Source organism: Sciurus carolinensis, chromosome 2, assembly GCF_902686445.1.
Source record: "Sciurus carolinensis chromosome 2, mSciCar1.2, whole genome shotgun sequence".
Lineage (NCBI taxonomy): Eukaryota > Metazoa > Chordata > Mammalia > Rodentia > Sciuridae > Sciurus > Sciurus carolinensis.
The window spans coordinates 157,490,693-157,562,781 of NC_062214.1; the positions used below are offsets into that span (position 1 = coordinate 157,490,693).

At 40.5% G+C, this 72,089-nt stretch overlaps 1 protein-coding gene across 3 annotated transcripts; it reads right to left on the minus strand.

Moving 5' to 3' along the window:
• Positions 1–20,577: 20,577 nt before the first annotated feature.
• On the minus strand, positions 20,578–58,628 carry Ccdc198 (coiled-coil domain containing 198). Of its 3 annotated transcripts, none has more exons than XM_047541719.1 (6): positions 58,199–58,628; positions 55,779–55,870; positions 36,730–36,816; positions 35,440–35,541; positions 34,190–34,349; positions 20,578–24,352 (listed from the first exon to the last, which is right to left on the minus strand). In XM_047541719.1, the coding sequence occupies exons 1-6, from the start codon at positions 58,419–58,421 to the stop codon at positions 24,117–24,119; spliced, it is 900 nt and encodes a 299-aa protein (XP_047397675.1). In that variant the 5' UTR covers positions 58,422–58,628; the 3' UTR covers positions 20,578–24,116. The 3 variants fall into 3 exon arrangements, with proteins under 3 accessions (XP_047397675.1, XP_047397677.1, XP_047397676.1); XM_047541721.1 differs by having other exon boundaries at positions 36,730–36,848; positions 58,199–58,227; XM_047541720.1 differs by lacking the exon at positions 20,578–24,352 and adding an exon at positions 33,214–33,768.
• Between the last annotated feature and the right edge of the window lie 13,461 nt (positions 58,629–72,089).

Sequence of the window (72,089 nt, forward strand, 5' to 3'; positions counted from 1 at the left end):
GGCAATGATGGAGTCACAGTATGAATTAGGAAGTAGACCCTGTATGATTTCTCCCATAAGTGATCACAGGATTCACCAGTGAACCCATCCAGGCCTTTTGCATTCTGTTGTGATGCTATTAATTATTGATTGATTGATTAGAAATAGGCCAATTTGAATTATCTATTTCTTAAGGAGTTTTTGGCAGATTTTATCTTTGAGGGAATTGGTTGGGTTTTGTCAAATGCTTTTTGATGGTTGATCCATTTTAGTCAGGTTATCAAATCTGTGGGCACAGAGTTGTTAATAATAGTTTCTTATTATCTCTTTAATGTCCTTGGGATCTGTAAGAATGTTCCCTCTCTTATTTCTGATATTAGTGATTGTATTTTCTTATTTTTTACTCTCTTAGCTAAAGGTTTATCAATTTTACTTATCTTTCTGAACAACCAGATTTCATTTTCATTGATTTTTCTCTACTAACTTACTGTTTTCAATTTCATCTCTAATTTTTATTATTTCTTTCCTCTGCTTATTTGAATATAGTTGGCTCTTCTTTTTCTAATTTTCTATGGTGGAAGCTTACACACTTATTTAAAATTTTTCTTCTTTTTAACATGTGCATTGAATGCTAGGAATTTCCCTCTAAGCACTACTTTTACTGCATTCTCCAAATTTTGCTATATTGTTTTCATTTTCATTTAGTTTAATATATTTTAAAAGTTTCCCTTGATATTTCTTTTGATTCATGTGTTATTTAGAAGTATGTTATGTAATCTCCAAATTTTGGGGAGGGAGATATTCTAGCTATTTTCCTGTAACTGATTTGTAGTTTAACTCCCATTGTGGTCTAAGAGTAGACATTATATGATTTCTATTCTTCTAAATTCATTGGATTTTGTTTTATGGCCCAGAATGTGGTCCATCTTGGTGAAGATTCCTGTGATCTTGAGAAGACTATGTCTTCTGCTGTCACTGAATGAAGTAGGTTTAGGTGTCCGTCATATCCAGTTGATTTATGGTATTATTGAGTTCAACTATGTCCTTACTGATTTTTTGCTGGATTCATGATAGTGGGGTGTTGAAATCTCCAACTCTAACAGTGGATTCATCTATTTCTTCTTGAAGTTCTGCCAGTTTTTGCTTCATGTATTTTGACATTCTGTTGTTAGGTTCACCCACTTTAAGGATTGTTATGTCTTCTTGATCCCTTTATCATTATGAAATGGCTCTATTTATCTCCCTGATAATTTCCCTTGCTCTGAAGTCTGCTCTGTCTGAAATTAATGTAGTTATTCCCACCTTCTTTTGATTCATATTAACATAGTATTTCCTCCATCCATTTTCTTTTAATCTACTTGCATCTTTATATTTTAAGTGGGTTTCCTAGCTGGGTGTGTTAGTGCATGACTGTAATCCCAGTGACTCTGGAGGTTGAGGCAGGAGGACTGCAAGTTTGAGACCAGCATCATAAATGTAAGGGAGACCCTGTCTCAAAATAAAATTTAAGAAGGACTGGAAATGTAGGTCAGTGGTCAAACACCCTTGGATGCAATTCCCAATATTGCAACAAACAAGCAAACAAGTAAATAAAGTGGGTCTATTGTAGATGACATAGGTTTGAGTCTTGTTTTTTGATCCATTCTGACAGTTGGTGTCTTTTAATTGGTATATTTAGACCACTGACATTCATAGTGATCTTTGAGAACATAGATTGATATCTACCATATTTGTTATTATTTTCTATGTGTTACCCTTGTTATTTGTTTCTATTTTTGTCTTATATTCCTTTTCTGCATTTTTGTGGTTTTAATTGGCATTTGTTATTCTGTTTTCTCTCCTATCTTTATCAATTATACCTTTTCTTAATCTTTAAATTCTAAAATGGTTGCCCTCGAGTTTGTAATATACAATCATAACTAGTCCACCTCTACTTCCAAACAATATTATACTGCCTCACAAAATAATTCTAATTCCTCTCACCTGTCCTTTGTATCATTGCTGTCATTCATTTTATTTATATTTAATTGTGGGTAGATAGATTAATATGTGTATGTTTGCTTATAACAATGGTAAGGTATAGGGGGACATTCTGTGATTCTATGACTGAGTTTTAGTCTTTTGGCGAGTCTGTGTTTGGACTATGAACATCACCAGCACTTTGCAGTCCCTCTTACCCTCTATGTGGGACATTGTTTTAGTCAGCTTTTTGCCACTAGGACCAAAAGACCTGACAAGAACAAGTTTAGAGTGGGGAACGTTTATCTGGGGCTCACAGTTTCAGAGGTCTCAGTCCATAGATGACTGACTTCATTGCTCTGGGACTGAGATGAGGCAGCACATCAAGGCAGAAGGGCTTGAAGGAGGAGAAAACCAGCTTGAGACATAGCACCAGTAAGCAGAGACAGCTTGCACTTCCCAAGAAAAGTATATAAAATCCCAGAGGTATCCCCCCACTTCCTCCAGTCACACCCTACCTGCCTAAAATTATCACCCAGTTAATCCATTTAATGGGAGTAATGTACTGATTAGGTTAAGGTTCTCATAACCCAATTATTTCACTTCTTTTTTTTTTAAATTAAAATCTTTTTTATTTTTGCAGACTGCATTTTAATTCATTGTACACAAATGGGGTACAACTTTTCATTTCTATGGTTGTGCACAATGCAGATTCACACCATTCATGTGATCATACATATACATAAGGTAATACTGTCTGTTTTATTTTCTTATCCTTCTGTCTCCCACCCGCTCTCACCCCTTTTTCCTCTACACCATCCAAAGTTCCCCCGCCAGCCCCCTCATTATATATTGTCATGCACTTATCAGAGAAAAAATTTGGCCTTTGGTTTTTTGGGCTTGGCCTATTTCACTTAGCATGATATTTTCCAACTTCATCCATTTACCAGCAAATGCCATAATTTTATTCTTCTTTATGACTGAGTAATATTCCATTATGTGTATATACCACAGTTCCTTTATCCATTCATCTGTTGAAGGGCATCTAGGTTGGTCCACAATCTAGCTGTTGTGAATTGAGCTGCTATGTACATTGATGTGGCTACATCACTGTAGTTTGCTGATTTTAAGTCCTTTGGGTATAAACCGAGGAGTGGGATAGCTGGGTCAAATGATGGGTCCATTCCAAGTTTTATGAGGAATCTCCATACTGCTTTCCAGAGTGGCTGCACCAATTTACAACTCCACCAGCAATGTATGAGTGTGTCTTTTTCCCCACATCCATGCCAACACTTATTATTGCTTGTGTTCTTGGTAATAGTCATTCTAATTGGAGTTAAATGAAATCTTAGGGTGGTTTTAATTTGCATTTCTCTAATTACTAGGGATGATGAGCACTTTTTCATATATTTGTTGATCACCTATATATCTTCTTCTGTGAAGTGTCTGCCCAGTTCCTTAGCCCATTTATTGATTGGATTCTTTATATTTTTGGTGTAAAGTTTTTTAAGTTCTTTATCAACTTTGGAGATTAGTGCTCTGTCTGAAGTGTGTGTGGAAAAAATTTTCTCCCACTCTGTGGGCTCTCTTTTCACATTATTGATTGTTTTCTGTGTTGAGAAAAAACTTTTTAGTTTGAATCTATCCCATTTATTGATTCTTGCTTTTATTTCTTGTGCTATGGGGGTCTTGTTGAGGAAGCCTGGTCCTAAGTCAACGTGATGGAGATTCGGGCCTACTTTTTCTTCTATTTTGTGAAGGGTCTTTGGTCTAATTCCTAGATCCTTGATCCATTTTGAGTTGAGTTTTATACAGGATGAGATAGGGGTTTAATTAATCCATTTAATGGGAGTAATGTACTGATTAGGTTAAGGTTCTCATAACCCAATTATTTCACTTCTGAAGTTCCTTTATTGTCTCACACATGAGCCTTCGGGGGACACCTCACATCTAAACTATAACAGACACAATATTTAGAGGGAGGTAGAGTGGGGTGTTTCCCTTCCCCCATGTTGCTTATGTTCTGATAAAACCTCTGCAGTTTAGGTTCTGATAAAATAGTTTCTCCTGCGGGCAGGCCTCCTTAAGGAGAATGGAATTGTCTGGTGTATTTCAAAATGATTACTTTTCCCTGCCTCTGCTGGAAGCATGAGGGAGTTTTTCTTTGATATTCATTGTGAAGGTTGATAGAGCTTTTGGAGGTAAAACCCACAAAAATTACAGATGTTTTCTTAGGACTGGATTCTCCTAGCGATTTTGTCCACTCGGAGCCTCCAGCAATTTGTCAACTATTGTTTAAGTTTTCCTACCCTGATACCAGCTCCTGCAGTGGTTTCTGCTCTATTAAGTTGGAATTTTCTGTCTTTACCTGTCCTTCCAATTTTTAGGACAATGGTTCCTGTGACCTCACTTCTCTGATGGATCTAAGAAGAGTTGTTAATTTTTCAGTTTATTTAAAATTTTACTCATTGTTAGGACAAAATGAAAAATCTAAGCTCCCTACATGCTGATTTAGAAACTCAAACTCTTGCATTTAAAATTTTCTATTATTTTTTAATTAAGGAAACCCTTTCTACAAGACTAAATCCTCTAACTAGTATGTTGAATGTCATCAAAACTTGAAGTGGTATTTTCATGCCACATATTAATTTATTCAGCAGGGGTTTGTGAAACCCCTGTACTAGGCTCGTGCTGGGTCATTAGTATTGAACACACCAGGTAGAGCCCTTACCCCCACGGAGCTTGTGTTTTTTTGGGTACAACTTTTCATTTCTCTGGTTGTACAAGAAGTAGAGTCACACCATTTGTGTAATCATACATATTTATTGGGTAATGATGACTGTCTCATTCCTTTATCTTTCCTTCCCCCGCCCCCTCCCCTCCCATCATTTCCCTCTAAACAATCCATCCTTCCTCCATTCTTCCCTTGCCCCCTTCCCCCCATTATGTATCAGTGTCCATTTATCAGAGAAAACATTCAGCCTTTGGTTTTGGGGGATTGGCTTATCTCACTTAGCATGATATTCTCCAACTCCATCCATTTACCTGTAAATGCCATAAATTTATTCTTCTTTATCATTGAATAATATTCCATTATGTATATATACACCACAGTTTCTTTATCCATTTGTCTATTGAAGGGCATCTAGTTGGTTCCACAATCTAGCTATTGCAAATTGAGATGCTATAAACATTGATGTGGCTGTATCACTGTAGTATGCTGATTATATGAAAAATGTTCAACACCTCTAATAATAAGAGAAATGCAAATCAAAACTACCCTAAGATTTCATCTAACCCCAATTAGAATGTCTGTTATCAAGAAGACAAGCAACAACAGGTATTGGCGAGGATTTGGGGAAAAAGGTACACTCATACATTGCTGGTGGGGCTGCAAATTGGTGCAGCCACTCTGGAAAGCAGTGTGGAGATTCCTTAGAAAGCTTGGAATGGAGCCACCATTTGATCCAGCTATCCCACTCCTTGGCCTATACCCAAAGGAGCTTGCATTTTAGTGGCACATTGCACCACAAGTCTCTTGATCCTCTTTGCAGTTCCCCTCCCTTCTTCTCTGCCAGCTGCTGTGTTCTCCCTCTCTTCTTCAGGTACTTCCCATGAAGGAGAATTTAAAACTGGTCCTGAGGGGTTAAGGAAAAGGACAGGTACCTCTGCTTCCTCTTTTTAATTTTCTGTATTCATATTGTATTGGTTCAGTTACTTAATATTTCTGACTGAGTTTTCACATATGAAAAATAGGGGGAAAAATAGGGGAAAGTTTTAGAAATGGCAAAAAGGACAACAACCTCAGGATTTGAAGGATTGTATTCCAGAGGATAAATATGCATTAACCTTAAATCTCTGACCAGAAACAGTGGGTTTCTACTCAGATTTTATGTATTTATATTATTTATTTGGCCTGACTATAAATATTTCATTTTTCATTGCTTCATCTTTATGATGACAAATGATTTTCAAGTTTACTTCCTACTTTTCTTTGTTTGTATACAAGACCAAACCAGTAACAAGTACGGCCAAGACACGTGATGTCACATTTACACCCCCCTGCTGTATCTTCCTTTGGATCACTGACCAGCCTAGCTGGAGGGAAGGATGTTCTCAGGTGGCACCGTCTTGATGCTCTGGGTCAGGAGGGAAGGTCAAGGATGGGACATCCTGTCCTACCGTTCTCCATTCACATGTACCTGGGACCAAGGTGGTCAGGATGCCCCGAGTCATGTCTCTGAGCTCCGTCCCCCTGAACTGACCTAACAGTGAGTGAAAATCAGTCCATCTTAGTGGCGGGGAGAGAGAAGAGCCACCCACTCCTCCTGCCACCACAGTTGAGGTGAAAAGTTAGCCTTGTCCTTGATCTCTGGCCACTGGCTCCTGTTTGCTTTCTCACGTGCCCAGGTGCCCTTCTTGGAGGCAGGCTGCTCACAGTCTTATGTAGATATGCGATATCAAGAATTTCTGTTGTCTCCATCAATAAACACACAAAAAAATGTTCATCATCTCTAGCAATTAGAGAAATACAAATCAAAACTACTCCAAAATTTTATCTCACTCCAATCAGAATGGCAATTATCAAGAATACAAGCAATAGTAAATGTTGGCGAGGATGTGGGGAAAAGGTACACTCATACATCGCTGGTGGGACTGCAGATTGGTGCAACCATTATGGAAAGCAGTATGGAGATTCCTAAGGAAACTTGGAATGGAATCATCAATTGATCCAGCTAGCCCACTCCTCAGTTGACACTCAAAGGACTTAAAAAATCAACTTACTATAGTGATACAGCCACATCAGTGTTATAGCAGCTCAATTCACAATAGCTAAACTGTGGAACCAACTTAGATGCCTTTCAAGAGATGAGTGGATAAAGCAAATGTGGTACATATACACAATGGAATATTACTCAGCCTTAAAGAATGAAATTATGGCATTTGCAGGTAAATGGATGGAACTAGAGAATATCATGCTAAGTGAAATAAGCCAGTTCCAAAAAACCAAAGGCCGAATGTTTTCTCTGATAAGCAGATGCTGATCCAGCCGAATGTTTTCTCTGATAAGCAGATGCTGATCCATAGTGGTGGCGGGTAGGGAAGAATGAAGGAACTTTTGCATAGGGGAGTGAGGGGAGGGGTGGGGTGGTGGGAATGGGAAGGACAGTAGAATGAGACAGACATTATTACTCTATATACATGCATGATTATACTACTGGTGTGACTCAGCACCATGTACAGCCAGAGGAATGAGAAGTTATGCTCCATATGTGTACAATGTGTCAAAGTGCATTCTACTGTCAGGTATAATCAATTAGAACATATAGAAAAAAAGAATTTCTGTTGACTTTCAGTGAGACTAAGAAATAGTTACCTTTAATTCAAAGTTTCTGGCCTTGGTAATATTTTTTTCTTGTCTGTACCTGCTGCAATATCCTGCTCTTGGCCTTTGAATCTTCAGGTCATTTTGCTAATGATCTGTTGTATTATCATAATTATATCCCTCAAAGCATGACAGCTCTTACAGGCCAATCCTTATTAACCTGTTCTCATCTGTCAAGAGACCCTTCTGTCTCATTTGCATCTAGCTAATATTTCAAATCAACTCCACATAGATTGATTTACCCTCATAAAATCAGATAACCAAAAGGGATTTTGGAAATCCAGTCTAACTCCCTGCTCATCTCAGCCATTCTGCTATGATGCAATTTTTGTTATGTGGGCAGATATTTTACATTTCAATGTTTACAGGGAAGATTCTAGACTGCAGAATAACCCAACAGATTCTGCAGAGGAAATAGGAATGACAAAAAGATTAAACATGAAAGGGAGGAAGGGAGAATAAGTCGTGGGGACAGCTCCTGCCTTCAGAATTCGGTGGGCAAAGTGTCTCATCCTGACACATTCCCAGCCTACTCCTGAGATGGCTGTGTTACAGCTGGGTCATGCTTTATGTGCCTACCACTAATTACTGATAATTAGATCTTATTTTGAAGATTTGGAATGCCTCTTATAGCCTGTATTTAGGACCACCTCTGAACCATTAAGTCAGGAAAGAAGTCATAAAACCAGGTAATCGAAACTTTGCTAATAATCATGGAAAAAATTGAAGCAGCTCAGAATGAGGTCAGAGCCAGATCTGCCTACCAGCTTTCCAAGAAAAGGTAATAAGGATTGCCTGGAACCCTCGGGAAGGAAGCATGCAGGGAAGAAATGGGGGAGTGCGCTGAGAGGACCAGTAGCAGAAATGTGAGGAGGAAAAAAAATATTTCTTGTCCCAGCTTTTTGTGGTTAACTTGACCTTTTTTTAAAACTAAGGAGTACACGTAAAGAGAATGGCCAGCAGAGGGCCCTCAGAACCTCGTTTAGTATTCATGTGGTGTCTGAGCTTTTGCTTCTCTTCCCCATTCAATTTTTGCCCCCTCTTGGCCATGCTAAGGATGGCACCCAGGGCCGGGGGCATGCTGGGCAGGTGTTCTACCACTCAGCCACAACCCCAGCCCTTGAATTTATTTTTATAAGGGGAAAAAAAAAAAAAAAAAAAAAAACAGACTTTACATCTTTTTGGAAAATAGTTGCCCAAAGTATATCACAAGCACTGAGTCATAAACCCTACTTCATGCAGAACAAGGTATTTTAGCAAAAGCCAATAAGTGGCAAGCCCTGGAAAGGAAGCAGCCCTGGACTGGTACTTCTCACAGAGGGAAACACCAAGATTCATGATTCTGTTTTGGGAAGAAGAGGATGAGTGGTTTTGGGTGTGTGTGTGTGTGTGTGTGTGTGTGTGTGTGTGTGTGTGAGATATTGTTAAACACTGAATGCAAAATGAGCCCCTTTTCCAATAGTTATGAAGACATTTACCAATTAGCTAAATCAATATGCATCAAATCCTGTGGGTCAGTCTCTCCCGTAGGAGTGCTGTGGCCGTCTCAGCCCTGTGGGAGGGACGGAGGGAGGAATAGGAGAGTCTTAAATTCCCCTTCGAGTCTAACAATCTGTGATTTCAGCATTCAGCCCTGATCTGAAGTCTGACGTTCCTTTTTCCCTCAGTGTGTTATCAACTGGAAACAGAAAGAGAGAGGTTGGATGTGGTGGGAGTAAGTTTGGATTACAATTTTGGGGAAAGTTTTTTTTTTTTTTTTTTTTTTTTTGTGGTCCTAGGGATCAGAAACCCAGGGTCTCATGCATGCTAGATAAGTTCCTTACCACTGATCTACATCCCCAGCCTGAGAAATGGTAAAGGATGCCAATAACATTTGAATAAGTTCACTGGGATGCAAAGAATATAATATCGCAAAAAACTGCCTTCTTTATCTTCATTATAAACCTGGATTTCATGTTAACATCTTTTTCTTTATTTCTGCAGTCTCAAATCTTAGGGTTTCTGAGCAACTCTGGAGAAGAATGATTTCCTCACTCAGGCTCTTGGATAGTTGAATAAATGGTTTCTAGACTAATATACCTTTTAAACCTTCTCCTCCTGGTGTCCTCTGTCATTACCATGTTCTTGGGTAGAACCCTGCTACTGCTAGGTTTTATGGATGTGTGATGTGTTGGAAAGGAAGCCAGTCCCTTAGTGCTCATTTGGTTATGAACCTCTGTTGCTTCTTTCATATCCTTGAATCCCTTGTTTGGGAAACTGACCATCCCCCACTCCATGTGATTCCAGTGAGGCTCCCAATCACGTGGTCCTGCCTTCCAAAGGTTGTAGAAGCGCACCATCGTGGCCACCAGATCCCTCTTGGAGGATTGATTTTCATACTTGGGGGGACATGAAATATGATCTTTCATTTCTGTTCCTGCTTAATGGGAAGGATACATACCTTTGCCTGCTAATGGGGATCATGCCTGTCTACTTTGTCTAATACTAATACGGTCACTCCAGCTTTCTTACAGTGTTGCCATTGTCTATCTTGTTCTCCCCTTTTATTTTCAACATATTTGCATCTTTATATTTGCAGTGAGTTTCTTGTAGATAGCATTCAGTTGTTTCTCTCTGCTTGATCCTTTCTCCAATCTGACCGTCTCTACATTTAAATTGTGTTGACTACTTATCTTGAATATGATTATCGGTATAAGTGGGTTTACATCTGCCTCCTTACTGTTCGAGTTTATTTTTTTGCATCTGTCATTTTTACTGCTCTTTTCCTCTGTTTCTGCTTTTTTTTGGGGGGAGGGCATTTAGTGACTTGATTTTTGTGGGGAGTCATCCATGGCTTGTATGAGAATCAAGCATAGTTGGGCCATTAACCAGGCGGATCTGGCCTTAGGAACTCACTCTCGGTTATTAATCACTCTTCGAGATCACCTGAGTCATTGGTTATCTTGCGTTGGTTTACCACTGAAGTTCAAATACAGGCCCTGGATGTCTTGCTTACCTCCACCCCTCATCCTACCTTTCACAGAAGAAGCTCCTACGGGTCCCTTTTGATCTGTAGCAATATAAATGGAGCACGTGCGCAGGCTCCTTCCTTTGTTAGGACCAGACCCTTCTGGAGGGCTCAATCAGTCATGCCCCTGTTCTTAAAATAATTCTGTCTTCTGTCATTATTTCTGATAAATAAATTCCATAGCTTTTATTTTGCAGCCAGCCCATCCCTCCTATAGGAGCCCTTTAACTTGCCTACGTGGGATGTGCAGCGAGAGATTTTATTGGCTTATTAGTTTTTAGTTTTGCTTCTTTTTAAAAATTTTCTCAGTGGTGGCTTTACTGAATATGGAACACTTATTTGATTTATCTGGACTTGCACTTTGGTTTCATATCTGTGGGTAAGCCCATGGGAATCCAAGATTTTCCTAAAAACCATTCTTTTGTCATTGGGTTAGCAGTAATTTACCTTTACACTGTTTGTCACATAAATATATCCCACTAAAAACCAGCTAACATAGCCCTAGCTCAACCTTCTATTAGCCAGATTCTCAGAATGCTGGTGCTTTCCCCACACACCTGGAAGATAGAAGGAAACTGGGGGAAATATGGCAGCCTTTGCAAACTCAAGTTACTTTTTAAAAATCAGATTTTTTAAAAGATCAGTGTTAGATCACAGCAAAGCTGAGTGGCAGGTGTAGAGATTTCCTACATAGCTCCTTCCCCTCCACATGCACAGCCTCCTCCACTACCCATGTCCTCAACCAGAGCGACCGTTAGTTACAACTCATGATGTGATGGGCTGACAGATCTGACTCCATGAGAATGTTCTAGGCCAGACTCTAAGGGAAATGACTAAACAGACTCCATTTTGCTCTGAGGCTCCATGTTATGTAGGAAATAAGCTTCTCCCATGGGAACACCCCACCTCTGTACCCATCATCAGTTACTTAGCGTGACATGTTTAATAATGTGCAGTGGCAACTCCTATGTATTAAATCTTGCTCTCCTTTGACCTCTATTGCTCTTAACCAGTGTACCATGTAAATGGTAATTGTGTGGATGTTAGTAACCATTCTTTAGTTTGTACCTAGGTAAGGGTCATTTTGACCCACTTCCCTCTCTGTTGATGATCTCATGATGTTAATGTGTAATTTCAAATCACAGCAACAGACACTTATGATTGATGTGATTTTTGGTATAAGAACCTCTACAACCCTGTGGTCGGAGCTGTTCTCCCAATAGCCATTTTTGGGGGGCATTGTGTGAGACAGTCAGCGGCCAGCTTAATAAAGACTCTTAGATTTGGACTTCTCGGTGGTGATCGTCTGTTCTTCAGTTGCGCCCCATAACAATGAACCTACATTGTCACCCAGAGTCTGCACTGTCTATGTTTGTTTTGTGTTTTGGGTTTTTTGGCACCAGGGATTGAACCCAGGGGATCTCAACCACTGAGCCACATCCCCAGCCCTCTTTAAATATTTTATTTAAAAACAGGGTCTTGATAAATTGCTTAGGGACTCACCAAGTTGCTGAGGCGGGCTTTGAACTCATGATCCTCCTGCCTCAGCCTCCCGAGCCACTGGGATTTCAGGCATGCGCCACCACACCCAGCCCTTTATATGGATTTTTGACAAATGTAATGATATATATTCACCATTTTAGTACTTCGTGGAGTAGTTTCACTAACTGAAAAACCTGCACTATCTATTCATTCCTTCCTCCTTCCCAGTCCCTGGTTACCACTGACCTTTTTATTGCCTCCATAGTTTTGCCATAAAGGTACTTTTGTACATTTTATGAACCAAGTTGAAGTAAACTGTAGGTGCCTCTGTTCAAACCCTCTCAGGCCTTAATTTGGCCTGGCTTTGCTAGCGCCTGTATCTGAATCTGAGAACTTTTCGTGCAGGGAGACCTGGGAACTCATGGCATTTGGGAAATGTCAAACAATTCATTTGTATTCCTCATGCCTAGCATCATCAATGGATGATTGACGAGGTGGTATATAACCCCAGTACACTTCCCTGTCAGTGGAGTAACACCGAGACACAGAATTCCCTAACAGGATTAAGCTCCTGTTTTTAAGGAATAGCAACTTTCTTTCTTCCTTTTTAAATTTTGTCATAATTAGTTATAAATGACAGTAGAATATACTTTGACACATCATACATAAATGGAGTCTAATTTCTCATTCTTCTGGTTGTACATGATGAAGAATCACATCATTCGTGTAGTCATATATGTACAAAGGATAATAATGTCAGATTCATTCTACTATCGTTCCTACCCCCATAACCCTCCCCTCCCTTCACTCCTCTCTACCTAATCCAAAGTAATTCTATTGTTCCCTAGCCACCCCCCTTATTGTGAATTAGCATCTATGTATCAGAGAAAACAGTAGGCCTTTGGTTTTCTGGAATTGACTTATTTTGCTTAGCATGATATTCTGAGACCAGCTCCACCCATTTACTGGCAAATGCCATAATTTCATTCTTGTTTAAGGCTGAGTAGTATTCCATAGACTCCTAAAGTACAAGAAGTAAAATAAAAAATCAATAAATGCGATAGATTCAAACTAAAAAACTTCTTCTCAGCAAAGGAAACAATCAATAATATGAAGAGAGAGTCTACAGAATGGGAGAAAAATCTTTACCACAAGCACCTCAAATAAGAGCATTAATCTCCAGGATATATAAAGAACTCAAAAAACTTCACACCAAGAAAACAGATAACCCAATCAATAAATGGGCTAAGGAAGTGAACAGACACTTCACAGAAGAAGAAATAGAATCAATCAACAAATGTATGAAAAAATGTTCATCATCTCTAACAATTAGAGAAATGCAAATCGAAACTACTCTAAGATTTCATCTCACTCTATCAGAATGGCAATTATCAAGAATACAAGTAACAATAAATATTGGCAGGGATGTGGGGGAAAAGGTACACTCACATTGCTGGTGGGAATGCAAATTGGTGCAACCACTCTGGAAAGAGTATGGAGATTTCCTCAGAAAACTTGGAATGGAACCACCATTTGACCCAGATATCCCACTCCTCAGTTTATACCCAAAGGACTTAAAATCAGCATACATACTACACAGCCACATCAATGTTTATAGCAGCTCAACTCACAATAGACTCTGGAACCAACCTAGGTTCCCTTCAACAGATGCATGGATAAAGAAAATGTAGTATATACATATAATGCAACTTCCTTTTTATGGTAAATGGTTTCAATTAAGAACTTTAAGTCAAAAATTGAAAAAAAATTATGTCTTTTATTTTAAATGTCACTGGATTCTCAAACAGTTTTAGGTTTTTCCAACATGAAAGGTAATTTTAAACCATCTCACTCTCTTGTAATGTCCCAAATAATTAGAAACATGATTACAACCACATTAGTTCCTAGTATAAGAAAAAATGAGGACCATCAAATTGTGACACCTTTTAAAAGTTTAAAGACTCAAAAGATAATTGCTACCCTTAAAAGGGGGGAGAAAATGAATCTAGACCATTAAGGACTTGGACACAGGGTGAAGATTCACAACTAATTTATACTGCCTTATTCATTGTTCATGAACATTAAAAATTCTTCTAAAATCTTGTTCATTTGTTTTGTACCTAAAAGAAGGGAGGAAATTGGTCAATGTTGCCTTCTCTGTTAATTTCTGTCTGGAGCTTTCAGTGGTCAATGTATGAGCACAAGTCTGTTTTCCAGCCAGAGCAAGTCTGGAGGAGGTGGGCCCACCAAGCCCCTGTCCTCCCCACCTCTTATTACTGAGATTGTCAGATGCAATGTGATGCTCAGGCTGGGTGTGTAAAACCCACCTGAGGCTGACTTTACAGGAACAGTTTCTACAGCCACCCAGAGGAGCAATGTTCTTGATTGTGCCCTCGATGGGCTGCCTTCCCTGAGAGCCTTTTCAGATCCCCTTCTGGTGATTCCTGGGATCATCTCTCGTTCTGTCCGCATCTGCTCCTGGGGGAACTGTAAGGAAAACTCAAGGAAGTGGATTGCAAGAGCCTTCCCAGGACAAACGACTGTGCAAATGAGAAGTCTTGAAGTTTAAGCTCCAGGAACTTCATGGTTGGCCACTCCAGGAGAGTGCTCGCAACCTGTTTTATGGTGGCATTTTGTTGCCCGACAATTATGGCAACCAGAGTGTTATAGGTTAGATATGAGGTGTTCCCCTAAAAGTCACGTATGAGACAATGCAAGAAGATTCAGAGGAGAAGATTGGGTTATGAGAGCCTTAACTCAATCGGTGAATTAATCTGATAGGGATTAACTGAGGGGTAACTGAAGTGGTAGGGTGTGGCTGGAGGAGGTGGGTATCAGGGTGTAGTTTTGGAGCGCACATTTTTATCTGGCGAGTGATTACCGTGTGAGCTGTTTCCCTCTGCCACACTCTTCCGCCATGATGTCCTGCCTCACCTCGAGCCCTGAGGAATGGAACCTGCTGTCTATGGATTGAGACCTCTGAAACAATGAGCCCCTAAATAAACTTTTCCTCCTTTAAAATTGCTCTGGTCAGATCTTTTAGTCACAGCAGGGGAAAAGCTGACTAAAACAAAGACCCATTTTGGTAGAGAAGGCCTGAAATAGCTGTATTCTGATCTGTTTGACTCCTGCAGGTTATGAAGGATATTGGAAAAATTTCCAAAATCTCTGAAGAGAGGATGGGAGAGAGCTGAGAATTGAGAGGCATGGGGACTCAGCACAGCAGGCAGGATGGATAACCTATCCCAGAGGCTCCACAAAGAACATTACTGGTTCTTGGAGATGAGCAGCACCTTGCAGACTGAGGTGGTGACCAAGTCAGCAGGAGAAAACCACTGAGCTTCCTTCTTAGCAATCACTGTGCTAGGTCAATGCCAAGAGTATGGCAGGAAGTAACACAGCCAGGAAGATTGAGGTGATGCTCAGGAGAGGGCAGCGGACACCCAAGGTCAAGATGGCTGTCTTTCAGTCAAAGAGGGGATGAAGGACATCACTAAAATGAGATATTCCTCACACCCCACCAGCAAGGGGCCATAGCAAGTCCTGTGCATCTTCCCCCAAACATGGAGCCTGACTACTAGGGAGAGAAAAACCGGAATGGGAGAGAATTTTAACAGATTATGTTTTAATCCTGAAGTGACTAGTGTACCTTAAATAAGTAAGGGGACAGTTTTGACCAGTAATGGATATGGGAGTTTCAGAGCTAGGATTCTAAAGACTATTCTAAGATAGTACACCCTGAGACGTCTCCTTTATGCTTAGTAAACCCAATACTTATCATTGAACATTTATCTTTGCACATGAGTGTTTTTAGCTCTGTTGAATAAATTCTGAGAAATGGTTTGCAAAACCTATTGATTTTAAAATGCACAATAAAAACACCTATTTAATTTCATTATTAATTCTAATTGTTTTTTAGTTGAGTCTTTTAGGTAACCCAAGTATATAATCACTTCGTCTATAAATCTTTTCTTTTTTGGTACTGGGAATTGAATCCAGGGGCCCTTTACCACTGAGCTAGACCCTCAGCTCCCACCCCCTCCCTTTTTTTTGAGACAGCATCTCACTAAATTGTTGAGGCTAGCCTTGAACTTGTGCTCCTCCTGCCTCAGCCTCCTGAGTTGCTCAGATTGTAGGCATGTGCCACCATGCCCAGCTTTATCTGTGAATCTTGATAAATTTGTTTTCATGGTTCCTTCACTATGTATTTCTGGCTGTTGTTTTATGTCTTCATGTACTGTCCAGACTTTTAGAAATACACACACACTGTATAAGTCAGGGTTCTCTAGAGGAACAGAACCAACAGGAGGTATGATTACAAAAAGGGAATTTATTAGATTGACTTACACAACCAGAAATGGGTTAGTCCACAATGGTCTTCTGCAGGCTGGAGAACTAGAGGAACTAGTATCACAGTCAAAGATGCTGAAGCCTCAGAACAGGAGGGATCAACGATGCTACCCCAGTTTGAGACAAAGGGCTTCTGGAAACTCCCTGGAGAATCACTGTCAGAGTCCACTTTGAGAGAGTGAAGAAGTGAGAGTCTGATGTGCTCAGGCAATTGCAGCAGCAATCAAGAACCTGTTCAGGAAGAATTAAACTTGCATCTGCTACAGCTTCCTTGTTCTTCTAACTTATTCCATCCAAGCCTCCAACCTCCCATGCTTAGGGAGGGTCTTCACTTCAATTTGTTTTCCCACATGCCAATCATTCCTAGATACACCCTCATTGACACACCAGGAAACCTCTTAATCTTCAGAATCTCTTAATCCAATCAAGTTGACAATTCAAAGTAGCCATTAACACACACACACACACACACACTCACACAAATTCTTATTTTTATTACTGATTTCAATAGGAAAAATACTGCACATTAACCAATATGTTTTAAGCAGTATTAACTAGTATATTATGTGTATTATGTAATAAGTCACCTGAAATGTTATTATGTGTTAAGGCACTTTTTGAACATTTTACCTGTGTTATCTTACATCTTTGTCATGACACACCAGGACAGGTACTATCCTTATCCCCATTTACAATGCAGACACTGGCTAGAGAGCTTAACTTGCCTGAGACAGGAAGTGGCAGAGCTGGGATGTAACCTCTGACTCTCTGGCCAGTGGTCCTTGCCTCTAGCCAAGTGTGCCAGCAAATGTTTGTTTTAGCTTAGTGTAGCTGTGACAAAAAGACCTGACATGAACAACTTAGAGGAGGAAAAATTTATTTTGGCTCAGTTTCAAAGGTTCAGTCTTTGGTTGACCAACTCCATTGCTCTGGGCCAAAGGTGAGGCAGAACATCATGGCAGAAGGGTGTGGTGGAGGAAAGCAGCTCAGGACATCACATCCAGGAGGCAGAGAGGGAACTCTGCTCACCAGGGACAAAAAAAAAAAAACCCAATAAGTCATGCCCCCGGTGTCCTATTTTCTCCATTCATACCCTACCTGCCTATGGTTACCACCCAGATAACTCATATCAGTGAATTAATTCACTGATTAGATTGCAGCTCTTATAATCTAATCAATTCACCTATGAACCTTCTGGCATTGTCTCACACATGAACTTTTGGGGGACACCATATACCTAAACCATGACAATTTCACATCCAACTTTCTGGAAAAAGCCCTGATCCATAACATTTGCTAATTTTTGTGGTATAAATCCTACACCATGGCTGACATGTCATCACTGAACATGAATTCGGAAGAGGTCCTCACAATTCCTCTTCAGATCTGGCCCTGGCCACTCTAGCCAATTCCAGCACACCACAGCCTCTGGTGTTACACCCAAGGCAAGCAGGTAGTTACTGCTTAAGGTACTGTCTGGTTCTAAGAAAGAGATATCAGCTGGAGGTAGCCTGAATAGAGTGTGGATTTATAAAGATCCAATCTTGGAAGGAAGAACAGGAAGCAGCAGGGTTTGGGAGGAACTGGGAATGAGGAACAGGCAGACCTTCAATTGTTCTCTACTGATGTTCTCTGCATCTCCACCGCCCATTGCTCCCTGAGCACACTCTCTGAGGTTCCTGCCAACAGCAGAGATGGAGGTGCCTTCTGATTGGTCAGCCTCAGGACTGTCATCCATAGCCATGTGGTCTCAGTGAGTCTGTTTGCCTTTGTTCATGTTCACATTGGAGATGTTAGTCTAGACTTCTAGGCCCTTCTATCTCTAGTCCTGTTACACTTCCAACCCATTGTTGTACTACTGTCCTCTAGGGTCCTCAAATCTGGGCCCTGACCACCTTTCTGGTGACATCTCTGTTCATCTTCCTGCTTTGGTTTGGGTATGCTGTGTCCCCCACCATTCGATCTCTTCTGCGCACATTCCTACTATGATGCCACCTACCATGTCATAATGTGGTACTGGGGACTTTAACCAGAATCTGAATCAATATGACTTCCTCTTGGACTTTTAGCCTCCAAAATTGTTATCTAAATAAATCTCTTTTTAAAATAAAGTCCCTAGCCTCAGTATGTAGCCTACAGTTATAGCTATATAAAGGAAATTAAGGGTTGGGACTGTGGCTCAGTGGTAGAGTGCTTGCCTAGCATGTGTGAGGCACTAGGTTCAATCCTCAGCACCACATGAAAATAAATAAAGGTATCATACCCATCTACAACCAAAAAAAATTTTAAAAAGACATTAATACATTTTCTTTTGCTTACTCTACCTTTTGTAGCTGGCTAGTCAATTTCCATTACTGTGGCAAAATACCTGAGAAAAATTACTTATATGAGAAAATATTCATTTTGATGTACAATGTCAGTCCATGGTTGACTGACTCCATTGTTTTTGGGCCTGTGGTGAGGCAATACCTCATGGTGCATGCGTTGGTGACTATTGTGGTTTGGTTCTGGAATTTCCTCAAAGTCTTATGTTGAAAACATGGTCTTCAGTGCCAAAAGCTTCAGAGGTGGGCCTTTCAGGCAATGATTGGATCATGAGGATTTATCAGTGGATTGATCCATTTGATGGATTAGTTGATAACTGAATGAGCTACTGGGAGGTGGGACCTAGTTGGAGAAGTAGGTCACTGGGGGCATGCCCTAGAAGGGGCTACCTTCTTCCCAGCCCCAACCCATTCCCTGCTTCCTGGCTGCCATGAACTGAGAAGCTTTCCTCCACCACACCCTTCTGACATGATGTTCTGTCTCACTTCAGGCCCAAAGAAATATAACCAGCTAAGCATAGATCCAACTCCCTGAAACTGTGAGTCAAAATGAATCTTTCCTCCCCTAAGCAGTTCTTGTTAAGTATTTTGATCACAGCAACAAAAAGCCGACTAACACAAAAATCAGGTCTTCAACACATACGCTTCTGGGGTACATTCCAGACCCAAACCATAAAAACTGGACTTCTTGTTGACCCTTGAACATTATAAGCTTATTCTCAGCTCAAGAAAATATAGTCTTGTGATATCTGGAAAGCTGTCCCATAGGCTCCTCATGGTGTATACCCTCTTTTCATTCATGGCTCTTCCTCAGATAGTCCCTCCCTGAGTGTCCTGCCTCGGCAATCTACTCTAACCGTGCCTGTTTTTGTTCCTGCTTTATTTTCTTCCTGATGCTTAAACTTGCATGAAATTATACACTAGACTATCTGCTCATGGCCTCCATACTGGAATGTAACCCATTGGTACAGGGGCTTTGTCTTGTTCAAGTCTGTAATCTTAGCATTTGGAACAGTACTTGGTGTACAGTAGCTACTCTAAACTCATTCTCTGAATGCATGATCAAATGCATAAATGAAGGAATGAATTGCAGACCTATTATAGAGTATGCGCCTAAAAAAAAGGCTTGACTATTAGTTTCCAGTTGTGTCATCTTTATTTTGTTATTGATTTCTACTCTCAGTCCATTATGACCTGATAGAACACAAGGCAGTATCTCTGTTTTTTTGTATTTCCTAAGGGTTGCTTTGTGGCATAGCTATGGTCTATTTTCGAGAAGGTTCCATGTACTGCTGAGAAGAAAGAGAATCTGCTTGTTGATGGATGGAATATTCTATATATGTCTATTAAGTCTAGGTTATTGATTGTGTTATTGAGTTCTATGCTTTCTTTGGTTGGTTTTTGTTTGGAAGATCTATCGAGTGGTGACAGTGGTGCATTAAAGTCACCTAGAATTATTGTGTTGTGATCTATTTGATTCCTGAAATTGAGAAGGATTTGTTTGATGTACAGGGATGCACCATTGTTTGGGGCATAAATATTTACTATCATTATGTCTTCCTGATTTATTCCAGTTGTGTCATCTTTTATTTTGTATTTTAACAAAATAGCATTTTCTTTAAAAATGAGATGTAATTCAGATTTTTAATGGTTGATGTTCCCTAAACTACCCCTTAGTGTGCTTTCTCCCAAGCCCTCGGCAATATTCTAAATCAGTGAGGTTTTACAGTAATCCATAGGAATGAGCTTTCTTTATTCATTCAAGGCAGGAAGTAGTTGATGATAATTATAATTTGATGACAGTGTGCTTCCATGGTAAGAAAGGGAGTGGCACAAAGAGCTGGCATTCTGTTTTCTGTTTTTAAAGGCTCTGTGCAAGCAGCAAACATTATGTGCTTGCTTACAAGGTCATTTCATAGATGATTCCTGAAAAAGTTATCTCTAGTTAAAACCCAGGACAGTAACTCAGAATTGACAATGAAATAAAGGGATGAGGAAAAACAGTCCTCACCTGAAAAAAAAAAAAAAAAAGAAAAGAAAAGAAATAATTTCTTTGCAAGCACATTGCAATGGGAAAAAATTATATTTCTTTCTCATGAAAAATTCAGAGGGGAAGGAAAATGTTGTTTTCACAAAAGAAAATATCCATTTGGTCATAGACAAGCCCTTTTTCTTTCCAAAGCTGGAGAGATTTTCAGCTGAAGAAAATTGACAACTTTGCCTCCAGGCTGAATTTTATAGTTTTCACCAGCAACAGCTGTGTTATGATGACTGCATGTTGCCTCGAACAAATTCAAGATTAACTATAGGCTGGGCGTTCTCAGATGATACTAGCAAAACGAGCATTGCTTTTACTATCTGTGGGGGCTGTAGGCCTCATGTCCTTAACTGGAAAAAATGACCTCAGAAGTTGTTGCTTTTAGATAGGAGTAGATACACTCTGGTAAAATAGAATATTTATAATGCTAAAGCTGTGATTTTCAATCTTAGACAAGCTTAGAATTTTCTTCCTTTCCTGAGGATTGAATCCAGGGCACTTTACCACACCTCAAGCCCTTTTGATTTTTTGAGACCAGGTCTCACTAAGTTGCTTAGGTTCTCACCAAGTTGCTGAGGCTGGTTTTGAACTTGCGATCCTCCTGTGGCAGCCTCCCAAGCTGCTGGGATTACAGGCATGTGTCATTGTGCTTGGGCCAAGCTTGGATTGTCAACATTACATTCACTTGGAAGTTTAATAATAAACAAACGTTCTGGTGCCAGAGCCCAATACCATCCCAACCCCCAATCAAAAAGCAGGCCCAGAAATCTTGATTGTTTTTACGTTTTTGATCATTTTACGGTAATTTTAACTGAGGCCAGCATCGAACATTGCCCTTCTCTGGCCCTTGCCACAGTGTTTAGCTGATCTTGTCGTGGATGGCACTTTCCGGTGGGGCTGCTCACCCTGCTGCTCCCATGCCAAATTGTGAAGGGGATTAGGTGTGTCTCCACTCTCATCTGCTTTCATCTTTCTCTGTGCCCACAGTTCAGCTATCAGTTAAGCTACTCTACATCCCTAAAAACCAATACTGCCAAGTTCTTGCCTTTTGCAGTGTACTATGGTGCCTTTCAAACAAACAAACAAAACAAACATACCATATAGTAGAAAAGAAACGTGGAAAAGGAACATAATGAAGCTGGCGTGTTAGACATAAAATTGAGGAAAGAAGGAAGAGACCCTGGGTCCCAGCAGGTCATCTTGAGAAACAATGATCTACCCCAAAGGGGATTTCTGGTGGGAGACTTTGGAAGGTGAATCTCTCTGTGCCTCAGTTTCCTCATCTCTAAGATGGAGATGATATTAATACCAAACCACAAACTATTGCAGAGATTAAATATGTAAAGTGTTCGAATAGTGCCTGGCACACAGAGGCAGTTCATGCACATTGGCAGTTATGATGATCAATATGATATCTTGAATCTTGAGTTTACAGTCGGTGAGGGAGAGTTCCGCATGGAGCAAGCAGATATACTCAGAGAAGGCATTATGATTGATTGTCTTTGTAGCTAACACATTCTGATAGAGTTTTGAGAAATATTTTGAGCTATGCATCTTCGTCTACATATGGGTATAGCTTCTGTACCCCAGGCGATGTTTAATTTAGGCCATCCATTTAGATGTACAAATTCCAAGAGCTTTTGAAACAAGTCCCTTTCTTTACTGTCTAATCAGCCTTAAATATATAAGACTCTTGAGAAATGATGGAAATGAGTGTAAGCAACTGCATAGCTGGAGAGAAACAAGTGCTTCTCTAATTGACTAGTTAACACATTCATTAATTAATCCAGCTAACATTTAATAACAAACTCTGCACCAGATGTTGTGCTAGGAAGTGGAGATACCACAGGGAGAAGACATGGTCTGTACCCTCATGAAGCTCACAGTTCAATGAGTTTGCAGAAGGAAGCATTGTCCAGTTTGAAGTGACAGAGCAGAGCAACAAAGGCATGTTTTGCCCCTCTGACTTCAGCAATGGGAGTTTCCTGTCCCACTTTAAAGTTTCCCGATTCACCATAATATGTGAGGACACTATGCATATGTTGCATTCATTTATCTTCTCAAGAACTTTTTTTGAAAAGTCTAGCTGATCAAACAATTTATGTATTCATCTGCTGGAAATGTTTCTTGTCCACCACAAAAATAGTAGGAGTAGTCACAGAAAACAGGGAATAGATGTGCCCAGAATGGGTTTGCCTTCCCTCCTAGGAAGAAATCTGAATGCTCATCCCCTGACATATCAGGCTTTTTGTCTTCTAAGTAAGACTGGTCTGGAATGACTGAATGTCAAACTTCTGTTTTTTCTTTTTGGAAGTTTCCTTTTGAAGGTTTCAAGAGATGTTTTTGTTTCACTTTGTTTTAAAATTTTACTAAATTCTTGGAAGTTTCTGGATTGCTTCAGACTATTTTTTTAGACTACATTAGTTGTGGAGCTGAATCACATACAAAAGAAGCTCTTAAAAATTGTGTGAAGATCTATTTTTACAAATGGAATAACTTCTTTTTAAAATTTTTTTCAGTTGTAGATGAACATAACATCTTTATTTTAATTATTATTATTTTTTTTATGTGGTGCTGAGGGTTGAATCCAGTGCCTCATATGTGCTAAGCAAGCACTCTACCACTGAGCAACAACCCCAACCTCCAAATGGAATAACTTCTGAATTGAACATTTCTAAGATATCCTTAGTTTTAAAGAGCTCTAAAATCAACATCATAATCTAAGTTTTAAATTTTGAGCTTTAATTTACAATGACCTTTAATATCTGACATCATTTCATTCCTTTCTTAAAGCATCCCTATTACGGTCAACTCACAAAAAAGTGTCTGAGCAAGCTTAGTGTCTAGTATAGCATCATTGTGACTTTCTTAGAAATTCACTTTTATTTGTATAAAATCCACGTTCTCATCTGTTTTATATGATCAAATTTTCTTTTAAAAAACGCATGGTGTGCTGGCAAGGGCCCAAGATGAACTCCAAATTATTTTGCTTTGGTATTCATGCCCTGTGTAGACACTTCTGTTGACCTGTGACTCCTGTTTACCAACAGAATGTTCTGGAAGAACTGCAGAGCCAGTTCCATGACTAGAGACCTAGAGACTGGCAGCTTCTGTTTCCTCTTTTTGGGACATTTGCTTTTGGGAGCCTTTGGCTGATATGAAGAAAATGCCTTCACCCAGTTGCAGAGGCCATGTGAAGAGGCTCTGAGACTATATGGAGAGTGGGCAGGGCCCAGCCGTCCCAGTGTCCTAGTTAAGCCTCCAGATGACTCCAGTCTAGATACCATCTGATTTTTAACTACATGGGAGATTTCAAAAGAGACCAGCAGAAGACTCACCTTGCTGAGCCCAGCCACTGACAGAAGGGTGGGTGAGACAACAGAATGGCTGTTTTTTCAGCCCCTCTGTGATGAGCAGCAGGTAGTTCTACAGCAATAGTTATCAGCATATCTGAAAAACCTTTTAAACAGAAGACTCCAAGTGGTATCCTGTTTACCAAGGTGAATTGCTTTCCCCAAAGTCATTCAAAATCTAACTTGAAGGACTTTGATAGGAAAACAAGTTTACTGTCTTGCTGGGTGAGTGGCATTCTTATTCTCTATCAAAAAACTCATCAAAAAGTGGGATTCTCTCTGTCCTGGTCCTCACCAGTGCTCGTGGCTTCTTCTCATCATTCCCCTGCTCATCAGAGTCCACGCTGGAACTGTCCCAGAGAAGCTGTCCCCGGGCCTCTTGTTCACGGAGCCATGCTTCCATTTTTCCAATTTTTCGGTGACGGTAGTTGTTTCCTGCTTGATATTCCAGAAATTCTGCAGTCTGTGAGTTTCCTACAAAAGATGAAAAGCTCCTTTAATTTTTTTTTCCCCAACAATTTTTTTTGTTTGTTTGTTTTGGTGTGTGTGGGTCTAGTATGTGTGTGTGTGTGTGTGAGAGATTTCTCTCTTTCTCTCTCTCACATACACGATTCCAACTGGTGTCTCAAGCATTAATTAAATCTTAGCCATTATTTTAGAAAGTTTTAAATCTCCTGAAAGTCACAAGAACAGTATGATACCTACCTATGTACACCAACCCTTTCATAACACTTTGCCACACATTGCTTTCATCTGAAACATGTAGAATTACTTATAGTCACTTCCCCCTGAATACTTTACCACAAATCTCTTAAGAATAAGTACATTTTCCTTACATAATTATAATACAATTACTATACTTAGGAAATTTAATACTGATATAATACTATTCTAATATATGGTCCATATCCAAATATCCATAGTTGGTCCAATAATGCTATTTACAGATTTTGTTGGTTTGTTTGTTCATGTTTTATTATTATTATTTTTTTGATACTAGAGATTGAATCCAGGGGTGCTTAACCACTGAGCCACACCCCCAACTCTTTTATATATCTTATTTAGAGACAGGGTCTTGCTAAGTTGCTTAGGGCCTCATTAAGTTGTTGAGACTGCCTTTGAACTTGCTATCCCCCTACCTCAGCCTTTGGAGCCTCTGGGATTATAGGAATGCACCACCACACTCATGTTTTAATTTTTAGGTCCAAGATTCAGTCCAGAATCATGCATTCCATTTTATTTTATTCTATTTTCATCACTAATTAGAAAATCCTGGGGTTGGGTGTGTAGCTCAGTGGTAGAGCACTGGCCCCAGCACCACACACACAAAAAAATCCTAGCCTATCCTCACAAGGTCCTCTCACCTCTCACTCATTTCCTTCCTCCCTCCTTCTCCTTCTCCTCTGCTTCCTCCATCTTTATTTTTATCAATACTGACGTTTTATTTCTTTCCTGGGCATGACACATATTTTAAAGAGTACAAGTCAATTATTTTGTAGAATGACCCTAAACTTAGGCTTTTCTGATTGTTTCCTTGTAGTTAAATTCAACATTTTGGACAAGAATATTGAACATCTACTGTGTGTTAGGCACAAGCTACTCACTTTTAACTTTCATGTTGACTCTGACTTCATATGAGAATCACCTATGTGGGCTATAAAGACAGATGCCTAGACCACATTGCAGATCTAGGGAACTGGGGAGCTCAATAAGTCAGACTTTCCCTCCCTCCCTCCCTCCCTCCCTTCCTTCCTTTCTTTCCTTCAGATTTATTTTTGGTGTGGGGTTTGATTATATGCTTGTATGCATTTACTTTAGCTTTTTAATTTAAGCAGTACCCAGCTTTCTTTTAGAATGCACACAGCAACATGGACTTTGCTCAAGTAAGTCTGGTTTTCCAGAAAACAAAATCTTCCCAATCACTTCTGAGCTAGGAAAATAATCCTAGGTCAAAGTTCAAAGTCTCCACCAGTCCGGATGGAGCAGATTGAGTCATATTAATGATAATTGTTTATTAAATCTTTTGGCATATTTTATTTAAACCCTTGACATCTGTAGTTGTGTACTATTATATAAGAAAATCAAGCATTTCTCTTTTTTACTACGCATCATATTTTTTAAAACTACTTTATTGAAGTATGATTAGCAAACAAAAAGCTGTATGTACATATTTAATGTTTATAGCCTGGTGAGTGAAGATCAAGTATTGCAATGTAAGGATTCATGCCCATGACATACCAGTTTCCTTTCTGCCTCAACAAAGGACTGCTGTTTTCTTTGGAGGAATACCATCATCATTGTTATTGTTGCTTATATACATAGCCATGACAGATAGCTATGGTTAATTTATTTTTGCAAACTTGACCTCTCCTCTAAGCTACAAGACTTTTTTTTTTTTTTTTTTTTTTTTTGTAAAACGGTTCACCTCCACTTTGATGTCTATTTGGCAATGTCTCGGCCTCACCTCTTTCTCTCACAAACCTGTTCAGCTCTTGGCTACCCTAATCCAACTAATGGTACCACTTTTGCCCCATGATCCATTCAGTTATTCAAGATAAACCCAGGAATCTAATCCACCTGGGCTTCTTACTCTATCAATTTATCTGTGTCCAACCCATCTCCAAAATTCTGTCTCCTAAATATCTGGTGTCTGACTTCTCTCCATCCTCATCTTCACCATACTCTCCTGGTCCACACACCATCTTTCACTTGGGCTACTGCCATGTCCTTATAACTACATATCCTCTTGCATTTCCTTCCCATTCTCCATAGTGTAGACAGAATGAGGTTTAAAAATATAAACCTGACTGTGCCACTGCCCTGCCCTGTCAATGGCTTCTTCTTGCTCTTAAGATAGACTTCAGAATTCTTATTTGCAATTTAAGAATTGCAATACCCTGTGTGATCTGGTCCTGCTGATGTCTCAGAACCATCTTGTCACCCTTTGAACCTCTCTTCTCTGCCCAGTATCTAGAGCCCACTGTGCAACTTCTCACCACAGGGCTTTTGCCCCTGATGGTGTTAATTAGTTTGAAGGTTCAGCATCCCCGGTCCTCATTCTCACAGGCTCTCTGACCCCTTCATCCAGTGACTTCATGTCTCAGCAACATGGCACTTCTTTATGGAAATCGGACCCCGCAGCTCATTCTAACTTTGGTTATGCTCTCCCTGAACATCTCCTTGTTCATTGTGTGTGCTATGAAAGCTCCAGAAGCCAAGGTCCACCTCTGCATAACTCACTACCATATGATGAACCTACCATGCAATGCCTGGTACCTGTTATATGCTCAGCAAGTATTCGTTGAATGAGTGAATGAACCAATGAACAATCAGAGAATTTTAGCAGGTGAGAGGTATTGGTGATTAGGACCTGGGAAAGACTTCGTCCACTGGAGTTTAGGGGTATCAATCATCTCTGCTCTGCGTGAGCCAAGAACCGCTAGAGGCATCACTTAGACTGGGAACAGGACTTTCCTAAAACATCTAAATAGAGTCAGGAGCTTTTTTGTTGTTGCTGTTGTTGTTGTTGTCTCATCTTGCTTCATCTCTGACCACAGTCACTGGGAAATGGGTGTAGGAACATGCAAAGAATGGGATCTGGACATTCACAAAAAAAAAAAAATCTTTTAACAATAACAACAACAACAAAGATAAAATTGCTTAAGAACAGGAAATCTGAACTGTAACTAAGAGAAATAAAAACTACTTCTCTACCACCACAGTGCTGAGACTGCCCTCTACATGAACCCTACACACATATAGTGGGGATATGGGCATTGGAAGTATTTCCTTTTTAACATTAGAGGTGAACTATGTCTTCGTAGTCACCAAAATTACTGCTTCAGAACTACTACACTCATTTTTTTTTAATTTTATTTTTTAATATTTGTTTTTTAATTTTTTTTATTTTTATAGGCTACATTTTGATTCACTGTACATAATTGGGGTACAACTTTTCATTTCTATGGTTGTACACGATGTAGATTCACACCATTCATGTAATCAAACATGTACTTAGGGTAATGATGTCTGTCTCATTCCACCATCTTTCATACCCCTGCCCCCTTTCCCTCTCATTTCCCTTTACGAAATCTAAAGTTCCTCCATTCTTCTCTTACCTCCCACCCTCCATCCCCATTATGTATTATCATTCACTTATCAGGGAAAACATTCAGCCTTTGGTTTTTTGGAATTTGCTTATTTCACTTAGCATGATATTCTCCAATTCCATCCATTTACCTGCAAATTTTATAATTTTACTCTTCTTTATGGCTGAGTAATATTCCATTGTGTATAAATACCAGTTTCTTTATCCATTCATCTGTTGAAGGGCATCTAGGTTGGTTCCACAATCTAGCTATTGTGAACTGAGTTGCTGTAAACATTAATATGGCTATGTTACTATTACCTCACACTAGACAAAGGAGCCAAAAACATACAATGGAGAAAAGATAGCCTCTTCAACAAATGATGCTGGGAAAACTGGAAGTCCATATGTGGTAAAATGAAATTAAACCCCTGTCTCTCACCCTGCACAAAACCCTACTCAAAATGGATCAAGGACCTTGGAATCAGACCAGAGACCCTGCACCAAATAGAAGAAAAAGTAGGCCTGAATCTTCATCATGTAGGCTTAGGACAAGACTTCCTTAATAAGACTCCCAAAGCACAAGAAATCAAAGTAAGAATCAATAAATGGGATGGATTCAAACTAAAGAGCTTTTTCTCAGCAAAGGATACAATTAATAATGTGAAAAGAGAGCCTACAGAGTGGGAGAAAATCGTTTCCACACACACTTCAAACAGAGCACTAATGTCCAAAATTTATAAAGAACTTACAAAACTTTACACCAAAAATACAAAGAACCCAATCAAAAAATGGGCCAAGGAACTGGACAGACACTTTACAGAAGAAGATATACAGGCAATTAACAAATATATGAAAAAGTGTTCAACATCTCTAGTAATTAGAGAAATGCGAATTAAAACCACCCTAAGATTTCCTCTTACTCCAATTAGAATGGCTATTATTAAGAACACAAGCAATAATAGATGTTGGCGTGGGTGTGGGGAAAAAGATGTACTCATATATTGATGGTGGAGTTGCAAATTGGTGCAGCCACTCTGGAAAGCATTATGAAGTTTCCTCAGAAAACTTGGAATGGACCCACCTTTTGACCCAGTTATCCCTTGGTTTATACCCAAAGGACTTAAAATTAGCAGACTAGAGTCAGGGGCTTTGAAATAGGAAGAAAATATTTGTTAGAGGTGTGATCTAAGGTAATATTCACGATAGCTTAAGTCCCACAGCACTGCTGGTTCTATGATAATTCAGACCTAAAGTTAATGCATGAGGCAAAATTCACACATTTCAGTTTTATCCTTGAAAATCAATAACTGTCACTTTATTATATACATAGTTTTGTGTACATCGTTTTGAGAAATTCTGAGCTAGGTGTTTTATTACTTTTTATGTTTCTGTAAGATCTTTGGTCCTTGTGGTTTATAGGCTTAAAAAACAGTAGAAAATAAAAGAATTTAAATGGGTTTCAAGTAGGCAGAAAGGGCAAGGTTTCCTACTCCGAAATTAACTTGGGGATAGAAACCACACGTGCCAAGGGGGACAGCATGGGAGTGATTTAGGGAGCACAAGGATCAAGAAGCATGGACAGTGCTGGGGGTCGTGTGCTTTATAACATGCGTTTCAGAAAAGTGTATCACTACTATATCAAGCCCATGATTTCATGGTATTTCACAAAATTACATTTACAAAAACAAAACAAGGTACTCTATAGGAAAATAGTACAAGTAGCCAGATAAGACCAGAATTGTGCAGGTTGACATTCAAATGATGGGTGAAGGGTGACATTTCTCTGAAGCATATGTCATTTTGCTCTAAGATGTCAATTCCATCCCCCCTGTTTTGTTCATTTCCTGTATGTTTACCCAGTACTTCACATTTTATTTGTGCTATTACACACATAAGATTAATTTTTACATAAACCCTGCATGGCAGACACTACTTATCCCCATTTTTTTGATGTAGAAACTCAGGTTCACAGAGGTTTAATGAATGTCACTTAGCTATGTTCTCTCTTTACATAGAATAAAGCTATGTAGAAAAATATAGGGCTATTATTTATTGAGAGTCTATTATGTGCCAGGTCCTGTTCTAGGAACAAGGAAAGATGCTGGTCTCACGGAGCTTGTTTAGCAAGTTCTCTGTTGAGACTCAGTGAAGGTCTCTGACTCTGCTTCCAGCACCTTCCCTCCAGTGTATTCATGGCCAACATTTCTGCAGCCCTTTCGGTGGTCAGTCCCACTGATGGGGGGGTTGGCCCCTAGCTCAGCATTGTGTGTGCACACAACAGTGTTAATTTCCAGCTAGGGGTTTACCTTGGGGGAGTATGGACAGGGAAAACCAAAGGGGGCTCTAATTGGTGGGGCAGCACAGTGAAGAGACTGAGGACAGGGACATCTCTTGGAAAGCACTGAGCAATCTGAGTCCACAGAGCAATTTGGGTTGGTTGGATGGGAGGATGGCAGGAGCTGAGCTAGGAAGGTGGGTGGTAGCTAGATCCTGAAATATAGTGGAGGGAAGATGCTAGAAGCAGAGTCAAATCATGGCTTCTGGAAAGGGCAGGTGCCTCAAAACACATCAAAACTTACACACCCCAAAGAGCGATGTTCACTTCATGTATGTTATATATAAGTATATGGGTCACATGATTATATATGTAATTTATCAGAGAAATATACATAAAGTATGAATAAAGAGCAGATGATTTCATTTTAAAGAGTCAGGAGAAAATAAAGATTGATTTTTTTTTTTCCTCACATGAGGGCTGAAACTCAGACCACCTACCAAAGGGAGAACAAGAAGGGGCGAATATATCATGGAATAAGAGGAGACTGTTAAAGAGGAACCTTAATGACCAAATTCTGACAAACAGGATGCTCGTGTCCATGTAGGATCTTAGCTACACTCCACTTGTAGGAGAAAGCAAAGTGAACTACTTTAGAAGGCAGGGAAAGAAGACAAAGATGCTCCCTGGGAAGAAGAAGGACTCAGCGCTAGGCCACCTGCCAAGTGCAGTGGAGTGTGTAGGCTCCAGAGTCAGGTGCCCTGAGCATGCATCACTTGAGCAGTTTCACCACTTCCTGGAAGGCTGTGACCCTGACCATGGACTTGACCTCTCTGGATGTAGTGTCCTCAACTGTAAAAGAGAGGTGGTAATAATCCTCACTTCACAGACCTGATATGTGGAGGATTCAATAATGCATTTAAAATGTTTAGAAGCTGCTTTTAAATATTGGCTGTGCCCATTATTATCCCAACATCCTATACTTCTACACGTACAGTGTACAATGAGACTTACCACATAGAACAGAATGGTCAACTCAGAATGCACTGGAATCTCTCCGTCACTGAATAAATTCTCAGTGATGTTTGCTTACTTTCCTTTCCAACTCATCCAGCAATAGGTGTGTTGACACAGACCATGAGGTTCTAATTACTTGTGATTTTATTCTAATGAGAAGCATTAGAATCTCATGCTAGTAAAATCTACATTTTCTTGGCTCATTTTGTCATGTGTACCCTCACATACAGGTGCACACACATGCACAGTCATTACAAAGGAAAAGACTGTTGGGCTGGGGAGATAGCTCAGTGGTAAAGCACTTGCCTAGCATGCATAAGGTCCCGGGTTCAATCCCCATCACCACATAAAAAAGAAACAACAACAACAAAGGAAGAGACTGTCATAAAATTTAAGTGTTGAGAGAGTACTTTAGGGTTATTGAGTTCAAATTTGGCAAATCTTCAAGATCACTTCCGGAACTCTTAAAAAGGAGAATTCTCCTGCCTGCCACCTAGAGATCATTTCAGTAGGATAAAGGTGGGACCCAGGAATCAGCATTTGAAAGTGCCCCAGGGGTTCTGCTCATGACCAGGCTGTGTATCACCTCCCTGCCTAGTGAGTGGCTTGGCTGCTGCCTGTGTCACCTTTTCTGACCCCACCCTGGGAGGGCCAAGGGGCAGGGGAGTAAGCAGGTCAATGCTGCTCCTTTCAGAAGCCCTGGAGTGCAGACTTCTCCTGAAAGGGAGAGCTGAGGAGTCACAGCTGGTGGGTTTGCAGGCTTTCCTGAGGTCTGCACAGAGCTCTGAGTCCTCAGTGTCCTGATGAGGCTATGTGAGCTGAATGTTGACTATCACATGGGGTGCACAGTAGTGCATCCTATGTTCTAGGTTGTGTGAGGATTAAAGGAGGCCATCTCTCTTACACGGGAGGCGCACAGACTGGTTTATCATGCACACTCAACAAACCTCAACTTCAACAAAGCGGAACCACTTAAAAAGCCTACGACATGTGCCACAGTGTCTCCTGGGCCCCTCCAGGCCCTGAGGTGTCTTCCAAAGCCTTTGCCAATGTTTTTCTTTTAGGTCTTTCCTCGAGTGATGAGTCTGAGTGTCTAACTTTTGCTGAGGTTCTTTTCTTGGTTGTTTTGCCCAATTTTTTTTCAATTGTAAAAGTTGTTTATGTGACTACAAAGCATATTTCATTCTGAGACCTGAGAGCATAGGTTAAATGGATGCCCCATGTAGATTTTCAATTCTTCAGCCTTTTCTTATTTAGTTAACTTATTGATTAAGCATCTTGTTCCTCTGAGTAGGACTGTGTCTCTTTCAGCAGGTGATTTTGCAACTTAGAAGCTCTAGGTCTCCAGAGATATGGCCAACGTTTCTGCAGCCCTGCTACTGGTCAGTCCTGCTGACCACTCCTGCAGTTTCTGATTTTGCACTGTGTGTGCAAACAATAATGTCCATTTCCAACTGCAGGTTTACCTTGGGAATATGGACAGAGAAAACCAAATGGGGCTCTAACTCGTGGGTTGGGGACAGGGATGTCTCTTGGAAAGCACTGAGCAATCTGAGTCCACAAGAGCAATGTGGGTTGGTTCATGGGAGAGTGGCAGGAGATGATGCTAGGAAGGTTGGCAGTAGCTAGAAAGGTCTAGGACCTTGTTGAGGAGTTTAGCCTTTGTCCTCGGGCCAGTGAACACTCACAGAACTGTATGTGTGTGTGTGTGTGTGTGTGTGTGTGTGTGTGTGTATGTGTGTGTGTGTGTGTGTACATATGTGTGTACATATATATATATATGTATATTTTTTTTAAAGCAGGAGAATGATGTGATCAGATTTGCATTTAGTAAGATTGCCATTGGTGCAGTGCTTCTAGAACTTCGGTGTGTGTGAGAATCACCTGGGGATCTTAAGAACAGATCCTGTGGGTTGAGTGGCTCTAGAATTCTGCATTTCCAGTCCACTCAGAGGCAGTGCCAGTGCTGCTGGACGTGATGTCACTCTTTGATCACCCAGCAGAGTAAAGACATACTTCAAGTTCAGTGTGTCTCAAGCTTTAGGGGCATCAGGAGCACCTGTGGTATGGTCTGATTCAGCCACTGTCTGGCACCTGTGCAAGTCCTCAGGTGAGGCCGATGCTGCTGGCCCAAGGCCCACACTGAGAACCTCTGGAACGGGGTGCGGGTTGCTGGAAGGTGGGTTAGACCCAAGGGGAGGACCTGGTCAGGTGCTGTTGCAGTGGCCCTGGTGGGACAGGCCAAGGGCCTGACCTAAGTTGCCACCATTGAGAACAGAAGAGGGGGCAGATTTCAGCACTAGGTGACCTCGACAGGACTTTGTGACTGACCAGCTGCTAGGAGAGGGAGAAGAAAGACGAGAGGGGGCCCCAGGGCTCTGGCCTGAGTAGAGTGGGCATGCAGGGAGGTCTCATCCAGTGTCTTGGTTCTGCAAGAAGAGCCAGCTTAGGGAGGCCAGTGATGATGGATCCATTCTGGGCCTTCTGAGTGTGCCCAGCAGAGCTGACCTGCAGAGGGATAGGAGTGTCTGCATAGGATGCCACACCAGCTAATGCAAGTTTGCCACGTGGCCGCGGGCTATTCAGTATTTCCACATCCTTCATTCTAACCTTAATTTGAGGCTTTTTGTTTTGTTTTGCCTTTTCTCCTCATAGGGATGGGTCAAGGACTGTAATAAGGCATATAAATCATGTTAAACCCATAAAAAGAAACAAACATCTTATTACAGAGCTTAAGCTTCTGCCTTTTCTTCCCAGCTATCCAAAATTATATGCCAACGTGCCCATTACATTCTGACAAGTAAAACAGCAGGAAGAAACCAAGCATGTTTGCTGACTTCTCACTCCTCCCCACCCCCACCCTGGGAGTATATTTGAGGAAGTTTTACAAATGCTTGAAATATTTTACTAAAAATGACACATGACTCACCTGGGCCTCTGTTCATGGTTTTCTCAGGTAACATGGTTAGAGGGTCATTGTCTTCATTCCCTGGGATGCTTTGAAGAATTTTCTTGGCTTTACGGTCTCTTGGTTGTTGCTTAGAAGTTCCTTCTTCCCCGTGAAGACTCTGCTTCAACTTCATTTGGGCCTGAAAATGATCAGCTATACATGGTCAATGTTCTCTCCCAGCTGTCCTTGCTGGAATAGACCAACAGATTAGCCACTGTGCAAGTTGTAGATTGTCCACGGACATCTGTGGTCCCCTAATGACAGTATAATTTTCTTTTTCTGTTAGAAGGTGTGGTGACTTTCTTTACTCTTAGGCTTGTTAGGAAAAAAGGTGTGTATGCCCAACAGTCTAAAAGTCTCACTCAGTTAAGGCGAGGATGATTGCAGAAACATTTCTCTGTGGAATTACAGTCAGTTTCTGCAGGCTCATTCCTTAGAGACAGGAATTTAGAATATAATAGTTATGGGACATTACTGGTAAAAGCTTTGTTTTAAGAGATCTGCTATGGTTTGAATGTATACTCTAAATTCATGTTTGGAAACTTAATCCCCAAATTCATATGTTGATGGTATTTGGAGTGCAGCCTTATTAAGGCTGTGATCCCAGGATCCCAGGAGTGACCTTGGCTCTCTTTTGTTTCTTGCCTTGACTCTTTGGTTCCTGCTATGCCACTCCCACTCTGTCACCATGTAATGCTGTCAGTTATGTTATGACACAGCAGCAAGGCCCTCACCACACGCCAACACCTTGATCTTAGACTTCCCAGACTCCAGAACTCTGAAACTAATTAATTCCTAGTCTGTGGTATTCTGTTATAGTAGCAGAAAATGGACTAAGACAAGGTCTTTCTTGTAGGAGAATTGTATGGCATGAATTAAAAAGGCCTCAGTGTCAGAATAAAGACCAACTCTCTCCCAGGCCCACTCCTTTTTTGAAACCAAGAAAAATTATTTACTCCATTTTCCTGCTGGAGCCAGAATGTCAGAGGAGTGGCCCATTTGTAAAAAGGAAGACTCAAGGCATCCATATATTTTCAAGAGGACTGAAAATAGTCCTCTTGGTAGAAGGGATCTTCTTGTCTTTCCAGGCTCAGTAGTTGAATCTTTAGCTCCAATGATTTTCAAGATGCTAAGTCAAGACTAGATATGCATAGTTGACTATATTCACGTGCCAGGGTGGTGATTTTATGTTATACATTTGGTAAATATGACATTCTTCTTATATTTACCTCTTGTCTTTTACGGTTCATTTCCAGCATTTGCATCTTATGCAAATATTGTCTTTTCCCAGAAGTATATGTTGGAGTTTGCATTTTCTTTTCCAGTTCTTGCTATGAAAGATGACACAGTCATTAGTATGGGGTAATTTGTAATTGACTGCAATCTACAAACTTAAATCCTTCTTGGAACACAGTGAGATCTTAAACCATCATAATCCATAGAGATTTCTTGCAATGATAAATGTGGACTACTGTGTGTCCCTGACAAGTCCTTTGTATCGCTATCAGTGAGTGAAGTGGCATTTTGCAGTATGTATAATGTAGTTTTAAAGGTTCCTGTAGAGCTTTGCAGACCTTGAATGCAAAGGCTTTGATAATTCCATTTTGAAAATCTCATTTTGACAATATAAGATTTCCCCTGCTTATTATTATCTCTCCAGAAATGTGTTCTGATTAAATGACACCTTCCTTTCTCTCCTCGCCTCTTCTACCATTGACTGATGGGCTGGTTATAGAAGAGCCACTGACTGGTTAAATGGAACCTATTTCCCTATAGAGTATTCTCATTTGCCAGTATAAGCCCTGGGGAGTATCGCCATTTAGGGAGGAAACTCAGGGAGGGGTCCATCTCTGCAGGTATTGTCAGCACTAAGTGACCTGGAGGATCTTACTGTACTTGGACATCAAGTCATCACACCAAGTCAGCTGGTTTCATAGCAGCTCCTGGAAGGCTCTGCAATGACTTAGTGGAACCTGTGGAAAATTGGCCCTACCTCATAGTTTTTGTTTCTGCGTGTGAGGAGTTCTATTCAGGAAAGCATTATCAGAATACGGCAGGAAAAGGCACAGTGAAAGACCTCCCCCAGGATCCCATTTTGGTGAGTTAGGGACAGAAAAATCAGGAACGACCTGTGGATAAGATTTCTCCTGCAAACTGAGAATGAAGGGAAAGGTTTAAACTGGGGGGAGAAAGAAAGGGAAAAATCATAGATTTTTCACAGAACTAAAAACTTCTAGAGTTGCCAGTTTCCCTGTAAAATCCCTCTTTCTCACTGACATCGTTCTGTTGTCCCCACAAAACAGAGAGGGGGCAGAGCTCATCCGACAGGAAAGCGCAGCTGTGGGCTGGAGGCCTGCACAGGTGAGAATGGATAGCTTTGAAAGGTTCTAACTGCAAAGGATTTGTTTGATTCGGCTTTGAACTCTTCAGTGCAGGCAGGACATGAGAAGGACCGCGTGCCCTAACTCCATGCAGCCTGTCCCCTGCTAACCACCCCTCGGGGGCCTCCCGTAGCTCACCTTTACTTTGTGCCTTGTCCAGGTTTCTTGATGGCTCAGGAGTCTTTCAGAGGTAATTACTTGTGGCAGGTCAATGGGTTCGAGCTTCTGGAAGTCCAACATTAGAGTATTCAGCATTCCTCATGCCATGAGATGATGAAACAAAAGCCAGTCATTAAACTCTCTGAACACTTTGCAGCAGCACTTATTTCTGCAAGCGTACGGGGAAGGTGATCCCAACACCATTACAGTCTTATCTGTGCAAACGGCTTTTTGACCTGTCTGGTTCTTACTGTTCTATCGCACCGTTGCAGGTGACTTACTAATTGAAATATTGGTCCGAGAGTTAAGAGACTGAGAATTGTTTTCTGTTTGCACTGCACGTTCAAAGTTATCAAATTAGCAAGGTCTTAGAATATTAGAGGTGAAAGAGGCACCAGGAGATTACTTTATTTTACTCATTTCTTGATCACCCAGCTGACCTAATCTAGTTCTTAGGCAAGGGGCCTGTTTTTAAGAACTCCAGAGAAGCTCACTCAGATTTCCCCAGTGACAATCATGGGTGATTATGAGACACATTTAAAGTGAAAGTGCAATGTGTTAACAAACTTTAGAGATGTCTTTTTCTAGCAGAGGCGAGGTTTCATGGAGAATATCACATTGGAATTTTGAGGGGTCATTAAGACTGGGTGGCAACTGATGTCCATGGATCTGCCTATAACCTTTTTATTTTTTATTTTATTTTGTGTTGATAGACCTTTATTTTATTAATTTATTCATGTGCCTTACACATGCTAGGCAAGCTCTCTACCACTGAGCCACAACCCCAACCCCTGCCTATATCCTTTTTAAAATCTCAGATGTCTTTATGTTCCACAAGCTGAATAGTGAGACACAGAAGGGACTGAGCAGACTTGGGAGATGAAGTTGGTCTCTTCACACTGACATGCAGTGAGGGGCCTGGAGAGTTTATTGTTCACCCAGTGAGCATTTTCTGAGTGATTGCTGCATGCCAGGCATGGGGATGTAATGACCAACAAAAATGGAGATGTCCCTCATGGAGCTTATAATCTATGGGCAACAGGTTGACTTTTGCTTATGTAATTATTTGACTGATGATTACAAACTGTATCCGTGCTTTGAATAAAAAAGTCTTTGACAATATATAATCCGAGAACCCAACCTTGAAAATGAACGGGGCATGTTATGGGATGAATTATGCCCTCTCCCATTCGTATGTTGAAATCCTGACCCTTAGTACCTCAAGATCTGATCTTATTTGGAAATAAGATCATTGCAGAGGTAATTAGTTGAGATAGGACATACTAAAGTAGGATGGGCCTCTACTCTAATATGATGGTTTTCACATAAAATGGAGAAATGTAGACACAGATACATTTACAAGTAGAACACCATGTGAAGACAAAGGCAGAGACAAGGTAGTGTTTCTACAAGACAAGGAATGTCAAAGAGCACCAGCAAACCACCAGAAGCTAGGGGAAAGGCATGGAACATCTCCCTTCAGAAGGACCCAACCCTATTGACACCTTGATCTCAGACTTCCCATCCCCAGCACTGAGTTATAATAAGTTTATGTTGTACAAGTCACAGAGCTTGGCATACTTTGCTATAACAATCTTGGAAGGCCAGCAGTGTCGGGGTGCCGCGGACCCCCAGCCCTTCGGCGTGGCCAAGATGGCGCCTGGCAAGGTGCCAAGGAAGTGCTGAGAACAAACCAGGTACCTCCAGCAGACTAATACTCTCTGCCAACAAGTGGCGTATTTTGAGGAAGTTAATGTGATTGGTCATGGGTCCTCGTGGACACTGCATGATTGCTATATCCACACTATTGTGCTCCATTACTGTCCATGCTTTCCCCTCGTGATCTATAAGCTGATTGGTTGTTGTATGTAATGTAAGGCGCTTGCAAGAGCGGCCCGCAGCTGCTGGCCAGCCAGAAGAAGCAGACTGCGGAAAATAAAGAACTTGCCCTGATCCGGTTTCGTGTTTCTCTGCGGGCAGGGGACGCGATACAGCAGGAGGGAAAAAGCTAAAGAGACAGTCCAAGACAGTTTCTTGAGAAGGACCTGAATTTGGAAGATTGGGAGTCCGAGGCAGGGGCTAGCATGGGATCTGTTGAAGGAACTGAAAGAGCTCAGTCAGCTGCACTTCCAAGTGAGGGAAAGAGCAGCACAAAACAGGCAGGGCCAGCGGGCCATTCTAAACATGCTGGTCCATCTTAAGAGGAATGGGAAGCCATTGGCAGTCTTAAGCTCGTTACTGACATGATTGATTTTGCTTTTAAAAAAAAATGATCCTTCTAGGTGCAGTGTGGAAATGAGATTAGAGGAGAGTAACTATGAAGTGGGGAGAAAAGTTAGGAGGACAAAGAGGATGGACCGAGGTTACAGAGGTGATGGAGATGAGGGACTGAGGTTGATGGAGGAGCATTGAGGGCTCTGTGACCAGAGAAGATCCGTTATGGTTGGTGAGGGAGAGTGAAGGCTCCAAATGGCACCCAGAACAAAGGAGGGATGGTACTGAGATGGGGACCCTAGAGGAAGACCTGACTTGGGCGGGATTTAGAAGGAAGATACAAATTTGGTTTGCAGCAGGTTGAGTTGGAGACACCTTGGAGACGTGTGAGTGTAGAAGTTAAGTAGGTAATTAGTTAGACAGGCAAGGAGCTCAGAGGAGAGGTCTGTGTTGGATGTACATTTTGGAATCATCCCTGGGGAGACCATGACTGAAACCAAGGTCACAGGCAAGGTTAAGACTGAGAAGAGCAATGCCAAGGACAGCAGACTTGAGCTCCAATACTGGGAAGTTGGCGGATGGGGCTCAGCTGGCCAAGGCGACTGAGAAGCAGTGACTCAAGCAGGAGGAGGAAACTCAGAGAATACCAAGCATCCGTCAACAGTGTGAGCACCACTCCCACCCTAGCCAATGCCAAAGACAAGTGATCATTTATTTGAAAATTGCTTTTTATTTTGGTGTGACTTGATGCATTGTCAAGTTGACCTGGAAGCCAGTTTGGTTTTTAAGGTGACTGTGGAGAGCAGTGATCTAAATTATGGCCTGTCTGACTCTTGTGGCTGCATTTGTGTTGGGAGCTGCCTGTACAAAGGTGCAAGTCAAGATGCCCCAGTTGCTATGGTAATGCTTGCCAGGGGTGGCTATGGGCGAAGGCCCATAACTCTACCAGTCAAGGCCTTGAGTTCAGCACCTTCTTCCAGGGATGGTGAATTCTGAGCAAAACAAGATGACCCTAATGTCTCACTAGTCCTGTGTCCTTCAGATTGTCTGCTTGGCTGAAACTTTTCCACAAATAACCCTTTGATGACAAAACCTAAATAATAAACTTGCTGAACTAACTCTGGAGTCAGTCAGGCCTCACCAGGACTTGGCTACCCACTTGGTCCCAGCTTTTTCTCCCTATGTGTTTCTATTTGTCTTTTCTTTTCCCCTCTTGTCTGTGGTTTGGTATCTCTTTAATTAATGGGAGAGTGATGAGAGGGTCTCAGCAGGTGACTATGGTAAAAAGAGACTGCAGAACCATGAAAATAGATTATGAGTATCCAGCACCTGTAGTAGGGAGTGTGACTTGGGCTTCCCACTACTTTCCTGTGGAGTCATTTGCTGGTCCTGAAACTGACCTGTTCTGGGGAGAGCAGCCAGCAGCCCTTTCTGCTGGAGCAGTCCAAATTTGACCCAGCAAGGAAGAAAAGAAGTCAAAGGGTATGGAGACAGGGAAGAGACATCAAGGCCAAGAAGCTCCTCTGTATGTTTCAGGCAGTTGGCATTGGTGGTAGGAACTACTTCTCTGTTTCACTTTCACCTCCAATGAGGAAGTGATCCTTTTAACATAATTTAGCAAAGATGTAATGAAAAATAATCAATAGTAGTAAAAGAAGTGTGTTTCCCTGGCTCTCAACTTTGTAGGACACAAAAATGTCAAGCAAATGGATTTTGCTAGCACTGGCTGCAGCAACTGATTAAGAATGCTGGAAGAAGGGAAGAAAAGGAAGGGAAAGGGAAACAAAGGGAGAGGGAGCTTTCAAGGCAAATATGGGAGGAAGGATCAGCAATGATGGGGGAATTTCTGGAGGTGAGGAGAACATGGAGTTTTTGTGCCATACTTGGCACTGGGACAGTGTTCAGGATTTGGGCCTTTCTGATGAAGCCTGTATGACTTTGCAGTCATTGCACACAACACCCAGGTAGAAATATGTCACCTCACTCAATCCTCAGGTGCATCCTCTGCACCTCTGCATAATTATGAGGATCTCCATTTCAGAGAGGTTAATGACTTGACCAAGTTTGCCAGCTGGAAAGTGGCACCACCAAGATTCAAGCTTTAGAGTGTCCAGTTCTAAACCCAAGGTTCTTTCCTTTACCACTTATTCCCCACATGGTTTATCATCAGGATCTCCTAGAATTTAAAAAAAAAAAAGAAATTTCTGGGCAATTCACTGGAGATTGAGATTGAGCAGATCGTAGTATATCCTGAGATTGCAGATATGTGTATGTATATATATGTATATTTATGTATGTATATATTTATAAATGAGAGATATATATAATACATGTTATATATTATATAAGTATATATATGTATTTATATATATGTATTATATATTATATAAGTGTATATATATATATACATTAAGCTCTTCCAGGGTCTCTGATGATTTCTTTCCAGATTGGAGTCCATCGGCTCCACACTGCCTCGAATAAATAAAGAAACTACATCATAATAGGCTGTGGAGGATTTGTTTGCAGAGTATTATTGATAAATTGAGTCTGAAGAAGCCAAGGTATTTTAGTAATTTAAAATCATCTATCCATAAATTCTTAGGGCCAGGTTTTTGCTTTGATATTATAAGGATATGGGTAATCACAGACCTTTCTATTCTTGGCCTTTCAATTTAAATTTGTGATTCTTTTTTTTTTTTTTTTTTTTGGTACCAGAGATTGAACCCAGAGGAATGTTAAGCTGAGCCACAATCCCCAGTTCTTTTATTTTTTATATTAAGACAGGGTTTTGCTAAGTTGCTTAGGAGCCTCCTTAAGTTGCTGAAGCTGGCTTGAACTTGTGATCCTCCTGCTTCAGCCTCCTGAACCGCTGGGATTACAGGTGTCAGAAACTTCACCTGGCAAATTCATAGTTATGATAAGGGCTAAGTGGTAGGTAAGTTCAGGAACCTTTTCTAGGTAATTCCTTTTTTTCCTGGCCTTTGAAAAGAAACCAAAATACCACATGATTCCTCCACAAAGCCACTAGATGGCGGCAACTGACATCACAAATGGCATCTCACCTTTAAATCATTGGCTCCTGGCCTCATAAACGTTATGGAAAATGTTGCTGGGAAAATTGGTTTCATCTAAATAGCAAAACGACTTTGCCTTAGAATTCTGGGTTCATCTGCATGCTCCTTTTCCCTGACTGTGAAGTGAGATGCCTCATTTCATCATCTTCTGAGAGAACCCAATGGAAGGAATTACTCGAGAATGGGTAAAATGACATTTCTTAAAAATCATTTTATAATATCAAGATATGTATTATTTGTCTAAAGGCTTTTGAATTATTTGGTTTCTCAAACAAAACAAATAGCCAGCATAATCAGTTGAAATGTCCGCTAGGAGATTCAGGAATTGAGATTAAATCAACTATAAGACCTAAATCACTGAACCTGGTGATAAACACTAATCTTTTCCAACAAGAAGAGGAGAGGCAGATGAACTGACTGGAGAAAGCAACTCAAAGAAAATATAAAATCTATCTGGCATCAAAACTTCAGAATCTGTCCTTAAAGGTTCTGGGAAGCAGAGAAAGGTATCCAGGACAGGTTTGAAGTGAGAGATCATAAGGCCCAAGAAGGAATTTCTGATCAAGGCATTGCATGGAGTTCATATTTCAATAGTGTTTGCTCCAAACATCTAGCAATGAAAAAATAAAATGTAAAATAAAAAAGATATGACTTGGCTTTAATATAAGGTACACATCTCCCTAGACCAGAAAACAGAACAGAAATGCAAATATTTAGGGGAAGCTGATTCAAAGGCACTTAGTAGTCCTGATGGCTGTTATTCCTTTGGTTAAGGATTTAAAAATGCTCCATATAAAATGGGAAATCAGAACCAGGTTCACAGATTGAAATCAAGGGCTGCATTGTTCTCCATTAGCCTATCTTATAAAAGAACTATTGGAATGGGGCTGTAGCTCAGTGGTAAGTATATGCTTAGCACTTGTGAGGTCCTGGGTGCTATACCCAGTACTGAAAAAATAAAATGAAATAGCATAATCTAAAGGCAAGTTGAAAGACTTGTTTTATAAGCATTATCAAAAAATCAAATATAAAGAAGAAAGAATTTAAAACAACAAATTCAAAAAACAACACATTCAAAATGGAAAATTTCCTGTCAACATATAGATTAGCAAGAAGAATAAGATCCCCAAATCAACTAAGAACCATAAAAGAAATTCTTAGCAGAAAAATTTCTCACTTGCCTTAAAAATCCAGGTGGTAAAAAATTGTTTTAAAGGCCTGTTTTACCAAACATTAGAGGAAGAGATAACACCTGTTATAACAAATGTTTTACAGAGTAGAAAAGAGGGAAAGGTAATTAACTCATTTCACAAGACTAATTCAATCTTGACAGCAAAACTGGAAAAACATATAAATATTATATATGTCACTTATTAAAATAGATACACACAGCTGTAGAAAACCCAATTTAGCAGTATATTTATATATGGATCTCATGACTAAGTAGGACTTAGGCCAGGGATGCAAGCATAGTTCAACATCATAAAATCTACAATCTATTCACTGGTTAAAACGGAAATCCCAGGGGCTGGGGCTGGGGCTGGGGCTGGGGCTGGGGCTGGGACTGGGGCTGGGGCTGGGGCTGGGGCTGTAGCTCAGTGGCAGAGCGCTCACCTAGCATGTGTGAGGCACTAGGTTCGATCCTCAGCACCATATAAAAATAAACAAATAAAATAAAGACATTCTGTCCTTGTAGAACTACAAAAAAATTTTTTAAAAAGGAAATTCCTATGATTATTTTAATAGACAGGGAAAAATAAATAAATTTAACATAGACCATAATTAAAATAAATGACATTGTGCAAATTATCTTCTATTTGTTTTTCTGGATCCACTTGCCACATTTCTCTGCCCTGGTCACTGCCTGTAAGGACTGAGCAGTTTCCCTGCCTATGAATTCACATTGGGTGCTGCCACTGGGGAACCTGGCAGAAGACTGAAGTAGGGAAGACAAGAAAGGTGTTTGCTCCTCTGTCTCCCTCCCTGCAAAGTCATACTGGGGGGGCTGTGTCCCTCAAAGGAAGGTCCCTGCTACTCTCAAAGCAGCTCCCTGTTCCCAACTTCCCCCTTCCAGGCTCCAGAAATTTCTCCCTATTTTAGTCCCTTGGCCTGGAGGTGGTTACCCATGGCAGCCACTAGTGGTTACTGCAGTATCTTTTGTGATTTTCTTGACCCAAGTCTCTATACATACATAGTTATAAGGAAAATATTCCTGGATTATTGTAATTTGATTGTGACATTTGTTTCCTTTTGGGAATCTAACTGGTAACAACACCTATCGAAATCCCATTATAAATATTGTTTGGGTTGAGTGTCCTTTGTCTGAAATACTTGGCACTAGAAGTGTCTCGGATTTCAGAGTTTTTCCAGATTTTGGAATGTTTTCATATACATAATGAGGTTTCTTGAGGAAGGGATTCAAGTCTAAACACAAAATTTGTTTCATATACTTCCTATGAGCATAGCCTGAAGGTAATTTTATGTCCTATTTTCAGTGCACCTGCATTTGGCTGCAACCCATCACATGAGGTCAGGTGTGGAATTTTCCTCTTGTGGTGTCATGTTGGTGCTCAGAAAGCTTTGGATTTTGGAAGATTTTGGACTTCAGATTTTCAGATGAGAGATGTTCAAATGTACTTAGTTTTAGATTAATGCCATAGATAAGACAAGGATGCCCATCATCACTGATTGTATTCAACATTGCAAGAAATTCTAGCTGATGCAAAAGTCAAGAAAACAAGTACGAAGAATAAGAATATGGAAGAAAGAGAAAAAAATTATAGATGATATTGTCTCTATAGAAATCTAGAAGAATCTATAGACAATCAGAATTATCAAGGAATGTGAATAAAGATGTGAATCGCAAATTTCAATATACAAAAATTTACAACTTTTTTATTTACTAATAATAGTTTAGAAAATTAAATGGGAAAAAAGATCTCATTCACAATAAGTAAGGGGAAAGTCCTATAACATATTTGATGGTTGGTTACATGTGGCAACTCGGCTAGGCTACAGTCTCCAGTTATGCACACACAAATCTAGGTGTGACTGTGAAATATTTTGAGGATGTGATCGAAGTCCATAATCAGTTGAATTTAGTGAAGATTATTTTAGATGACCTGGGTAGTCCTTACTGACCCAATTGAAAGGTCTTAAGAATAAAACTAAAACTATATTGAAGAAGAAATTCTGCCAGTGGACAGCAGCTTCAGCTTATGCCTGGGAGGTCCCACCTGCCCTTCCTGAGGTCCTGCCCTATGGTTGTTGGATTGCCTTGTCAGCCTCCATAATCACATAGTCCAATTCTTTGCTGCAAGTCTTTTACTATATAACTTCTACTAGTTCTGCTTCTCTGGTTGAACCCTAACTGATACGAGTGCCTAGAAACAAACCTTAAAAATTGCACAAGACCCCCATGGAGAAATTATGAAACACTACTGAAAGATCCAAAAGAAAATCTGAGTAAATGAAGGTCTAGGTCATGTTCATGGTTCAGTAGACTCAATATGGTCTAAGGCCCAAAACAATGTTGAAACCATTCAAGGCAGAACTACCCTCCTTATCTCTCGCCAGCAGATTTACACTCATCATTCTTTCTTCTCCAATTCATTCATTCAATAACCAACATATACTTACTGACCAGGTGTTATATGCCAGGCACTGTTCTAGATACTCAGATACATTAGTAAAGACAGAAAAAAAAAAATCCCTGGCTCTGTGAAGGTTTAATTCTAGCATGAGCGAGGTAGGGGAGCAGTGAAGAAGATACACGATGAACACAACAGGTAAGTAAGGTGTTTGATATGTTAGATTGAAATAGGGATGCTGGGGAAAGGACAAGACAGTGAAGGGTTGAGGGAATCAGGAAGATTGGGATGAGGGTTGCTGCTGTCAGTCAATTGGTCAGGAGGGTAGGCCTTCTAAAGTTGGTGACGTTGGAACAAATCCTTGGAGATGGGGAATTATTCAAGCAAATCATCTGGGGTCACAGTGCATGTGTGTGGGGGAATCCAATATAGGCTGGGTGTTAGAGGTTTGGGGGAGAAGGTGATCAGACCAGAGGGGGCGCTGCTGATCAACTCTTCTCCATGGGGTAGGCACACTTGATTCAGTGTCCTGGCAGAGGCCCTCAGATTTCAGTTCCAAGTTGAGGAACCTTAGTTCATGACCTGCTCTATACTTGAGGAGTAGATGTTCAGGAAATGGAGAGTGCCAAGTACACAGTTCAAATTATTTAGGATGCAATTATATTTGGTTTAATAATTAAAAATACTTTAAGAATTTTTTTTGGGCAGAGATTAGGCTATTAATTAGCATGTCATAGGAACCCAGCATTTATTATTCTCTCAAAAACCCATTTGTGGTGGAAAATGTGCTGAGCCTCATTTGTGAAGATAATTATAGCTGATATCTTTGGGGTGTCTGCCAAGTTCCTAGTGATTTCCCTCTTCTCTGGGAGCCGATTCCAGAATCTAGAGGGTGACTCTTCCACCCACATTTCTACTGCATGAACATGTCCTCTGTTTATGCCTGTATTGGATCAGAGCTGGAATCGCAAGCAAAGCTCGGCCAGTAATATCTTGTCTCCCAGGAATCTGGAATGAAAGACAAGAGGCTTAGGTCAATCTGTCCATTTACCTGGAGCTAAAAGATGCAAGCTCAGGGTAGCCATATTTCATCAAGTGTACCTGAGGAGCAGAGAAAGCTGATCTTCAGAGACATTAATACATGTGTACAGTTTAGGGGAGAAACAGTTCTGCCTTTCAGTTTCCAACAGGTGTCTCCCAGCTCTGAGGTTCCATGATACATTCCTATACCCTTATAATTAACCACATCCGCTGCTCTGGGTAGTCAGTTGGACTCCTTATACAGGGATGCTCCAGGTCTGTAGTAGCAGGGAGTTCACTTTGAGGGTTTTTCCCCCAGCAAACATGATGTTCATTCATTCTAATACAGACTTTTCTGTGGTGCACATTGTTAGTGACTGAAGATATACAATTAAATGAGACACAGTCTTTGCACTTGTATAATCTTCCTCCCTCCCTCCCTCTGTCCATCTTCCTTCCTTCCTTCCTTCCTTGCCAGGGATTGAATCCAGAGGTGCTTAACCACTGAGCCACATCCCCAGCTTCTTTTATTTTTTAAATTTGCTATAGGATCTTGCTAAGTTGCTTAGGACCTTGCTAAGTTGCTAAGGTTGCCTGTTATGGTTTTGATATGAGGTGTTTCCCAAAGCTCACGTGTGAACCAATGCAAGAGGTTTAGAGGAGAAATATGGGGTTATGGGAGTTTTAATCCAATCAGTAAATTAATCCGTCCCCATGGGATTAACTGAGTGGTAACTGAAGGTAGGTGGGGTGTGGCTGGAAGAGGTGGGTCACTGGGGGCATGGCTTTGGGGTATATGTTTTGTATCTGGTGAGTGGACTCTCTCTGCTTCCTAATCATCATGTGAGCCACTTGCCTCCACCACACTCTTCCACCATGATGTTCAACCCACCTTGAGCCCAGAGGAATGCAGCCAGCTGTCTATGGACGGAGATCTCCAAAACCGTGAGCCCTCAAATAAGCTTTTCCTCTTCTACAATTGTTCTGGTCAGATCTTTTAGTCATAGCAGCAAAAAAACCTGACTAAAACACTGGCTTTGAACTTATAATCTTCCTCCCTCAGCCTTCCAAGGAGCTGGGATTATAGGTGTGCACCACTGAGCCCAGTAATTTTTCTTGATTTCATTTTTAAGATGGTTGGTTAGTGTGGGGGGTGTTATATTAGATGCTGAAATATCAAAGTCCTTTTTTGAGCTTGATGGACTATTGGGAGAATAGAAACCTGACCTTGGCTTCTTTAGGTTTGATAGAAAATAGAAGTACTTTGTGAACTGTACAGTGCTACACAGATATTTTTCACTGGTTGTAGTAATGTCTTCTGTTTGAGTTAGTTGACTTAGAGTCTTCACAGAGACATACATTAAACACACTCCACTGAAAGGAAGCATTCGGGCAGATGCGGCTGCCATCACCTGGAGGTCTTCTCTTGGGGCACAGTTGCCCCGAGGCTGCTCTTTTCTCTGGTCGCTGCTGCCGCAGGCACCCACAGGTCTTTTCTCTGGGCATGGCTGACTTCTACATTGCTGCTGCCGCGGACACAGCTGTGCCAAGGCCGCTGCTGCTGCCTGGAGGTCGCCTGGAGGTCTTCTCTCTGGGTGCCGCTGCAGCTGCAGCCACAGTTGCTGCTGTTGACCCTCCACCTGCTGCCAGTGACACTGACCCACTGCAGCTGCTGCTGACTTGCTGCCTGCTGCCACGAACCCCCACCACTACCACTTCCACCACCACCCGGGGTCTGTTACCAAGCAGACTCCAGGTTTGGTTGCACGTGGCCACATCCATCTTGAGACTCCAGTCAGGACTTGGGGAGTTGGGGTACCAGAAGGTTTGCTGCCACCACCATATTGGGGCCAGGACCAGGAGGTTCAGTGTCAGGGTACTTGCAGGTTTGGTTGCACCTGGGGTCTTCCCTCTGGGAGTGCTGGTGGCCGCCATCTAGTTAATGTTCTCAGGATTGCTCATCCCTGGTGGTCTCTCTCCAAATTCCAGGAGCATTGAGATCTTGGGACTGCAATGTGGCTGAACTTGGGATATCTGAAGACCAGATTGGTGGGATCATGACTGGGTTTGCCAGGGCTGGTCTGGGCCAGGCAGTCTTGTGGGAAGACAGAGACAGGCCTGAGAAACTTTCAAATGCCTACAGAGACAGTTGTTCAATTTTCCATTGAGTTTTATTTTATTTTTATATTTTTCTTCTCCAATATCTCTCTCCACCATATTTCCAGTCAGGTATTTTTCATGCATCAATTTGTTGAGAACGGTGATATGTGCATGGTGTTTTGCAGTTCTGTTGTATATTCTTATATTTTTGATTTTTTTTCTCTTTATATGTATTCTTCCTCTTGCTTTTCTGTTTTCTTGGATTCCCTTTTTACCTTTCTCCACCTGACAGTCAATCTCTGTTGGTTCCTCTTCAACTTTTCCTGTGGATTTTTACTTCTAACTTCTCTCTTTTTTCCTTGTGAACATCACATCTTACACTATTTCTGTTCTGTCTTTGTCCACCATTTGAAATTGTAAACTCTTTTGGCAAATTTTCTGTTTATATTGTGGACAGTGATTGAGCTCATCATTTCTGTTTATAGTGAGAAAGTAGTAGACATCTTAGTGGGAGCTATTAGACTTAAGGCTATGTATTGTTTACACTGGGTACTATTGATGTTGGTCTCCTTTTTAAAGGTGGGGTATTGGAAATCTTCAGCACAATATAGGTCTACATGGTAGAATTTGTACTTCCTTAGATCCACACAACTAGATGGGAAAATATACAAGCAACATGAAAAAACAAGGGGACAGGTGCCCCAAACAAACCAAGATGCTGCAGTAAGAGAATCCACTGATACAGTAGAACAAATGTCTGAGAAGGAGTTCAGAATGTACATAAACTGATCTGTGAAGTAAAGGATGGTGTAAAGAGTGAAATCAAAAGAAAATATAGGAAGCGAAAGATCACTTTAATAAAGAGTTAGAGATTCTGAAAACAAAACAGAACAAAACAAAACAAAAAACCCCAGAAATCCTTGAAATGAAAGAATCAATAAGCTGAATTATAAATTCAATGGAAAGCACCATCAACAGACAAGACCATTTGGAAGACAGAACCTCAGACAACGAAGACAAAATATTTGATATTGAAAAGTAAAATTGACCATGCAGAGAAGATGGTAAGCATCATGAACAGAACTTTCAAGCATTATGGGATAACATGAAAAGACCAAATTTAAGAGATATCAGGATAGATGAAGGAGCAGAGATACAAACCAATGGAATGCACAATCTTTTCAATGATGTAATATCAGAAAATTTCCCAAATCTAAAGAATGAAATGGAAAATCAAATACAAGAGGTTTTAGGACCCCAAATGTACAAAATTACAGTAGACCCACACCAAGACACATTATAATAAGAATGACTAAAACACAGAATAAAGATAAAATCTTAAAGACCATGAGAGGAAAAAAAGCAAATTACATATAGGGGGAAAACAATTCAGATCTCAACTGATTTCTCAATCCAGACCTCAAAGCTAGGAGGTCATGGAACATCATATTTCAAGCTCTGAAAGAAAATGGGTGCCAATCAAGAATTTTATATCCAGAAAAATTAATTCCATGATAAACAAAAGTTAAAAGAATTCACAATTAGAAAGCCTGCATTACAGAACATTCTCAACAAAATATTCCGTGAAGATGAAGTGAAAAAAAAAGTGAAAATCAGCAAAGAAAGGAACTACACTAAAGGAATAGTCAATCAAAGGAGACACTGAATCAAATTAAAAACCAGAAATAAACCAAAATAACCAGGAATACAAATCATATCTCAATAATAATCTTGAATGTTAATAGCCTAAACTCATCAATCAAAAGACATAGACTGGTAGATTGGGTTAAAAAACAAGACCCAACAATGTGCTGTCTCCAGGAGATTCACCTCATAGGCAAAGACATCAACAGACTGAAGACGAACCAATAGGAAAAAACATATCACTCATATGAATTGTGTAAACAAGCAGGGGTTTCCATCCTCGTATCAGATAAAGTGGACATCAAGCCAAAGTTAATCAGAAGGGAAACGGAAGGACATTTCATATTGCTTAAGGGAATTATACATTAGCAAGACAAAATGATTATAAATATTTATGCCCCAAACAATGGAGCATCTGTGTATATCAAACAAACCCTTCTCAATTTCAAGAATCAAATAGACCACAACACAATAATACTGGGTGACTTTAACACACCTCTCTCAGATCTTCCAAACAAAAACTAAACAAAGAAAGTGTAGAACTAAATAATACAATCAATAATTTAGACTTAACAGACATATATAGAATATTTCATCCATTATTGAGAAAATACACTTTTTTCTTGGCAGAACATGGATCCTTCTGTAAAATAGACCATATCTTATGCCACAAAGCAACACTTAGTAAATAAAAAAAAAATAAAAAAAATGGAGATAAAACCCTGCATTCTATCAGATCATAATGCAATGAAAACTAGAAATCAATGATAAAATAAAAAATAGAAGCTACTCTAACACATGGAGACTAAATAATACACTATTGAATGATGAATGTATTGTAGAAGAAATAAAGGATGAAGAAATACTTAGAGGTAAATGAGAATACTGATACAACATACCAAAATCTCTGGGATACTATGAAGGCAGTAATAACAGGAAGTTCATTCATTGCATTGAGTTCATTTATTAAAAGAATATGGGGCTGGGGTTGTTGCCCAGTGGTAGAATGCTTGCCTAGCATGTGTGAGGCACTGGGTTCAATCCTCAGCACCACATATAAATAAATTAAATAAAGGTATGTGTCCACCAACAAAAAAAAGTTAAAAAGAAAAAAAGAATAAAAAGTCAACAAATGAATGACCTAACATTACATCTCCAAGCTCTAGAAAAAGAAGAACAAATCAACACCAAAAACAGTAGAAGACAGGAAATAACTAAAATCAGAGCTGAAATGCTGAAATCAATGAAATTGAAACAAAAGAAAAAATTGACAAAACAAAAAGTTGGTTCTTTGAAAAAATCAATAAAATTGATAAACCCCTAGCCACACTAACAAAGAAGAGAGAAAACCCAAATTACTAAAATATGTGATGAAAAAGAAAATATCATAATGGACACAACTGAAATACAGAAGATAATTAGAAACCATTTTGAAAACTTATACTCCAATAAAATAGAAAATATTGAAGACAATGACAAATTTCTAGAGATATATGACCTCCCTAAACTAAATCAGGAGATCACACAGGTTTAAACAGAACAATTTCAAGTAATGAAATAGAAAATGTCATGAAAAGTCTACCAATTAAGAAAAGTCCAGGACCAGACAGATTCTCAGCCAAGTTCTACAAGATTTTTAAAGAAGAATTAACACCAATACTCCATGAAATAGAAAAGGAGGGAACCCTTCCAAAACTCATATTATGAGGTTAATATTACCAGAACCCTTCCAAAACTCATATTATGAGGTTAATATTACCGAAACCAGACAAAGACATATCGAGGGAAGAAAACTTCAGACCAATATTCCTGATGAACATAGATGCAAAAATTCTCAATAAAATGCTGGCAAATCACACACAAAAACATTAGATTGTGCACCATGATCAAGTGGGGTTCATCCCAGGGATGCAAGTTTGGTTCAACATATGGAAATCAATAAACATAATTCATCATATCAATAGACTTAAAAACAAGAATCATATGATCATCTTAATAGATGTAGAAAAAGTATGTGACAAAAGACAGCACCCCTTCATGTTCAAAACACTAGAAAAACTAGGGATAGTAGAAACATACCTCAACATCACAAAAGCCATATATGCTAAACCCAAGGTCAACAAAATTCTAAATGGAGAAAAATTGAAAGCATTTCCTCAAAAAACTGGAACAAGACAAGGATGCCCTCTTCTGCCACTTTTATTCACCATTGTCCTTGAAACTCTAGCTAGAGCAATTAGAGAGAAGAAAGAAATTAAAGGTACACAAATAGGTAAAGAAGAACTCAAACTATCACTATTTGCTAATGACATGACTCTATACTTAGAAGATCCAAAAAATTCCACCAAAAAGCCTCTAGAACTAATAAATGAATTCAATAAAGTAGTAGGATATAAAATCAATACCCATAAATCAAATGTACTCCTATACGTCAATAATGAATCCACTGAAAGAGAAATTAAGAAAACTACCCCATTCACAGTAGCCTCAAAAAAAACAAAAAACTTGGGAATCAATCTAACAAAAGAGGTGAAAGACCTCTACAATGAAAATTACAGAACACTAAAGAAAGAAATTGAAGAAGACCTTAGAAGATGGAAAAACCTTCCATGCTCCTGGATAGGCAGAATTAATATTGTCAAAATGGCCACACTACCAAAATTGTTACACAAATTTAATGCAATTCCTATTAAAATCCCAATGACATTCTTCATAGGACTAGAAAAAGGAATCATGAAATTCATTTGGAAAAATAAGAGACCCAGAATAGCCAAAGCAATCCTTAGCAAGAAAAGTGAAGCAGGAGGCATCACAGTATCAGACCTAAAACTATACTACACAGATATAGTAATAAAAACAACATGATACTGGCACCAAAACAGACACGTAGACCAATGGTACAGGATAGAAGACACAGAGACAAACCCACATAAATAGTTATCTCAAACTAGACAAAGGTGCCAAAAACATTCATTGGAGAAAGATACCTATTCAACAAATGGTGCTGGGGAAAATGGAAATTCATATGTACAAAATGAAATTAAACCTTTATCTCTTACCCCTGCAGGAAACTCAACTCAAAGTGGATCAAAGACTTAGGCACTAGAACAGAGACCCTGCACCTACTGGAAGAAATGTAGGTCCAAATCTTCACTATGTCAGCCTAGGACCTGACTTCCTTCACCCCTAAAGTGCAAGAAGTTAAATCAGGAATCAATAAGTTGGGTGGATTCAAACTAAAAAGTTTCTTTTCAGCAAAATAAACAATCAATAATGTGAAGAAAGACTCTACATATTTGGGAGAAAATTTTTACCACATGCACCTCATAATAAGCATTAATCTCCAGGACATATAAAGAACTCACCAAAAAAACCCAAATAACCCAATCAATAAATGGGCTAAGGAACTGAACAGATACTTTACAGAAGAAGAAATATAATTGATCAACAAATATATGAAAAAATGTTCAACATCTCTAGCAACTAGAGAAATGCAAATCAAAACTACTCTAACATTTCATCTCACTCCAGTCAGACTGGCAATTATCAAGTAACAATAAATGTCGGTGAGGATGTGGGGAAAAGGTACACTCATACATTGCTGGTGGGAATGCAAATTGATACAACCATTATGGAAAGCAGTATGGAGATTCCTCAGCAAACTCGGAAAGGAACCACCATTTGACCCAGTTATCCTACTCTTTATACTCATAGGACTTAAAAGCAGCATACTACAGTGACACAGCCACATCAATGTTTATAGCAGCTCAACTCACAACAGCTAAACTATGAAACCAACCTAGGTGTCCTTCAACAGATGAATGGATAAAGAACATGTGGTATATATATATATACGATGAAATTATGGCACTTGGTGGTAAATGGATGGATTTGGAGAATTCCATGCTAAGCGAAATAAGTTAAACCCAAAAATCCAAAGGCTGGATATGTTCTCTAATATGCGAACGGTAATTTACAGTAGGGGTAGGGGCTACTAGGGGAGGATAGAGTTACTTTGTATTAGGTAGAGGGGAGTGAAAGGAGGGAAAGGGATATGGAAGTAGGAAGGATAGTAAATGAAACAGACATTATGAACCTCATGTACATCATATATGATTGTATGACCGATGTGATCTTATAATATGTACAATCGGAAAAATGAGAAATTATACTCCATTTATGTACGCTTTATCAAAATGCATAAATGCTTTCTACTATCATGTAGAACTAATTATAACAAATAAAAAATATTAAATAAAAATATGGTTGATTTAAAAAAAAAGGAAGGAAGCATTTATTTGGTTTAGGAATAAAACAAGTTTTAAAATTATTCAGTTTATCCACAGATATGCTCAAAAACTTTAAAATTAGGTATTCGTTTATTGCACTTACAATTTATTTTTCTTGAACTAAACAATATTTGTTGAGGTTTCTTATATTTTGGAATATTTTCTAATAATTTGGGAAAAGATGCTTTCTTGGAACCAAAGGATATAATCATTTCAAATGATAATTTTAAGCTTCTAGAGAAGACAAATAAAGAGAAACCAACTGAAACAAATAATTCCCAAAATTGAGCGTCAGTACCCCTGGGGATGGCTCAGGCATCTGGGTGAATTCTGTAGCAGGTGGGATTTGGCTGTAATCCTGTTTCTCACGTGTCAATGGTAGATCCTGCTCCCAAGAAAGACCCAAACCCCTCCTTTTAGCTGTTGTTCCTTTTCAAGGACCCACTCTGATCTTTTTCCTTTTCTAGGATGAAACTTTTTAGAGTTTTTAACCCTTAAAATTTGTAGCCTTCTAAAGGGAATCTATTATACATTTGTTACCATGAATACATTTTATATGCTTTTGTTCCGTTGTCTTGAGATTTAATGTTCCTAATTTCAACAACTAGCTAACTTCTGGGAAAATAAAAGGTTAAAGATAGAAGGTGTGGAGATCATTTGGACTGATGGTTTTGAATATAGGACTCTGAGACCTGGCTGGTGTTCAGTCTCTGTGTGTCCTTAGGCAAGTTACTTAGCTCTCTGACCACGTGTGTAAAATAAGGATAAGATTTCCTTTCTCACAGGGGGCTTAGTGGAGTACATGAATGAAGGTGGTAATTGAATAGTAGAGTCATTGTTTTTATTATTTATTGTAATTAGACATAGACACCCGATGAGTCAGTGCCCAGGTACTTGTTAGTGTACTTGCTCCTTTTGGAAGTGAAATCATTACAAAAGGAAATCCTAAGTAGTTCGGTCTTTGCAATTGGCAAAATTATCTTTAACAATATTCTCATTAATGTTAGTCAATGTCCCTCTTCTATAATGACAGTTATATCGGGATGTTACTATTAAATTCAAGAAATTCTTTATGAAGCCCCTTAAATTCATCTTACTTGAAGTCTTCGAGGTGGATGCCTTTTAATAATACTTGTTTCTCCCTCTTCCAGTGGGATGTCAAAATACATGGCCCTGGATGCTTGAAGAACTGGGGGAGAAATGAGAATAAACCATTAAAACAATTTACCACTGAATCAGAGAGAAGATCATTAGTTATTACACTTGTTAACACCATTTTGTACCTTTTCGGTTATATAGGTTTAACCTATAGATTGAATGTGGAGATGAAACACATGGAACAGGATTCCTACTTAATAAATGTAAATGATAAAATTTTAGTCTAATTTCTACTTTCCTCCTTTCCTCCTCTGGTAGATATTTAGAGGAAGATCTGCAAAATTAACAATGCATTTACTATAAATGCAATTGAAACACAGACTTTGGCCTGTGTAATAGAAAGTAATAGAAACTTACTGATTTGTTATAGTTCCATGGAATCTCCTCCCCAAAATATAAGAAATCAGAAAAAATATATTTATTTAACAAATGAAAATAACCTATCTTTTTTCAGGAAATAAGTAATAAGTGATTGACAGATGCAGAGAAAGGTGACCCAGAATTGGAAGATGAGCTTCCAAATAGGAGCATGCAATGCTTAGCATTGTAGGATCACAATTAAATAGTTTCCTCCAAACTAGGGAAATTCCAAGTTACTACTGTAATACAACATATCAACATTCTTTCCTGAGAAAATAAGCCAGGGATACAGAGTTAAGCCTCTGCTAGGAAACAGGGAGTCTCAGTAGGTTTGCTATGAATTTTATAATCCTGGGCTCTTGTACTGCTGCCAAGAACAAACAGCATGAGTGAAATCTTTGTCCAGTCCCTTGGCAATCTAGATGCATCTGATTTCTAGATTGTTAAGTAGACTACCTTACACTTTCACTTCACATTTAAAATGGCAAATTCCAGGGGAATTATGCATCTCCATCCTTAAGACTTTGGCCACTTTAAGGACTTTGCTCCAACTTTTAGTAGTATGAAAACTATGTCCTTGTTTTCTTTCAATGAAGAGACCACAATGAGAGGACAGAAACAACAACAAAACATTGGATTTAAAATGTAAATATTTTCGGCAAAATCTGTTCATAAGTCTGACTACTTCTTATTTTTATACTCTGATTTGAAAAATATAACCCCATTATTTAGTTAAATTCTCCCAAAATGGCATATGCTATACCAGGCAGTTGTTTTCACCACTGATTACAGGTGAAGAAAACTGATGAAGTGACTTGTCCAAGATTGTTTGATTGGGTATTTGGTAGAGCTGGGATTAACCTGCAGCATGCTTGCCTTGTTATTTATAATTAATGTGATTTTGTGTTCTCAAAAAAATAAAAAATTCCAGGTGGGACTCTAAAGTACTAAAATCAGCTTTCACTATCCAGTTACCAATAATCTTAAAACTTTGGATAGAGTTTGGATTAAAAAAAAAAAAGAATCCTCGGTGCAACAAAGAGGAAAATTCCCACTCATATTTTAAAGAAGTTGGGGAACATATAAAATAAGCTGTATAGAACTACTTAAAGTTATCATTCTATAGGAAATACTCATGCATATCATTGTGGACAAGATCTGCTAGGTATCAAAAGAGAATATAGGCATTCTGACCAAGACATCCAGTAAGGGGAGCTTATTTGTGTTACAAATCCAGAATGAAAAGAAAAGAGAAAATTCCATACAAATATACTTGTGTATGCATTATAAGCATGTATTTCTCTTCCAAAGTTAGAATATCTGTTTCATTGTCTTCACAATCATCACAACACATTTTACATGTCTTATAAAATACCCCAGAATAATTTATAGCCACTTCAGTCCCAGAGCTTCCAATCGAATGGAAAAAAAAAAAAAAAATTCTTTACTCTGCAGATGACCATGAAGAGAAGGGGTGACTCATCCACTCACCTGTACTACAATAAATCAATTTTGTTTGGGGTGGTTTCAAAAGTCACATTAGAGAGGATTCTCTCCTGAAGTGCTGCTTTCAAAACCACAAAGCCTGATGCATTAAACCGCACTAGAGATAATGATTTAAATTTAGAGTCTAACTGAAATATATGATTGTTACCATTTATTACATCAGTATCTATATAATTTTAATGGTCTGGCAAAGCTCAGTTCAAACATGGAAAGCACTATAAACTAAGCTGAAACAAAATGATTTTCCTTCTCATTTGGTATGTTGAAAATGCCTTTGTACACAGTTCACATACCCAATTATAAGGTCCCAGAATACCGTCAATTGACAGACATTCAATACCTACTTCAATTGACAAACGTTCAATCCCCACTGAAAGATATTGCCTTACACCTCAATAAAGTAGAGACTTTCTGAGAACACAGAGACTGGTCAATCTATGGATAGCCTTATTAGGTCTAGATACCTAAATCTCATGCTGGGTTTTGCATTTACCTGTAGAATATCTTCCATACCCGGTTTCTCGCAGAGGTGGTAGCCAGCCTTCCAAATCTTCATTCCGGTCCTGCAGTCTTGCCAACGAATATGAGCTCTTTTCTTCTGGGTTCTGATTAAATGCAAAATCCGTAGGACCAGCCGAGGGAGTCTCTGTGCCTTTGTTTTCCAGAGGGGCTACTTTGGTCACCCTAGAGTGAGCCTTAGAGTGACTCCGGCCCATTTCCCATGAAAGATATTCAAAGGAAAATTATGCTGGAGGTCGTTTGGGGGTCTTTAACGTGGCTTGTTTTAATTAAGACATTTCGGAATCCCAGTAGCTTGGGAGGCTGAGGGAGGAGGAAGGCAAGTTCAAAACCAGCCTCAGCAACTTAGCAAGGCTCTAACCAACTCAGTGAGACCCTGTCTCTAAGTAAAATACAAAAAAAAGGGCTGGGGTTGTGGCTCAGTGGTTAAGTGTCCCTGAGTTCAATCCCTAGTAACCCCCCCCGCCCCCCCCAAAAAAAAAAAGAAAGAAAGAAAGAAAGAAAAAGAAAAAGACATTTCAGAAGCTGTCCTCAGCTTTACAAAGTAATAGTTTCCCTCACGACATCTTTCTTGCTCTGTTTCACCACATACCAACCCCCCTGGTCACTTCCGGGAAGGTTGGTCTCCATGGAGACTTCCCTTCAACTCCTGCGTTGCCATTCCAGACCAAAGAATTCAGTTAAACATTGACTTGGTTATGCTGCTTTCTGGAAAACACAGCAGTAGGAATAGAAACTACTATTGATCATTAAACAAATGCCTGACACCAGTAAGGCCACGAACAGAGATGTAGAGCAGAGATTTAGAGAAGTCTTAAACTTGACCCTTTGATTGCAGGTATCCTCATAGGAACTAATCATCAAGAACAGCTAAGTCATCTTTGGAAATAAGGGAATGCATGCTAATTATGGAGGGTTTTGCTGATCTTTAATTGGAATTGGAGAATATATGTTTTGCAAATAGGAAAGCAGTAGCAGAGGGACCAAAGCTTCACTTCATTTTTCTGTCAATGATTTGAGATTCCTTTGAAGAGAATACATTGAGAGAGGACAGGAAGACAATAGGATTCCCCGTAAGACAAAAGAAAAAAAAATCTTGAATAAATTATTCAAATAAAAGCCGTTTTCAAAGCCAGTCTATTTACTACATTTATTTTTTTAAATAGAAGAAAAGAATGAATGGCAAGTAGTGATTTATGCATGGTGGGACTACGGGTGTTTTTTATTTTATGTTTTATACTTAAAAACAAGACTCACTGTCAGGTTTTAATTGCTCATGACCGCAGATTACATATGTTTCCATCATCTCCATAGAGAAATTTTTAAAATATATATATTTTGTATTTTTGCAAAATCCATTTGCTAAGGGACTAACATGGTGTTTGAAAAGTCTTGAGAGTCAACAGAAGGATTTGGCTCTCACTTTTCATTTTATTATTATTTAACTTGGAGAAATTATATTTGTGGAGAATAGGAGACCTTACTGAGGAAGCAGATTAGTTGATGAAGAAATAATTATAGAAATGAAAGTGTGTTTCTGGGTTTGTTTCTCTTTTGATTCTTGGCCACATCCAAGCTTGGTGACGTCCACAGATTACTCAGTGTCCTGCTCTGTAAAGTGGGGTTAATAATAATACCTCATGAAGACTGAAGACCTGCGCAGCGCAAAACAGTTCTCCAAGTACAGGTAGTGGGTCAGATTAGGAAAATTAGAAATTATAATTAAGAAAATAAGAAATTATAAGAAATAAAGACTCAATTATAAGTGAAAGCGGGACTCACTCCTGGGTGATCCAGCTCTGATGGAGTCTGGTTCCAAGAATGAGTGAGGCTCCGCATGTTTATTTTATAGGTTTTAAACATCAAAGGGATTCACTGTAAAAAGCCTTCTTCCAGGTAAACAGGACAAGTTTGTGAGCAAAACACCTTAGTTGGTAGCTTATTATTTTATGACCTTCTCTTTTACCTCAGAGCAGCTGGGTTTTGAATTCAAGGCTTTTGGATTAGTAAACTTCATGACAAGCAGGGAATTCTCCCTACCAACAGGCATCTCTGCAAATGATCATTCCCCTGGGTGCCCTTGCCCTGAAGGATTCCCAGTTAAAAGCAATGTTTCATTTGCAGCTCCAGACATAATTTGGTTTCATTTAGAGATCTTAGGACACTATTGGCAGGTAGTAAGTACCCAATAAGCATGGACCAGTATCCTCTTCCTCCTGAGAAAGAATTGCTATATGTCCACACAGGCATGGGATAGTCCTGATTGCCCATTGATAGCAATTCATTAAAACAGATATGTTCCTGTGTAAAGATTTTATACCTAAGTATAGAAAAATCCAATGAGGATAAAGAAGGGTCAATTAATTGAGTCTACTTACCTGGAAAAACAATAGCCTGAAGAACTATCATTTAAGAAAGATCTTCATATGCTGAACAGATTTTATAAGCATCATGGTAAAAATTTTTATTTTCTTTAAGAGAAATATGAGAACTTAATCTCACCTATAGAGTTAGACAAAAGATGTAGTTTGTTAACCACTAGAGTTGGCACACTTTAAAAAGCTCTCATCTACCAAAACCTGACCATTCCCAGAATACTTTATAATGATCATCGCCCCCTGCCTCCCAGTTCAAGAATTGTAACCGAAAGCTCGATCCTTGTCCCTGATGCCAATTCAATAATGAGGACATGGTTTTGAGAAAAAGGAAAAAGAAGTTTTATTGCTTTGCTAGCAGAGAAGAAGCACAGGGGACGCCTGTCCCAGAGGCTGTGATTCTGCCCATCAGGAGTAACAGGGGGATTTTAAAGGAGCTCTTCAAAGGCTATGTTCCAGGGAGCCCTGACAGGGGGTCCCAGGGCACCACAGGCTGTGTTAACATTCACTTGTTAATTTGGGAGATATTCACTTCCTATCCTCAGGCAGATATCTCCTTCCTGTGGAGCGCAGATAACTGAAGGTAATCTTGTTCCTTGCCCTCAGTTAGGGAGGGGGAGAAGGAGAGGAAGGAAAGAAAAACTGCCCCTTTTAAAAATAAGCCTCAGAGCTATGTTCAAAAGGTGAAGTGGACCACTGTTACAGAATGACTATGAATAGACATTGTGTGCAAAAACAATAAAATACGGTGTTATTTGTAATAGAATTCACGAATATGGAATGAAAATATAAATGTCTCAAGATGAAGCTTAGAAAGGATTAGCTATATTTTTCTGAAGCTGAAGATAATGGACAGAGTAAAATTTGTTAAGACAAAGGCACAGAGAGAAGATAAGGTGGTGAGACCCCAGAGGAGAAGGGGAGGAGCAGTACTAACAGCCCTGTGTGCTGTTTCAGCTGCTGAGGACTCAAACTCCCATCTTGGCGCAGCAACACGGGCAGCATGACCTGGCACTTCACACAGGATTGTCTTGTACAAGCTCAGAGTTCTGGCACCTTCTTGTCTGGTGTAGCAAGTGCCCTCCTTCAAGACATGATGAGCCTAGCTTTGAGGCAAAAAGCTACCAAGCTGCATTTCTCAGAACACTCAGCTTTTGTTCTTGATTCACTCCAAACTAGCCTTGGGGTGAAACTATTAAGCAATCTTGTTTAGTGGATTTAAATTCTATAGAACCTTATTACACATTCATAACAGAGATATGTGGATTTTCCTGTCTTCTAATAAAAGAAAGTTTTACATTTGAAATGACAAGAGACAAATCCAGGGCTTTAAGTATGAGTGTGGCATCACAGAGTTAGGTGCTCTTGGAATTTCCTGAAAGCCTTCGATAGCCTATTAATCTAGTCAAAGCCAGCAAGAGAGGAGCTTTTCTTGCTGGGTGTGAACATTACCTACCTTCGTCCATAGGACTGTGATTTAGCTGCTTTGCCTTGGTTCTGATGGACTTGCAGAGTGATCCACACTCCTCTAGCCCCACATCTTGTAAGGTGGCTGCCTGGGGTGAGAAATGTTCCTCAGGTAGAGAAAGACAGATTTATTTGCTGATAGCTCACCAGCTACTGTATGAATCAAACAGGGAACCAGTACCACAGTAGTACTCTGTTCTAAGTAGCTACCTATAGAAAACTAGAACCATCTAAGGGTTCATAGTAGTAAATCTTAAAGTTTAAACAACCTATTATTAGATGAATCAGTTTCTTTTTGAAATGGGCTCTAGGTAACCACACTGGATGTTTTATACAGCTGTGATACCGCCAGTTACCTTGAGGAGTCCTGCTTCCTCAGGTGTGGAAGTATAATGCCAGAGAAGCACACCGAGGCAAGTGTAGAGTAGAAAGTAAGAAGCTTTATTAGAGAAAAGTAAAAGCAGACTTCTCCCAGGTGGAAGAAGGGGACCCAAAGGCGGAATCCATGGGATGAGCAAGTCTTGTCCTTTTTATAGGTTTTATTCTCCTTATCTCTTTCCTTCCTGCTTATGTGATGAGGTCCAGTTTTGCAAGTGAGATGCAAAAAGTGAGAAGCAGATGGGCAGGGGGAGGGCCAAAGTGATCCAGACTGGTAAGGACCCAGGGAACATTAATTAGCACTCCTTGCCTGTGGTCCTTGATAAGGGCAGGTAAATTTGGTAATCAATGAGCTCTGGAGATCCTTGACATTCCATTCTCCCAGGGGCAGTCTCCAACTTCCAGGTTCAGGTGACTTTCATGGCTTCCATTTCCTCAATTTAACCGATTCCCTATTTCTACACTAACTGCCTGTCCCCAATTCTGGCTTTGGCTGCCGCTTATATCTGTTGGGCATTGGTTCCAGCCCCAAAACCCATGGATGCTCAAATCCTGATATAAAATGGCATAGTATTTGCATATAGTCTACATGCATCCTTTCTTGTACCTCAATTTGTGTCAAAATTACTTATAATAGATAATACAATGTAATGTTACGTAAAGAGTAGTTATGCCATATTGTTTGGGGGATAATAACAAGAAATAAGGCTGTACATGTTCAGACAATTAAAAAAAGTATTTCGATCCATGCTTGGTTGGACCTGTGGATGCAGAACCTGAGGATACTGAGGGCCAACTACATTAAGTAGATGACAGACACTAATGTGACACTCCTTAGGACAAGAGGGTGGCTATTGGGAGTCAGGTTGGTTAAATTGCCTTGTACTCTTTAGTATCTGGTTTGCTTGGAAAAGCCTCAGACAGAGTTTCAATATGTGCATAAATATTCCTTAGGGTTAGATTTAATTTCACATATAAGTTAATTATTATGTTTTCCATCAGTGGGTTTTAAATCCTAAATATTTACAGGATTCCTAAATTATGCTTCTAATAAAGTTAAAGCCTCTTCTGCAATTGATCTGTAATGGATAAGCCATCACTGGAGGCTTTTCATCAATGTGAATTATGTGTTTGGATGCAAACTAAGCAGAGTGCACCTTGATTTTTCTCCCAGGGATCATCCTCCTCTGATAAATGTATGTATTTATCTATACATTGGGTGTGAAAGTGACAGTGCAACCAGACCTACTTAGTTTAGAAGCTTTGAAGCAAAACAGATGGAAAAAAGCATTCTGAAACTTCTGAATAAACTTCTAAATATCAGTTGAGCCTGGCGTGGTGGCACACACCTGTGATCCCAGGAATTCGGGAGACTGAGGCAGGAGTTTAAAGCCAGCCTCAGCAACTTAACAAAGCCCTAAGCAACTTAGTAGGGCCCTGTCTCAAATAAATAAAAAAAAAAAAAGGAGGTGGGGTGAGGGGTGTAATGTATAAAGCTGCTCCCCCGCCCATCAGGTGCAGCCATTTTCCCCGCCTCCCAACCACTTGTCAATCTGTGAACATCCTGGCTAGCTATTGGTTCATCAGTCAGCTTGCCAGTATCCTTCTCCGATATTGGTCCCCTGTTAGCCCGGCGGAATTCAACTGTTTACTGTAGCTATCCGCCATCTTTTCCCATCCTTCTGTCTGTCCTCACTTTCTCTATTCTCCCAGCTTTCCACTCTCTCTAGCGCGCGCCCTTTCTCATTCTCTTTCTTTTCCTCTCATTTTCTCTCTTACCCTGCAGGGAGACACTCTGTTTGCTTAATAAACTCCCTTATGTGATTTCCCGTGTCCGACGTGGTTCCGTGGGATTTCCTTACAGGGGGTTGGTGTTGTAGTGATAGAGTGCCCCTGGGTTCAATCCCCAGTGCCAAATTATAACAATAATAATGAGAATAATTAAGTTTTGTTGAATGAAATTTGTATCCTTATCCTTTAAATATACTCTGCAAGTGCATCATTGAATTAAATGCTAAAACCGGGCTGTCACGTGCCTACGCTACTTTGAATACAGCCAGTGGATAAGTTTCTTAATATGCGTTGCTAATGGATTAATTTAGATGAAAGAATTTTTTTTGTATATTTTCTCTCTCATGGGGACTATTAATCTAGTTATAATACTTTTAAAGACATCTTTAGAAAATTGTCTTCCTTCCACTCCTCCTCTTTCTCATTTACACTGAAATTTAACCTTTAGTACATGGACTCTATCTGGTCCAATGGTCACTCAGCATAGAATTAAGTAAATATGTATTTTTCTCCTAAAGGAAAAATTCTACTCTTACTGATGCCAACCAAATCTTTTGCCTCTCTGTTTTGATAAAATTAAATTGTGGACCCAGAAGTGAAGATGTGAACTTCTAGCTACTAAGCGAGCATAAAACCAGGGTGGAGAGGAGTGTGGTGAGTCAAATGTCCTGGAGTTCAGGGTGGGCCAAAGTGGTCCAGAGCAAAGCTTCAGTTGTTGTCACTGAACTAAGGTCAGCCTGGACATTGCTAATTCCTGAGTTCCAGAGTTCAGCTGTGAGTTTTAGAACATTTCAGCTCTTGGGATTCAAGACAGGAAGTCACCCTGTCCTGGGAAAGTCTGTACTTTGGGTTTTGAAAAATCCCATCAGTATGAAATTTAGAGGACACCAAATAAGAGAGCAGCACAAAAGATTTCTCTTTCTTTCATTTCCTTGTTATTCCTTGTATTTCTCACCAAATGCAATGCCAAGTAATACTAAGATAACACCCTCACTGCTCTGGTCCTCTACCTGGTAGTGGGATTCTTGCTCAGGCCTAGGGTCCCAGATGTGGCTCAGGCCACTTAGCAGTGCAGTAAGGACAGAGTGTTCCTTTGACCTGTTGTTGAACTTCTACCTCTGCAGTTGGGTGACCACTTAGACGCTAGTTATTACTTTCCCCTGGGGCGGAAGTTATGTGATGACAACCAAACTTAACTCTATGACCCCTTTGGAGTTCTGGAGGGCAAGTTTTGGCACATGTTTGATTTCTAGGTTATTTACTTATTTATTTGGTACTGTGAATTGAACCCTGGGGCACGTTACTACTGAGCTACATCCCCAGACTTTTTATTTTGAGATAGGGTCTCAAACTAAGTTGCTGAGGCTGACTTTGAACTTTGTTCCTCCTGCCTCAGTCTCCCAAATTGCTGGGATTACAGATGTGAGCCACTACGTGCTCACATCTTTCTTGGTGGTGCTGCTGGGGATCAAACCCAGGGTCTCACACATGCTAAGCAAGTGCTCTACCTCTAAGTTATACTCCAGTTTTTTGTTTTTCTGGGGTTTTTTAATTTTGTTTTGTTTTGTTTTGGGTACCGGGGATTGAATTTGGGGGCATTTGAGCCACATCCCCAGCCCTTTTTTGTATTTTATTTAGAGACAGGGTCTACACTGAGTTGCTTAGCACCTCACTTTTGCTGAGTCTGGCTTTGAACTCACGATCCTCCTGCCTCAGCCTCCCGACGAGTCACTGGGATTACAGGTATGCACCACAGCACATGACTTGTTTGTTTGTTTGTTTTAATAGAAGCAGAAAGCAAATCTGCATGATTGCTAAGAGACAGAGGCAAGAGGTTCGCTGATCTTAAACTTGCTTCCTTGTTACCAATTTGCAGCCTAGTAAAGGACATAGATCTTGGAGTAGCTAGCTTCAGGAATGTACGACAATAGAACAATGTGTTCAGTCTGCTTATTCTGGCTATGTCTCATGAGAAGGGAGCAGAAGCTTCCACAGGCGTGTCAGGGGTCTCAGGCTCTACTGCCATCACAGTGCCAGCTTGGACCCTCACTCTTTCTGAGGTAGTTCCAAGAGCAGCGCTCAAAACCTTGCTGACATTTGTCCTGCTGCCTGTTCTTTTTGCTTCCTGGCTCGTTCTGGGTCTCCTCAGCATGTTCACAGGCACGGCTACTCATGGGCGTGGTGGAGAGTTTAGGATTCTCTTGATGAAAGCAGTGCAGTCTTTGGGGTCTTTTCCAGGGCTCTCTCAGTTATCCTGTGGAAGGTAGGTCCCCAGGCTCAGGACTCACAGGCAGTCAGAGGCTGCCCAGAGCTTCACCTCTTCTAGATGTTTCCTATTACAGAAGTGGTGCCCTCTGTAGGATTGGACACTTAAACTGACAGTTCGACATATTTGACTCCGTGGAAATGTTATAGGCCAGGCTATATGGGCAATGACTGAACAGACTCCATTTTACCTTGAGACTCTATGTTATGTAGGAAATACTTCTCCCGTGGGAACGCTCTGCCTCTGTACCATCATCAGTTGCTTAGCATGACATGGTTGGCAACACAAAATGGCAATTCTTGTATAATGAAAAAATTGTTCTCTTTTTGATTCCTATTTTCCTAAACAGTATACCACGTTAACAGTGATGTCAACAGCAGTTGTCTAGATGTTAGTAACCATTCTTTAATTTGTTCCTAAGTAAGGTCATTTTGACCCACTTCCCCTTCTGCACGATGTTAGCTTGTAGTTTTCAATCATAGCATCAGTCACTTATGATTGATGAACTGACTTATGGTATAAAAACCCCTGCAACTTTATGGTGAGGGCTGTTCTCCCAATAGCCATTTTTGGGGCATTGTGTGAGACAGTCAGCCGGCTGGCTAATAAAGACTCTCAAATTTGGATTTCTCAGTGGCGATCCATCTGTTGTTAAGTTGAGCCCCATAACAACTTCAGGCATTTCTAAGCAGAGCACAGTGGTTAATTTCTGTGTAATTGTTAGCAGCCAAGACTACATGCTCAGACTCTGAGTAACCAAGGCCTCTGGGGTGCCAGCTTTTTAGCCTCGGTTCGTGGTAGGAGGTGAGGTGAGGAGGCTGCTGTAGAGGGGAGGCCAGCGGTGCCAGGTGCTGCTCTGGGAGAATGAGACGTGGTGCTGCTGCTCTGACCGGATTCAGCCTCTAGCACTGATGTGGAAGGAAGGGTGAGGCAGCTCGGATCTCCAGAGGAACACTGTAAACTACAGCTCAGTCAGCACCACATCAGCTTCCACTGCCCTCGGTGTACAATCCAGACTCACGGATGTGCCATCTTACTTTGGGTTCCCTGGGACAGCTTCGCATGCAGGTGGCTTATTTGGAAGATCATCCTGGGAAACAGAGGCAACAGGTGTAGGAGCGACTCAGGGGAAGGTAAATAAAGCGAGTCTAGAGTGTGTCATCCGGTTGGTCCCACTGTGAGAAAAACATACTCCTGTTGCAGAATTCTCAGACACAGTGTGGAATACACTATTTCCACTGTTTCCGCATCAGAGACATCTCACCAGAGGGGCAAAGGGGTGGGACACCTATTCTCCCATGCCTGTCACTCTTGGAGAACTCCTGAGGAGAGGGAGCAGAGGGGTGTTTATTCCCTGGCACTTCTGGACGACACATGCATGAGGCCAGAGAAAGCCCTGAGGTAGAGATGTACGTGCTGGCAACTGCCTTGAAATGGGCAAGTTCCCGGGCATGGGGCAGAGCCCCAACAGTGTCAGCTAAACATGTTCTTACACATATCCTCACAAGCGGACCTTGGCTGCTGCTCTAGGCTCACTTCAAGAAGTGGGTGGATGTTGGGCAATTGTGCCCTGGGAGATGACAGTCCCCACTGGGCATCAAACATAGAGAAGCCCATCATAATAAGCAGGAAGGCCGCCATGGCCCCAGACCCGGGGTGCTCCATAGGCAGGCACTTTGGCCAGCCCTGGAGACACTGGTCTCTAAGAGCTGCTAGTTTTGAGTACTTAGTTTGTAACACCCTGTGCTAAAGGCTTTCCAGAATTTTCCCAGTAGATCAGGTGCTTAATATCTTTGAACTGTACTGCCTTAGGATCAGAGAAGTTCAGCAACTGGTCTAAGGCTATGTGGTAAAAACAAGATGTGAACCCTGCTATTCTTACCCCCCAGCCTGTTTTGTCTTGGGTTTGGTTTGGGTTGTTATAGCTCTAAAATGTCTATTCTTTTCATTTTGAGCAATCTTCCCACCTTTCTTGACACTACTAACTTGTTGAAGAGACCGTGGAATTGGTTGTCCAGTGGAATGTCCATGATTTGGATTTTCCTGGTTGACTCCTCCTGGTGGGACCTGTTTCTCCAGTCCCCGGATAGGATGTAAACTGGGAGTTAGGACAAAGGCTTCTGGGATGCAGGTGTGTCTTCCAGCGGCACCACCCTCCCAGCTGATGCTGTGCTCTTGGGCTGCCTGTTGCCTGGGGAGGCTAGATGCTAATTGGCTGGTTGGCCCAGAAGGGCGTGTGGATCCCTCCAGTGAAAACCTGCACCCCCTCCTCATAACCAGTGGGGTGATACTTTAAAGCTTGTTCTTTGTGTGTGTGTGTGTGTGTGTGTGTGTGTGTGGTACTGGGGAATCAAACTCAGGGCCTCACACATTCTAGGCAAGTGCTCTACCACTGATCTACATCCCCCAAACCTGTGCTCTTAACCATAATGTGGTAGAGCTATTTCAACACCAGATTAAAAGGTGGCTATGCTAAATCCCATCAGGGTGCTGAGCCTGAACGAAGAGGGTTTCAGACATTAGATAGACTTAACCACCTTTTGCAAAGAAATGGAGAAGAGGCAGGCTGGTATGCTCCCTTCCTGCCTCCCCAGACCAGGATGGAGGAGGCTTTATGACCTCAGGTTCATGTGAAGTTAACAACTAAGCTCACAGGCACCCAGGTCAAAACATGAGACGCTGGCACAGAGTTCCTTACAGGAGGACCTCGCCTTCCTTCCAAGCAGTGGGGCAGCCCCGCCTTTCCTGCACATACCAGATTTATTTCAGATGATGCTGAGCCCCACTTTGTTTCTCATGCCAGCTGCCACAGGCCCCAAACAACCAAAGAAACTTCCAGCTTCCAATTCTAATGATATTGAATGAGGCTATTATGTGATCAGCTCTGGTTCAGGCCCAAAATAGACCCCAAAGTGCCAAGGGATTTAATGACATCCCCCAACACTCTATTCTCCTTAACCCTCTGCCTGGCCTGCTGTACTACTCTGCCACACTCAGGTGTGTTCTGGGGTTTGGCACTGTGCAGGGACGGCCTGGACCCCAACTGCTGCAGCTGTCCCCCTGAGGCCCTGAGGCTGGTCCTCTGGTGGTGCCTGTCATTTCCCCTGCGCCAACACTACATTTTCTTGGCATCTGGGTCCAGAGAAAAGTTCATAGACTTCTCCATGCCACAAAGCAGGAGGCAAATGATGATAATAGAGGTGGTGATGTTGATGATGATGGAGGTGATGATGATGATGATGATGATGATGGAGGTGGTGATGATGATGATGATGAAGGTGGTGATGATGATGATGGAGGTGGTGATGATGATGATGATGATGGAGGTGGTGATGATGATGAAGATGTGGTTTGCCCTAAAGGGCAAGCACAGGAATTTGGAGCTGGGCCAACCCACTTAGAAAGAACTCTTAACATCCCTTTCCTCACCCCCAAGTCTTCCTGGGTCAGCAAAGGGCACATGGAAATATCAGTGAGAGAGAGTAGTTGTCTAGATTTTTTTCTGACATTGGCTTGTTCCAGAAGGCAGGTTAAGTTCTGCATCACAGAGGTGAGTTTTTAAGAAAGATTTTAAGGCTAAAGGCGAACAGTGGAAATCTGGCATGGGCAGCCCTGTGACCGAGTAGCAGAAAGATCCAGGAAAACTGCCTCTGTGTTTGAGGGGAGACAGCCCTAGAAAAGATGGCCATGGAGGTTCAGAGACAAGGGAGCGGTCAGTACATGGGGCAGTCCAGAGGCAGGGCTGGCATGCACATAGCATTGAAGAGAAGAGTAATCCGAATTTTGGGAGACCACATAGATATTTTTTTTCCAGTATTTCGTAAAACTTCCAATCTCATGGAAGGCCAAATCCCTTCAAAGTGTATCCCTATTCAAAAACCTAACTTTCACCTTTATGAATATCTCTAATTGAAGTGATTCTTATCTGCTCTGGATTATTTATAATAATGACAACAGTCAATAACACCATGAACTCCAATTGTGCACTAGGCACATCACAGAACTTTTAAAATACATCTTTTTTTTTTTTTTTTTTTTTTTTTTTTTTTTTTTTTAGCTCCTACAGCAATGCTATGAGGGCAGACCTACATTATCCTCCTTAGTGGGGAAATGGAGCCAAGAGAGTTTAAATCCTCTGCCCAGAGTCACACAGGACGAGTGCAGTGGGATTTGAATCCCAAGTGCTCTTGACTGATCTGGGAATCTAGTTCCGTGTCTTATGTGCAGTAAATCAAGAAGTCCTGAAAGACAATGATCATACATTCTCTCACCCTCTCCACCTCCACACAATTAGTGCAGAACCTGTGTTATGGCGTCCCTTGTAAGTATTAATTGGAAGAAATGGATATCTTACTTTTACTTCTCTTCTCTTTTGCTCCAGGCTCTGGGGAAACAACTCTGGGCTTCTAATTAGTGCCAAATCTTCAGAATAACATAGAGAAAAGAATCCTTAAATTCTCATTAAGCTCTTAATGAGTTTTATTGCAGGCACAAATGAAGAGAAGAGTAGTGGCCATTTTAGATCTCGCAGCTGTCAATCTGTAATTGTCTTTATAATTGTCTTTATCGTCACATGCATTATGAAGTCTCAAGTGAAGCCTTTTGAGTCCTAACCTTTGAAGAAAATCTCTCTGGAAGCAGAAGTTGTTTTTAGAAGTCAAAATATGCTCTGGGGAAATATACCACGAAGAAGACAGCATGCACCTTCCGGGAAAGAGGGCAACTTCCCTCCCCATGGTTGGCCTGAGCTTTACTGACCGCCTGGATGCTCACTGCAATCTTTACCTCCATCTCTGGCTCTTCTACAGAACCTACTAAGGAGGACATCCATTTTGACACAGTGGAGACCTTCTCACTTAGAAGTGGAAGTGATGCTACCAATACACTTCACAGCTGTTGAATGGAGATGACTTATAGCTGCTACTGAGCTGTGTGAACCAGCCTGATGGAGAGTCAGCGTGGTCTGGAGCTATGATGTCATGTTTTGGGGCGCCCATGGTAAGCTGCCATCACGTAAGATATATGAATCAATAGTGTTACAACTATGACACTGAGTGAAACTTCTTTACATAAGCAGAAAGATCACTAAACACGGTGACATGGTTTAGATGTGGTGTCCCCCTAAAGCTCTCATGTGAGACAACGCAAAGTTTGGAGGAGAAATGATTGGTTTGTAGCTTTAATATAATCAGTAAAGTAACTCCTGATGGGATTAACTGAGTGGTAACTGGAGGCAGGTGGGGTGTGGCTGGAGGAGGTGGGCATTAGGGGCATGAATTTGGGGTATCTATTTTGTATCTGGCAGTTGGACTTTCTCTCTGCTCTCTGATCATTATGTGAGCTGCTTCCCTTTGCCATACTCTCCCACCATGATGTCCTGCCTCACCTTGAGCCCCCAGGAATGCAGCCAGTCAGTTATGGACTGAGACCTGAAACTGTGAGCCCCTAAATAAACTCTTCCTCCTCTACAATTGTGCCGTTTGGGTCTTGTAGTCACAGCAGTGAAAAGCAGACCAAATCACACTGACTTGCAATCCCCTTGGGTTAAGGAATACTTGACTTAGCCCAGTTCCAGTGAAATGAAGGCA

Excerpts from the sequence above, each read along its gene's own strand:
- Ccdc198 (XM_047541719.1), bottom strand. The coding sequence starts at position 58,421 with ATGGGCCGGAGTCACTCTAAGGCTCACTCTAGGGTGACCAAAGTAGCC. Across the intron at positions 36,817-55,778 it reads ATCCACCTCGAAGACTTCAA|AAGCTCGAACCCATTGACCT; the intron begins GTAAGATGAATT and ends TTGGACTTCCAG. Across the intron at positions 24,353-34,189 it reads AACCATGAACAGAGGCCCAG|GAAACTCACAGACTGCAGAA; the intron begins GTGAGTCATGTG and ends CATCTTTTGTAG.